General features: G+C 40.2%; 2 non-coding genes across 2 annotated transcripts; both read left to right on the top strand.

Moving 5' to 3' along the window:
• Window positions 1-35,105: 35,105 nt before the first annotated feature.
• trnam-cau (transfer RNA methionine (anticodon CAU)) lies at window positions 35,106-35,177 on the top strand. The gene has a single exon. It is a non-coding gene; the product is annotated as a tRNA-Met (tRNA).
• Window positions 35,178-37,179: 2,002 nt separating this feature from the next.
• Window positions 37,180-37,251, top strand: trnam-cau (transfer RNA methionine (anticodon CAU)). The gene has a single exon. It is a non-coding gene; the product is annotated as a tRNA-Met (tRNA).
• The last annotated feature ends 34,838 nt before the right edge of the window (window positions 37,252-72,089 follow it).

Raw genomic sequence — 72,089 nt, 5'->3', positions numbered from 1 at the left:
GGGCCAGCAACTCCATTTTCTTCCCCAGCGAAGGATAGAGAGCGGGGAAGGGACGGAGGGTGAGGAAGAACGAAAAATACATTTCAAAGGGCAGGAGGAGAATAAGAAGAGAGAGGAGTGAGAACCGCTTCTACAGCTTATCCAGATGTGTGGACTCACATTCTTAAAGGAAACACAAAAGGCATTCATTTTTGACTGCAGGCCTTGAGAAGTCAAGACCAGAGTAAAATTTTAACTGAAAAGATGGAATCAAAACATTCTTTAGGGACTACTTTTCCTGTGTCAGGTGAAGGCAGTGGGCGGTAGGACAAAGTGCAGTGGACGTGTACTTGGTCATAACTCCAAAATTAAATTTGGTTGTTATGTGCTAATATTACAGTGCTTTGGGGATGACATATTTTTGTAGGCCAATCCGGAAGTTAGCATCACCCCGGTTCCCTAGACAAAAAGGCACTGGGATTTTTCCAGATATAAATTTGCATTTTAGTGCTTTTGACTTATTCCAGGAAATAAGATCTATGACGGACAAAGGTTTATGGTACTTATAAGTTTTGTTCAGTATATTAACCTTCGCAAATGAACACCGCTTTTATGATTGTTTACCTCTTCTACAAAAGCATTTCCTCTTAGTTTGGAAAAGCGCGACTATAAACACAACAAGGCTGTAATCGTGGACTAATGAGTATCGGTTTTCCTGTTTGGCGTTAGCAACCGGCCTTTTTTCCAGACACATAAAAGCGTAAAAAATCACAACTGGGGAATTTACTGACGTAATTTATGTCCTAGAACATGAATATGTTTTGAGCTTGTATTAACCACAGACCTTATTTCAGTCTTCTAACCAGAAACCCATTTAAAACACCCAGAGACCTTGGGACGAGGGGGCCAGAATTGTTACATTTTCAACAGATTTCCAGGCTTGAGGACTCATTCCTGCAGCACTGTCCTACAATTACAACTTCTAATTGTTCTTTTTAATTTATTTTTCTTGGCACTCTGAATTAATTCTATTCACCTACTTATGTAACAGAATGGATGTGGAAAAACAATGACTTCTCAGAGATGATGGCGCTCATTGTGATGATTGTTGATGTAAAGAATGAAGATTTTTTTATTTTTTTTATTTCAGTATTGGCTTTTAGAAATTTTTTTTTTTTCCTGAGGAAAATATGTTGAAAATGTTACTAAATGCAAACACAAATAATAAGCTAAAACATAATAAGGAAAATAAGCACACACACACACACACACACCCCACATGCCTCTGTCACAGCCCCTTCTGTTTGTTCATAAGTCTTAGCATTATGTAGTGTCTTATTTATGTGATGCAGTGTGTTGCACAACAGATCTGTTGTGTCACTGTGTGTGTTACTAAAGTCATCAACCTCACCCTTTCAAAGAGGAAAGTAGATATTGTGTTTTTGTTTTGTCTTATTTTGTCTTTTTTTTAGCACTCAGGTTTATTTTTCACCTTCTGAACACACACACACACACACACACACAAACACACACACACACACACACACAGTAAAGCTCCAGAAAAAAAATGATAGTAAGTGAACCATATGTTTTAAATATAATAGAAACTAGTTCACACCGATTCAAGACCATTACTCATATACTGAGTTTTTCATCTGTTTTAAAATTATAGTTTTTCTTTTCTTTTTTTTTTTTGCACTGTACTGTGCTGCACTGTTTCCATGTCCTTCTTTTCCACTGCTTGGCTGAGTGTGAGTAATAAAAGACATTTATCAAGTGACTGACACCTACTTACACTGAAGTATAAAACTCAACTATAAGAACAACTCCCAAGCCCATCAGATATAAAGAACAACGCTGTATCTGCTGTATTCTACATTCTTTTAAAAGTTCTTCTTCATTGAGTGATAGTCTGTTGTTCTACAAGAATGAAATTTAATTGTCTTTTTCTATTTCAAAAAGTTCACATTAACAACAATTTGATACATGTATAATGAAATGGAAACATTTTGTTCAACCCTGTCCTAGAAATCACGTTTCTATACAACTAAACAACTAAACTGCAACAGCAAATATGTTTTTGTAGGAAACATCATCTCTGGATAATGTTTTTTTTTTTTTTTTAAAAGACAGAAATTTGTTATGGACTATTTTCATACATGGATTTGGTACTATGGCATCAGATCGATGTGTGGGATTAATTCAAAATAAACTGCAATGTGTGTGTATGTGTGTGTTCACATGTGTGTTTTTTTTCGTAAAAAAACACACATTCGTTAAAAAAAAAAAAGTAAAATATCATCTACCATATTCTGAAAAGAAGTGCTTAATAAATTTCATGGTAAACTGACAAAAACACTTGAATGTCTCCTGTGTTAATGCGGATGAACAAATCATTATGATCCTCTGCCGGTGATGAACATACTGAGCGTCTCCTGTCTGGTCTTTGTCAGATATCTTCCACTGAACAATGTGTTGAATGGACAGACTGAAGCCGTGCCTCTTGTGGCAGCATCGAGGAATCCAAACACTGTCTCTACAGGAGCGAGGAGAAACAGTTTCCATTATTTTTTCTAACACAGTGCAGCTACATTGAAGATATCTGAACCTGCATTTGAATATGTTCAATAGTGGCCTTGTGAGGATTTGGCTCACACACAAAAAAAAAAAAAAACAAAACAACTATTATGTTATGCGTTGCATTTGAAGCTCAGTTGAATAAGATATGAACGCCTCACAGGGAACTAAAGCAACTTATGTTAAATACACAGAGAAACGGACTGAAGTCAGTCTCGGCTTTAAGCTGAAAAACACTGGAGGTAATAAACGCAGCACAGGTGTCCCCGCTGAATGAAACAGAAGTGCTTTACATTATTTGTGATGTTTTTTGTTTTATTTTTTTCGCTGGCATATTCTGTGACTCACCCCCTCCCCTCTCTCTCACTCTCCACTATCTCGCTCTCTCTCCCTCTGCCAGTTCATTTTAATGTATTTCCTGTCTTTTTTTTCTCCCATAATTCCTCAATCAACAAAAAAAAAAAGAAAAAGCTGAATGGTGCGCCCACATGAATGCCTCTCTAGAGGATATTTCAGTGTCAGTCTCTCTTTTCATTCTGTCTTTTTTTTCCCCCTTTCCTCCCTTCTGTTTCACAAATATTGTAATGTCTTCTCTATATGAGGAGACGTGTGGGCGAGAGATATGAATTCACCAATACACACATCCAGGCTGCTGCATATAGTTAACACACCACACAGTACATACACACATATGCGCGCGCACAGAGGGTTTTTTATCAGCATTTCCAGAGACACAATAAAAACGAGATAAAAACAGTGATGGGTGGTAATGGAGCGAGAACCTGACACACACACACACACACACACACACACACACACACACACACACACACACACACACATACCCCACACATAGATAGAATGAGCGAGTCTCTAAAATGCTTTCAGAATAAAACAGCCTCAATAAATCACCATTAATCCAGTTTGTTTTCACGCAACAACTCCACTGTCACTTCATCTGGCAAAGGAATGCTTCCTCTTCCAGTTTAGTCCATTATTCATGTGTTTCACTGATCAGGAGCTCACAGGAAGGAAGAGGGAGAGAGAGGCAGAGCGAGAGAGAGAGGGAAAGACGACACAAATGGCAGGAGGATGAAGGGCAGGAGAGAGAGTAAGGCAGAAATATCTGACGGATGCTGCGGTCAGCATCGTAGTGCCCTAATTGGCGCCACATACTGCCAACAACAGACACAGCAGTCTGTTAAGAACTGACAATTAGAACATGAGAGAGATTTACGAGTCCCTCAAGACAACTGTGTATCATTTGACCAGAAGAGTCCAGTTTGAACCCTCAACTGGGATGGTGTTAACTGCAACTAAACCTTCATTTTGTCTCCAGTCTCTGTAATAGCAGTAGGGTGTAGGTGCTGCTAAAATGATACCCAGTCAGAAGAAAGAAGCTTCTTGTAACCACCTTCAGCAGAGTACTGTGACTTGCATTTACATAATTACTTAGCATTGTCAACGACAGTCATCAGGAAGACCAATCTTTAATCGGCTAAACCCCGGAGTGCAGTGGAGACCACTTAAACCCTGTTTGAGACGCAGCCGAGTGTGAGCAGTTTCTCCGTTGAGTCAAAACCAAATGAACGACCGAATTTTGAATCAAGTCTGAGTCACAAATCCTTCAGAGCAGGCACAAGACCAAGTCAACAACAAGACCAAAAAAAAAACCAAAAAAAACAGCGTAAATATGTTGCTTTATTTTCCAAAATCATGATTAGAGCTTTGAGAAAAACATATTAGAACAACACAGAGATGTTTTCTGATGTGATGCCACTATCAATCAACCACAACAACTGGTTTACACATCAAAATGACTTGGTTAGGTTTCAGGATAGATCATAGTTTGGGTTAAAATAAATTCTTTGTTGAGGCCAGGAAAACATCTTGGTTTGGGTCTAAATGAAAACTTTGTTAAGGTTACGACAGCTTTTTCATTATGTATACATGAACAAACATGACTATGGTCATGCTTTAAAAAGAAACAGCAATGTTGACTATTGGTGTGAAACTGATGTTCTGTTGACCCCACCTCCCACCCTGACCTCCTCCGAACACAGACTTTATTGCACTGTAATAACAGCACCCCTCATTATAATTACTATAGCTGCATCACAACGTTGTTACTTTAACAGAAACATAGTCGTTTTAGAGCTGAAACAAATGATTTTGACAGTGTCATAAACTTAAAATGTCAAAGTGGCATTAGATAGAAAAAATCTAGAGCTAGAGTGGTCTTTTTTTCTTTCTTTCTTTCTTTCTTTCTTTCTTTCTTTCTTTCTTTCTTTTATACACCGAGTACAACATGAAACAGGTAACAAACCTCTTCAGTTCAACAACAGTTAAGAGAAGCACATCGATTAGCAGATATTTTCATTGGAACACATACAGAATTCAGGATTCAGTATATGCTGAATATGTGGATAAAGCCCAGGTTATGGTTTTACAGAAAGCTAACATCATAGCTGGCTAGCAAGCTAACCAAATACCAAACAAACAAAATGTATAGATAAAAGAACACAGTCACACTTTCTAAGCTACACTGAGTCACTACTGAAGCATATAAACCATTATCAGATTTGTTTTCCATCTTTAGAAAATGTATAACAATCGAAGAAGCTAAAAGTATAGCTTTGGAGATTATAGACTCTGCAGTGTGAACAGAAGAATGTTGCTTTTAGTCACTGGTATAAGTTTACGTATTAAAATTTGAACTTCACGTCAAGGCACAGTATTTTCATGGTTCAAATGAACTGAACTGGGTACAAAACCTTAGCTGTCATAAATTCCGGTGTGATCACAACTCAAACTGTATCAGAACTGCAGTGTGCATAACTTCCTTGTTAAAAAGTTTTGTCAAGTTTTCCCCCAAGTTATATCTAGTTGTAACGCTGTCTTCTTCTGCCTCTCTGCAGTTACAATGGGAGTTCAGCTGTCCTCCCGCCATTCTTTTTTTTGTCTGCACTGTAGATGGTAGATATTGCCAGCGCAAAAGAATTGTTGCCCTCCCACCGGAGTCCATCCATCACAGCAAGCTGGCACTAAGCAGCTCCTTGTTTGACATTTACCTCCCCCCGACTTCTCATTTCTCTCTTCCGCTTGTTTGATCTTTTTTCCCTTTTTTAGATGAGTCATCCTTTGTATTTGTCATTTATTTGTGCCTCCTATTCTTTGTGTGATTTTATGCTTATGCATATCTATTAATATACAGTATATTCATACAGGTTTTATACACAGGATATTGAGTAATTACATTTGTTTTACAGTAGTTCTGAAATGGGAAATTGATGCATGCAAAGAGTAATATATCCATAGATTCCTGTGGCTTAACTGGCGGCGCATAGCTACATAAATTTATAGCCACATATGTCACTCTACAACATCCTCACTCCCTGTAGAAGATGCAAATCCCTCGACTGGCAAGACTTAACTTCACAAAGCATAAATCATAAATCAAAGCAAGTCAGATGTACATTGAGAACCAACTAGGACGAACACGACTTCTGAACTTTAAATCAGGCTGTCGGACCGATGTAAAGTCCTCATTACTGACAGAGTTTTTCCAGTCTCATCAGAGCAGCTGCCCAAACTCTCCGGGAAAAGAAATAAAAAAATAAAAACTCTGGTTAGATTTTGTAACAGGAAAGAAGCATATGAAATCACTCATTGTGCATGTTCTGCTTCGGAAGAGCTTTTCACACAGACCGTGTTCACCACACATTGTTCACTCTGTTTCTGAGTTGTTGTTTCTCTCTACTTAGTTTTGGTAGCAGACAATGCACTGATTTAAAATTGCACCCAGTAATTACATCTATATCTATATCGACTAATACGACCACATTTACTCCTGATACTAACATGTGATCTGTATCTGGATACATTATATGGATCATAATATCCCATCCACTTTTTGCAGGGGGCAATTTGTTAACAGTTGTTACATTGTTGCCAGGTAACTGTCACTCAAATCTGCTGAAAGCACACACACGGTCCTGGTGAAGCAGATCAGCTGAGATTTTGACAGTTGAGATTCATCTTTCTTGAAGAGAAGAATACCCCACACACTACTCTTGCTTAGCATCACAATTTATTGATCATCCTAACCTCCTCTAGACCTCCGAGGTCTGAATAGATTTTGGTGGTTAAAGGTCATAGGTCAACGTCACTGTGACCTCGCAAAACATGTTTTTGGCCTCTTGAATGTGTTAACTCAAGACCTCATGTTCTTGTGAATGCGATATATCAGGAACGATCAGAGGGAATTTGATTACACCTGGCATAAGCATTGACTTGGACTTAAGGACACACATTAAGACAAATGTCTAATAGAATCAAATGAAGTGATCACAATTTATATCCAAATGGTCAAACGTCAACTTCACTGTGACATCATAATGTTCTGCAGAAACACTTATGGTCATTATTCAACCCTATAACTCAGGAAGGAGAGATTGTGACCATTTTTCCTGCAACTTGGCTGTTCGGTGGAAACATACAACCACGAGGCCATCATTCTAGTCTAAATATAAAAGCATGCACAGTGTCAAGAATTCATTTCTGGACATATGCATGATATGTGACACATGTTCCTCATCTCCCTCTTGATTAGAACAGGATGCATGGACCCAGCTGGCCTGTGAGACGCAGGACAGGACGTTCTGTATGTGTGTGATGGATATAGCTGGCAGGATGGATAGATGAGTTCAGGCAAGATACAAAGACAGTAGATCACAGGCTAGATCATTTCGTGTTAGATGCAATGAGTAACACTGTCATGTTTGTCTATCAAGCATCTTTGCAACACAAAGATGGATAGATAGGAAGGAGGCATGCATTCATATTTAATGAGATAGTGTATCTCCTGAGTGTAGTGCTATGTTAAGGTGTTCTTCACTTCCTACTTCATGAATCTATATAAGTATTGCACCAACATGAACTTATGGGGCTTTTTGCCATATTTATGTTATATAGCATTCATTAGTCTATGTAGCGTGTAACACATGCTTGCTGTTGGGGTAATTCACATTTCACATAGGGTTTGGACTACATGCTGTATGTCAGCATCATTATGTGACAAGAAATTCCAGAAATCCCCTGTTGTTTAGATATTACAATACTAGTAAAACTATGCCAGTATTTAACAAACACAGTGCAAAACACAGTGCAAACTTACTATTCACGCACTCCAACCTTAAAGCCCCCGAAGACTTGATTTCAAAGAATCTTAATAAATTAATAAAGATATTCGCACATCCAAATGTCATACATGCAGTTGCGTTAGAAAGACTAAAATAAAAAAGGGTTTTGTAAGGTCACAGTGACTTTGACCTTTTACCACCAAAATCAAATTAGTTCAACATTGAGTCCAAGTGAATGTTTGTGACAAATGTGAAGTAATGCCCTCAAGGCGGTGATGAGATATCACATTCAAGAGGCCAAAATCATGTTTTGTGAGGTCACTGTGACCTTGACCACCAACCACCAAAATCTAATCAGTTCATCATTGAGTCCAGGTGAATGTTTGAGCCAAATTTGAAAAAAAATTCCCTCAAAGCTTTTCTGAGATATTGTGTTCACCAGAATGGGACAGACGTACAGCTGGACGGAGACGGAAAACATAAAAACAACTCAATAAGCGAACGACTCAGTAATGCCTCTGGCCGTGACCATCGCCAGCACAGAGGCAGAAAAGTCATGAACTAGTGAGACACTAGAAAAGCCTGGGCCCTATAGATTATGGAGTCAAGTCTACTGACAGAGAAGACAGGTCCTGAGGAAACACTCTGGACTGGTGCCACCCGGCAGACTTCTGTAATTAGGTCCTTCGGAGAAACTGGGTTACAGCGTCTTGATTAACTCTAATATTTTCCATTATTGGATTAATCTCTCTGACGTTCCACATCACACGTCTTCCTGTGGGTGTGCTCCAGTATTTCCTAAGCTTATGCCAAGTGTTGTAATGCTCTTTGCTGGGGTCATATGGAGTGTGCAACACAACAAGTCACATATGTTAATTACCTTTTAGCCTGAAATAAATAATTTCAAATAGCGCAAAACACAGTTTGTGTCTATACTGGCGGGTACTGTAAATGCACATGTATAATCCAGTGAGTAACAAGTATCCCCCTCCTAATTTTCAAAAGCACAGCTAATGTGATTACTGTGTTTGACTTGTGTGTTTCACATTGAGCACCTCTCTGTTGCCGTGCTGGAGTATTACAGTGCTCTCCCACGCTGGGCTCGGAGCCAGCTCCTTTACTGTTAAGCTCCAGGCGAGCAACATATAGGACAGATGGCACCGTATCTTCATTACCCTTCTTGGCGCATGGCCCTCATAGCAGCACAAGTGGGTAAGAGCAACCTGTATCATGCTGTGCCCCAGTAGCATGCCTCACAAATCAGCACATTCATTCAAAGTGGAATGACAAGTAGTCCTCCTTTTGGGCTGCAAGTCAAAGTTGAATTATTGATAAAAAAAAAATGTACAAAAATGGATCTTCATTAACATTTCTGCATGTCTTCATGTTGGTATGGGTCATGTATGAATCACTGAAACACGGTTTAAAACATATAAATCCTGGAAGGAATAATTGACCTTGATCTTATAATTGCCTCTAATTTAGTAGCAATAATGAAGTTTTAGTGTTCAATTAACCTAAAAGGTCATTTGAATCATTTACAATGCTACTAATAAAGCCTCCGTGCATTTAACCTGCAGTGATGTTTATGTGACAGATGGTTTCAGCCTGATAATTGTGACTAACCTCAGGCAGACCATTCTCTGAATATGACACAGGAAATTGTTTTCTCATATAACAAAGGTTGATACTTAAACTGTATACATACCCATGTGATAATTTCGGTGCCACCTTGGGTGTCAATATTTCCATAGTTACAGTCTTCCTTCATAATCCCCCATTACAAGTTTTTATTATAGTATTGAATGGCCTGGTCGATAACTTTGATTATGATCTGCTAGTTATCATGGAATTTATGATCTCTCATCTCACATCTCAGCCATTTCACGTGTCAGAATCATGAAACTCATCAACCAACAGCTGGATGTTTTCTCTAGCAGCTTTCTGACCGAGGGACAAGTTTTAGAGCTTTAAGACCTAAATAATTTATGGATGGATCAAGGTTTCACTCCCTGGCCTGGGACTGTTGAGCCCATTTACACTTGTCATTTCAAGTGTCTGGTATCTTGATAAATTCAAGATGAGATTTTTTACACTTTGTCACTCCACATATTGACAGTTGTATGCAAAGGTTTGGGGAAATTGTTAGTTGAGTTCTGAAGTGAAAAGAAGTAAATACAACTCATGCAGCAAAGTCTTTCTTCTGTGTTAATGCACTGTTACTTTTTATTTCATGAACTTAAAGAGAAACATTAAACATCAAAGCACAAAGCAAAGGCGTTGAGTTTTCTGTTATTGTGTGGGACATCTGAAAATCTACTCATCTTAGTTTGGCATGCTAACATGCTAAACTAAGAGCATGGTAACGTTATACCTGCTTAACATCAGTATGCTAGCATTCTCATTGTGAGCATGTAGCATGCTGACGATAGCCTTTAGCTCAAAGCACCACTGTGCCCAAGTACTGTGACTTTCTTACAGAGCCATTAGCATAGTTGTAGACAATTAGTCCTGTTGTATCCACGTTGCTAACTGGAGACTAGCACTCAGTCTTCATGTTTTTAAATGTATCTTAGATTTCATCTGTTACTAAATCCCCAAAAGGATCAAGATGGGACACACTCCAATGTAGACCTCCACGGGTCACTTGGTTTCTACAAAGTTGGATCTGATCCATGACCCAAGTCAGTTCAGTTAGGCAGGATCCTGTTGTATAGCTGTGTTTTTTTTTTTTTCACCTGCAGCTGCTCGCTAATTGATTGCACATCATGCTTGGGTTGACTGCATTTTTGATTGGGTCTAGTTATCCTCAGTTCTTTGTCAGATCGGGTTTCCTTTTTTAATTAATTTTTGCTCGTTGGGTTAATGGAGGTTTTTTCAGTGGTTTGGTCCACAGTTCTGGCCTGTAATGATTCTAACTTCCACCTGTGCCTGAATGATCCAGTCCCTAAAGCATGCATTGTTTTGACTGTTTTGGAGGTGGAGAGAGATAGACTTGAAATAATTCTATATCATTATGCACCTACAGCACCTGGTACTTAATTCAATGGCTTTAAAGACTGTTGTTAGCAGAGCGATTGTGTCTGTAGCATCGGTTGGATTTTGACAGGTTGACTTGAATGGTTACATTTGTTTAAAATTATACTTAAATAAAACATAGAAGAGACAATACAGCGGGCCTCATTCCCCACTTTTAAGTTGATTCTCGCATATCTGTTGTTAAATGTTTAAATGCCTTTTCCTCAATAGGCCATGCATAATTGACTGAGCCTTTTGCAGGCAGAATCCTGTTGTTTTATGCAGGTTGGTAATATAATGAATGTTTGAAATGTAGCTGAGCATTGTCATCTCATTAGGTCTCGCTGGAGCATTTTAAGGCAACAACATATAAAGGTGTGTGAGGGAAATTGTTTGTTTGGCTCCTGCATGTTACTGTGAACTGTGAAGAGCTGTAAGTAAACTCCAGCTGGAAGAATGGTTGACTTTTAAGCTGGACTGACAAGTCTGTGGATAACTGTGATTCTGTTATTTTGAAGAACAACAGTATTTATTTATATTTGACATACAGCTCTATGATCTGTAATTAAGTTCTTCTGCAATTTGCACGTCAGTTTGGTGGGTTTGATGTCTCTCACTGCTTTGTTTTGCTTAAAAAGGGCATCTTTTTGCATTGACTGTGGTATTGCTCTATGAAGTAGGCAGACACTCCTCCCACAGGTCATGACAGATTTGAAAACAAAGATGTGAAGTATTAGTCACAAGTGAAACACCTGCAGTAAAAATCATTAGTTTCATTGTTCATCAGATTATATCTTTGCATATAATGGAGTCAGTGTGAAGCCGTGTGGCCAGTTTATACAGTTGTGCGTCTTCTCTCTCCAAACTACAAGACTTCATCTTTGACTTTGATCATTTATACAGGGAGCAACATTACTGTCATGACATTACCTCATTTATTTGGGACTGATGAATTACATGGATATCTGAAAGACTTTCACAGCATAGCACATCCTTTTTTTCTTCTATTTACTGTTAAGGAGGCTTTTAAGCTATTTTGCACAAAACATTAATATATACATGCACATGGACTGGGGTGTCTCTACTAGCCACATTAGTCATTATTAGGTATTATGCTCTTTAAACTACAGTAAAATTACATTGTATAAGTTTTTATTAAATATAGCCTTTATTCTTTTTTAGGACTGATTAGGACTATGACACCTTTTAAGAATTACTCACATTTATCTTTACATGTTCTCCCTCAAGAGAAATGATGAGCTCTAATTTGACAATCTCCTGTTATTGGTAAATCTGCTGTTACAGAATTAAAATGAATCTAAAGTTAAAGCATCTGCATTGTTGAGTAATGGGCAGCTGTTACCTATTTTGCACATAAAGCTACACTGAATGAGCTGCAGTAGTAAAACGGAGTCATGAAAACCTGATTAGGTGCTGATGAGCACTGTAAAACCTTCAGCTGTGACCACGTCAATACCAACACTAGACCATATTTAGAGTATGTTAATAAAATCAGAACACTGATTTTGCATTTATACCATGTATTATTTGAAATAATACAAAGAATTTACCCTTTATGGTAACCCAAGTAAAAGTAATGTTTTAACTAAAGCCTTAATCAAACAGTTCTATATGTATATGCTGGAAAAGCACAATGGGTAAACATTAATATTAAAATGTTGGTATGTGTTGAATCACTATTATTATTGTTAGCAATATCATCTTGAATTGGCTTTAATAGGAAACTTGTAACAGATGTCAAAATTTCTTCTTGAAATAACAATAATTTATAATCAGGGAATCATTTCTTCCATGGCAATATTCAGTTCTTCTTGTACTTTTCTTCAATATCAGATTGAGACTAGTAAGAGCTTGTTCGAAGACCTACTAAATATAAAATTGTGTCGTCTGCATAAAAAAAGGATTTAGAATGTCTGACAGAGAAACAAATATTATTAATGTTTTTTTAAAGGACTATGTTGAATGCTCTATTCCGATGGCTTGTTATTTCTGAATAACAAACCATAACTGTTCCCCAGTTCAGAGGCCGTGTCCTTCAGAGCCTGCATTTGCAAACTGATTGTGTCACAGCAGCGTGACTTTCCTGTCCCTGCCAGCTCCTACTTCTTTTCCTGGGCCCAACCTATTCCATGACTCATTTTTGTCGCACTTTGCAACACGACAGTAAGGGCAAAGCTGGTGACGCAAAGTGGAAATACACTGTAGGCCAGACCATCTCATTCCCGTTCAGCCTTCGTGGTCTAAGATGGCTAGGGGGTGACACCGTTGTTGACCGCGTCTTCTGAAAGATACGGCCCCTGAATTAGGACACAGCTCATTACTATGAATAAAAGACTGTTGCTATGGACACTGTTCTTGTCAATCATATCGATCCGCAGAAATTCATCCTGTAAAATTAGCTCAAAAGCTAAAAAAAACCACATTACTTTTCCATTACTCAATTAGAAGATTTGATCTAATTGCCATAGAAAATATTTATAATATTAATTTTAATATTTTTGGAGAGCATGAAACTCGATTCATGGCTTATGCTTGAACTGTCGCCAGTGTTATTTCTATTGACGCCGTGGTTATAAACCGTTTCCCTAATAATAATTTATAGCAAGTGACGCCCAAATGAACTCGCAGATAAAAAAATCTTTCTGAAGTAAGTTCACAAGACTACACCAACATATGCTTGTTTGAATGTGCAGTGATGTGAATGTTTTATCCTATGAGGACCTTGTGGTGCACAAACCTCCTTTTTCCTAACTTGTTACATAAGTTGAAAAGATGTGTAACCTGTTATTCTTCTTTAACAAGGGTTTCTTTCAGTGCACCTAATCTGACTTTATAAGACCTCCTTTTCTCTTTGTCTTTCTGTCTCTTCCTTTTTCTCTCTCAGGGGGCTTGTAAAGCTTTGAGTCCAATTTCATACACTCTGTTTCCTCCGTTTTATTAGCCTTGCGCTCCCTCTTTTACTCCCCCTCCTACTCTCTCTCTCTCTCCCAGCACTCCCTCCTCCCCTTCATCACACAACTTGGTCTGGTGGTAATAACCCAGAATGTCGACAACAAAGGTTCACTGCATGATGCATGCTGACCTTACGCTGAGGAGCAAATAGTAGAAAATGAGAAACCTAGTGGCTGGAAATTGCTCTGTCTTGTCACCTAGGTAGCATGATGGTGCATCTGTGCGGTAACAGGACAAGTGTTGGAACTTCGAGTCTGCTCTCCAAAATAGAACACACAACATTTACAGTTGGTGTAGGTGTTTTTACCTGTTCTCAGGGTGAATGGTTTCGAATACATGTCACACAGGCCTAACATAAGCAGGTATATCACAAACATTCATGGTTATTACATTATTTTGGGACAGTTAAGTTGAAGGCTACAATTTAAAATGTAATCAAATGTTCCTTTACAAATGCCAGACTGTGTTCACTGTATTTCTGTGGAAAAGGTCACGGATGCAAAGTTAGTGTGACAAAGTCAGACTGACTTAAATACTGGAGTAGTGGAGATTAACAATTTAGTTCTCTAGTATATAACAATGTTTATTCACCCTTTCTGGTCTAACACAGTGGTTCTCAAAGTGGGGTCCAGGGACCCCTGGAGGTCTTTAAGGGGGTTCCTTCAGGGGAATCATTTATTTTCACGATAATTCCATACATAAGTAACACAATGACAGAATGTGTGACTATTTTGGTCATGAATTCAAACATTTCTGTAATAAAACTTCTAAAAGCAAACATGTGGGTCCGTGGTCTTATTTGTGTCAATTTAGGGGTCCTTGATGTGAAAAAAGTTTGAGAACCACTGGTGTAATAAACATTTAAAAAAATTAATATAAAAGCTGAATTTTTGGATAATTTGGAACCTGTAATGTTTAGATCCTCTCTGCATGTTACAGCCAATAACAATTTGAAGCCAAGGGATGTCATGTATCTCCACTTTCAGGACAGACATGGCCAATTCTTGACATAAATTTTAGCTTCATTAACCATCACGACTGACTTGATGTTTATGGCTAGTAAATGATGACACATTAACCCTCCTAATGTGGCAATATGTTCATAATGTATCTGCGAAATGACTGTTTCATTTTTTTTCCCCCAACATTGCCATCTACTGTCAGCAAGATGTTTAGCTAGATTTAGGCAACTCAAACTACCTCAGTAAGATTAGAGAAAGATCAAGTTCTTCAACAAAGTTGTGAACACAACATTGTCATATCATCCACCTTTAAAGTAGATCTAGTCAACTTGTTAGCAAATAGTTGCTTTATTTTATACCTCCAGCAGTTACAGAGCACAATGTCTTCACTATGAGATAAGTTAGTGTAAACCACAAGAGTAAAAGTACAGGCTGAACAGCCAAACAATGAGCTGAAACTCACTATAACGTCGAAGGCACAGCAGAGTCAGATGATAATTTGATGTAGTTTCATCACTATGAGCGACCTTTTTCACACTGTCATGCTGTACTGTCACATTGTCATTTGATGTATTATAAAAAAATATTATAAAATATAATATATATAAAAATACTGACAATAGCCACTTTAACCTAAACCACAACTGGTTGTGTATGGACTAAACATGGTAAGCAGAATGCTGAGTGCAGTCCTAACAGACGAACAGCCCAAACACCTACCCTATGTGTGGTACATGAACATAACAACTTTTGGAATGAAAAAAAAAGAAAAAAAAAAAGAAAAACTTTGCCAGTGAGTATAATCTATGCAGAAATGTAATTTCCTCTAAAAGCTAATGGGGAAAACAATTTAGTAGAATATAAACATATAATTCCTAGAACACAGGACTGAATTATTACATTGCATGTCCCCTATTGAGGCAGGAGATGCAGTCTCTAGAAGGGCTGGTCTCTACCTGATCTGGCAGGCGTGGGGGGTAACAGCTGCCGATCATAAGAGGCCACGTTTGAACTGTTGAACCGCGGACAGCTTAGTCCGTCTTAAAAAAGAAAGCTAGATGCAAGGATGTTTGGCAAGCTCTGGCTACATGAGATGTACGGTAAAGGGCTGGCTGGGGGAGTGCTGACCCAGGCTCAATTTTTAGATTGTGTCTTGAAGTATTTGCCAGCTAATTTGATGGTTCTTTTGGACTGTCACTGCGCTTTGATCTGTGCTTCGTTTCTTGGCTTGCTAATTAACTGGATGCTCTCAGGAACAGAGCAGAGGTGGAAGGAGATGACAACAGAAACTGGCTTATGGACCCTTGGACTTGCCAACTGCCCAAGGAACCCCCTGTCTTGCACATTTGTCCCCTGTGTGTCTCCAACACTTTTTTCTGGTGTACTAGACTGGCACTCAAATCTTTTGCCAATGTTTCTTGCACAATAACTCTGTGTTTTCAGAGCCAAGTGCCACTGTGCGCTTCCCTCTTACATTTTTTCTCAAATCCATGTATTTTTAATTGTTATTGAACAAAATCTTGTCATAAATATTTTTCATGTTAAACCTGTGTGTTGCCATTAAAACTGCATGTCTCCCTCCACTTCCACTATTGGGAAAAACAAAAACAGCCTTCATTGAAGGAGTGTACAGACTTAAGCAGTCTTGGTTTGTAGTCTTGGGTTTCCTCATCTTTATGTAAACACAATTGTATTTTTGTCTTCAAAGCCATCCCTATTTCCATGAAGGAAGATTTTTTTAACGTTATTTTTACTCAATTTCACATTCACTGTCCTGCTGCCGGCTATACAATTACTGAGGTTTTTTTTAAAACAGAAAGTATACGCTCACCGAGCACTTTATTATAGAACACCATTCTGAGCCTCCCTTCAGCCTCATATCATCATGTCATGGATTCCAGAAGATGTTGGAAACCTTCCTTTGAGAGTCTGCTCCATGTTGACATGACTGCTTCATATCATTTCTTCAGATTTGTCAGCTACACATTGATGCTGCCGATCTCCTGTTCTACTACATCACAAAGGTGTTCTACTGGAGTCAGACTGAAGTTCACTGAACTCACTGCCATGTTGGTGCATTATCCTGCTGGGAGATGATAAGATGGTAAATTGTGTGCATAAAGGGATGCACATGGTCAGCAACAATACTCAGACTGTGGCATTCAAACCGTGATTGATTGGTATTAATGTACTTCACGTTCCAAAGTGCGCAAAGAAAACATCCCCCACACCATTACACCACCACTGCCAGTCTGGACTGTTGACAAAAGGCAGGTTGGGACCATGGATTCATATGTTTTGAGCCTACCATCCACTGCCTCAGCAGAAATTCAGATCCATCGGAACAGGCTATGTTTCTCCTGTCTTCAACTGGCCAGTGTTGGTGAGTCTGTGTCCACTGCAGCCTCAGGCTTCGGTTCTTGGTGACAGGAGTGGAATCTGATGTGATCTTCTGCTGTTGTACTCCAGCCACCTTAAGGTTCAACGTGTTTTTCATTCTGATGTTTTTCTGTTCACCACAGTTATATAGAGTGGTTATCTGAGTTACTGTAGCCTTTCTGTCAGCTCCAACCAGTCTAGCCATTCTCCTCTGACCACTCTCATCAATGAAATGTTTCATCCTCAGAGCTGCTGCTCACTGGATGTTTTTCTTTTTTTTGGCTCCATTCTGAGTAAAGACTCTAAAGACTGTTGTGTGTGAAAATCCCAGGAGATCAGCAGTTTCAGAAACACTCAAACGAGTCTGTCTGACACTGACAATCAAAGTCACTGAGATCACATGTTTTCCTCATTCTGCTGTTTGATGTATACAACTGAAGCTCCTGACATGTATCTGCATGATTATATGCATTGCTCTGATGATTGGATAACTGCACCAATACGCAGGTGTGCAGGTCTTCAGGTCTTCAGTAGGAAGGAATGATCTTGGGGCTGAGAGCTACACACAAGGTGAGGAAGTTGGAAATGATTGAAAAAAAGGTCTTTTCATGGGACCTGTTGAAAATAGGAAAAAATATAGAACCAACCTCATCCTTTAACAGAGGTTCTATATTACAGCTCTTAAAGGTCTATTCAGGCCTCAACAAAATAAAAGCTCTAGAAACATATTGATCCAAATTGATACCTATCTGACTCCTATTCTCTAATAACTACTGATTAGTTGAGAATCATTCTATGTCTACAAATTGTTCTTATATTTGTACAGCTCTAAAGGAGAGCACAATGAAGCTGTCCGTGGTGCTGAAAGTGCAATGAGTGCTGCTGATGGAGCTGAGTGCAAGGCTTTTGAATGCCATCACTCAAAAGTCTAACAAACTCAGACATACACACATGCACACACTGCAACAAACCATTGAATTTCCTAGACAGTGTGTTGGAATTAAATGGAAATATTTCATTACAAAAAATAGCTACAACAAAACAACTCATATAGCGGAGGAGGAAACTAGAAAATTGTTTTATGTCTCCATTGTTTGTTCCACACTTCCACTTTTATTTGTGTTTAATTGGTAATTGGTTTATGATTACTTGATAAAGCACTAGAGTATTGGTGTGACTACAAAACAAACTTCAGTAATAATGGCCTTAATACAGAGACCTCAAATTACTAACACAAGGTTTCAAATTTGTTTTTTGAATTAATCTATTTTGTATTTTAGAGTAACCATAAAATATTCTAGCAAAGGTGCAAAACTGGAGCATCAAACCTAGCATTTAAGCATATAATCAACATAGACTGAGTTGCACATCACCGTACAACTTGTCAACCTCACCGACTGCACAATGACATCAGCATGTCTCTTTCCAAATTAAAAAAAAGAAAGACCTGTGGAGGTGGGCGGGAGAGCTCAAGAGTCCTGGAGAATAGATTCAATTTTTGGGGGGGATTTGAAGAAGTTGCTACCTGTCAGAAGAAAGTAGAAAGTCGTGTGTTGTCCAAGAAAAAAAATAGGCATTACAGAGAGGAGAGGATAAAGGAGCTGCTCAGGACTGAGGTTTATATAGCTGAAATATTTGCACTAAAGAAATACAACTGCCCAATAAAAGTGAGAGCATACATTGGCCCTCTCAACAAGATATGGCCTCAAGATGAGTTAATATGCAGGTGTCACCCTGAGGCCCTTCACTTCACCTCAGTTTATATTATGCTTTATGAATATTGTGTTTTTAAAGAAACATTGTAATTAATCAAAGAGCTTCAGTTTCACTAGCTCCATCACAGTGAACTCTGAAGCCTTTGGGCCCCCTAAAGGTCTGGGGGGCCTGGGGCTGTTGGTAATCCAGCCTCGTTGTTGGTCCTCTTGGCATAAATTGAGGCTACTCCTTTGTCAAATCAAGTTATAGGCAGGTGCAAGCTTTGGAACCACAGCACACACAATTGTCTTATATGTCTACAGTAATGCTGCTATTTTCCACAGAGGTTTTTCCCAAAACATTATCAAAAACACAGTCGGCAGGGACACAGCACAGGAATTTGCTGCAGGCACAGGTTGGCACTGTGACCAATCAGAAACCACAAGTCTCCTTGGGGAAAAAAAAGCTCCAGTTCACCTTCCAACAACCCATCACTTATATGGACACCACATTTCTCTAAACTCTCATCCACTCAGCTTGGCACAGTGCGAAAATACTAAACAGTATCATTTATCTCTACACCCCGAACTCTGTTCCTCTTAATAGCTGGAATGGTCAGTCCATTTAGTCTCTCCTGTGCCGTGCTGCTGCATGGCGAGATTTTGATTAGTTTTGATTTGGAAAAGGTTCACCCTGCTGTTGGAAGTGGATGACAGATGTTTATTTTCCTGGACTGATTTCCCTGGGTAAATTTTTCTGCAGTGAATTTCCAGATTCAGAGTCTGTTTGCTAAGCTAACATCACTCAAATTGCTTTAGTTGAACATTACCCAACTCCATTGCTAATTCCTCAAGTGTGACCCAATTCCATAATACAGTGGTTTCCATCCTTTTCCAATTCATGGCTCACTTAAAAATTTCAAAAATGTAGGGGCCCATATCTGACTCCATAATGATACTGAGGCCAAATAACACATTCACAGAGCACTTTTTTTATTGTATTCAGGATTGAACCAAAAAAAGGTGTGGCTCAATTTCTCCTTTTTTTTGACGGGTTTCAATTGTTGATTCATCATCTGTCTCTTGACTCTCTTTCCTTTTAATTCTTTCTTTTGCTAACCAGCTATCTAGTTTGATGCTCCAGTTGTTGCCATTGATGTAATCTTTTAGTTCCCAATCGACTGAGATAGCAACAAGTATGTGATGTGGTCAACATTTTTCAGACTTGTACATATTTTTAAAATATTATTCTGTTTTAAAACAAAATGATTTTCTCTTTTTACAATTACATCTTTAAGCAAAATTGTACCTCAGTAGTAATTGTGTTTCAGTAAATGAAACCCACAGGTTGGGAGCCACTGCCATGATACAAAAAGACTGTATATACTAAATATACTAGGCTTAACTATACACTGTTTTTTTGTAGTTAGTATTAAAGAAATCAACACACTTTTACTATTTCATACCATCAGGAAATAATACAGTATGTGTATCATTGGATATCAATAAAACTGCAACTTTGGAATTCTACTGCCAATAAAAACTTCAGAAAAAGAAACAAAGAGTGAATCTGTTCAAATATTGATCCATTTATTGACATGGTTTTGAGCCACACTAGCAACACGTCTCTTTGGACTGCATCAGTCAGTTCATGTCCACCCCTTAGTCCAGACTGAAATATCACTGATAACTCTAGTGACCCCCCTCCTCTCTGACTTTTCCTTTCAGCCCCATCATGAGGTTGACATTTGTGGCTCTGAGGGAAATGTCTCAACAACTATCAGATGAATAGCCATGAAAAATGTGAACAGATATTTATGGTCCCCGTTGGATAATTTGGAACTACTTTCCCTGACTCTTCAGCAAATGCCACCAGTAGGTCAAAGTTTTCATTTGTCCAGTACTTTTTTGTTAATGACCAAATATCTGCAAAACTAATGATAGTCCTTTCATCTGGAGCTGTATTTTGTGTTTAGTGCTACAGAGCAAAATTAGCATTCTACAGCACTGAACTACAGTGTCATTCTTGTTTTCTAAAGTCTTTCTTGCACCGTCCACTTCACTTTTTTGGGCATACTATCAATTTTCTTCGAGTGTGAATGAACTACATACTCAAAACCTGCTACAAATGTGTGCGTCATGTGGGACTCAAATGTTACCTCACTGTCATCAAATGTGAATGGCACTGTGGATCATCCAGGCATGAGATGACTGTTTAGTGTTTCCAGCTTTTTAACATGTCCTCAGTCTGACGCAGGACACACATTTTGCAACTGGAAAATTTGCTCTCTCAAACCAAGGACCCTAATGCCAGCTGCAATGGTTACACAACCAACATGCAGTATTCACCACTGTGGAAAAGGAGGATGACATTTTTTTATAGCCTTGAACTGTCATGTTATATAATAAAAACATAAAGTACTGGTATATTTGAATAGGACAACAAACATTTAGTTTGCTCAGAATCATTTTGACAAGTGCATTATGAAAATACTGTCAGAGCAAACACAAAATGTTGCTTGATTTAAAACGAGAAAGTAAAGTGTGATTTGAAAGATGAGAGTTTTAAATCTGTCAATGACACTTGTAATATGTGTTTTCACATACTGTAACAACACTTTTATACAAGGCTTCACCTGAGAAAGGTTGATGGTGGCAGACTGTCCAATAAGCAACTGCCAGATTCAGGGCGTGTTAATAAATTATTGAGCTCTTCCACCAAAAGAAAAGAAAAAAAGTTGATTTTTTTTAATCATTAACGACTCAGGTCGCTCTGACCTGCTAACAGAGATGAAAAAAAAGGTGACACAAAAGAGAGAGAAGCTGAGACAGAGACAAAGAGGTTGCAGGTGCAGGCCAGAGACAGAGAGGAGAGACGAAATTAACACAAATCAATTCTGGAGATTATCGATTTGGTTGAATAAGAAATTCTTTTACAGCAGAATTAGGGAAATGGAGGATGACAAGCAAGGAGAGAAATCATACCACCTCCTCTCTCTATTGAATAAAATATCAAGATAATAAAATTATGATATGTACAAAATAATCAGGAAATGGATGTAAGTTTAGAATATTGCCACCAGAAGGATATCTGCCAGAACTTATGTCAGAAGTGATGCTTCTCTGCTCTGAAAAGGTTTTTGAACAGTTCATCTGCACTGTAGTTTATGACACCTGAGTAGCTGGCTCACAGAATAGTTTGGTGAATCGTGCAGTGGTATCAAATGAGTCTGGATGGTGCTGATTTAAGTGCTGAACAAGTCCCATTTGTCTCCCAGTGATTGGTGGATCTCCATCTGTTCAAATGGACACCATTTTCTTCTGATCCATTCATCTCTCACCCATCAGCTGCTCTAAAGCTTCACACATTCTCTCTCTTTGTGTGGTGAGGGAAGTTTGTAAGACCTTCCATGTTTTTGTGGAAAAGAGAAAAAAAAAATTTTTGCCTAGCTATGTCATTGGACAGACAAGGACTTTTCCATGAAATAAAAAATGTATCTGACTAATTTTTCAGCCAATTCAGTCAAATTTAAATAGGAGTCCATCACACTGAGATGTTTAAAATACTCATTTTTTCCCATAGGCAAATGTGATATATGTACATACATTGAATTTCCATATATGAAATATACTGTATGTACATATAAAATTAAAACATTTATGTAAAAAAATATAATTGAAACCAATTACAAATTGGAACAATTTCATACATTGACATAGACGTGTTGCCCATACAAATATGTATATATCCTTACATTGTAGACATATGTTACATAACTATATAATCATCCAACCCCAGAATGTGAAGATAGATACTTGAATAAATGGCCTAAATTTAAAAAATATGGTTAACATAGATAGATAGATAGATAGATAGATAGATAGATAGATAGATAGATAGATAGATAGATTAGATAGATAGATAGATAGATAGATAGACAAATAGATAGATAGATAGATAGATAGATAGATACTTTATTTATCCTCGGACTCTGAATGCATAGACATTTGAAATAAACTTTTACGATACATTTCTTAAACGTTGCTTTATTTTAAAGTGTTGTAATCCTTTTTTTCTCACTAGTTTTTGTCTACCTAATGAACATTCATGGATCCCCATCGTTTGTCTGGGGAGCTCCTTCTCCTTTGTCAAGTTCATTCTAAATGATTTAAAGTGACTATTTCGGTTTTATTATTTTCTCAATATACACAGAGTTTACAAGATTGAGATTGTTCCAGTGTCTGAATCCTTGGTATTCAGGACAGTTCAGTCCAGTCAACAGCCTTCATAAAAAGGTTTTTGAAATTAGTGGTTGATTTAGATGAATACTGATGAGGTGGAACAATTAATAATAGCTAATGATAATTTTATGATCCCACACCTAGAATTAACTGGACTCATTAACAACAATCTGAGCATGCTGTAACTTTTGCTCTACTTATAGGAGGACTATTTTTTTTCCCCACCACTTTAAAGTAGCTATTCATGAATGAGGATAAGACAAAACCATTAAACTTATGTAAATTTTTATGTAACATTTCCATAAAGTATGTGGAGTCTACCTTGTCTTATGAGTGCAATACCTTTCCTTATTAATTCTGTGGTTTTATTCACAATAGATATGGTCAATCAAAGTATAATTGGCTCAAAATGACCTAGATAAAACCAACTTTTTCATGAAAAGTTTTAATCTCACTAAAAGCAATTCTTTCCAGTATTGGAAGTACAGCCTGAAATGTAACAGCTAATTGCAGTGTATTAGTTGTGACCTTTATGGATGCACTAACAAGGTGGCCAGGCTGCAATGACTTGTCAGCAATGCAGTGCTAAAGCCTAATCTTTCAAAGTAACCTTAGTATAAGAGAAAAACAGAAAATCTGCAAAAAAAAATAATGAATCTCCCTGATCACACTGGGACTGCTGTGGTTTGGAGAGGCTCTTCAAATGGATGAGTGGGGTTCAAACCTCTGTGTCAGCAAGCACCTGCCCTGCTGAAGTGTCCTTGAGCAAGATATGGAGTCAAAATGTGCTCCAATGGGCCTTTTCTGGCCTCTGATGTCCCTGTGGTGGAAAGCAGGGGAAAAGAGATATTATAAACGGAAATCTCTCCTTACACACACATACCATTGTGTGTGAGTGTAAATTAACTTTGGAACTGGGAACTTCTCATGCAGAAGGAGAAAAAGAGCAAGTGAAACAGAGACAGAGTGAGGCATATGAACTAACCAGCCAGCATTACCAATGACCTTTCCCAGTGGCCAGGCAGAGCAAGCCGGGGCTAACACAGGGACTGGTGGAGCTCTGCTAAATGCTAGCATGTCACAGCCTATCTCATCAAACCCTTAATTCAACCTTTCCTTTGCCCCAATGGACTATGGATGTAATAAGCAATATCTTTATAGTGCAAAAAGGCCAACATACCAACAAGCTTGTGTGTGAGAATGTGAGAGGACGTGGTGTGTATGTGTGTTTGTGTGTGTGTTTGTGTGTCTGTTTCACTGCTTGAATTATAATACAAGGAATGGAAAGGATATGAAAGGAGTCGAAGGAGTGTGGCATTTGGATAAATAAGCACCTTGCTTGTCTGCAATTTACCTATAAGGCTGTTTTATTTCAGGCCAAAGAATATAACCTTAAAGTGTAAAAAACACCCTCAAGCTGATTTCATATGAGGCAAAAGAACACACTGCCAGCTTTAGCTTATCAGCCTTCACACTAAACTCTTCTGGAACAGCAGGGACAGAAAAGAAAAAAGGATTAGCCTTTTGCTCTTGTATGTTATCCACTGTGCATTGGTCCAATCTGTATTTGTGAGCATGACATTTTTTTTCCTGAACTGTTAAAAAAAAAGCACATAGGTTCCAGTAAGTCACTGTTCAACGCTAATCCATATACTTGAGACAACAGACTAGCTTTCGAAAGTAAAGCTTGCTCATAGAGCTTTTTCAGACCCGGCACTGATTTATTATGGCAGGAAAGGTACAAGTGTAAGCAGTATTAATTAATATTTTTTTAGCCAAAAGGACAGAGGAATGGCCTGTAAACAAAACAGTGATATATCATTGTATTCATTTGACAATCATGTTAGCTAATGACACACCTAGCAGAAATGAAGCTACATCATTTATTTAGAGTCATGTTTGTGTCCACCTGGAAAATCTAAGTCCAATAATCTCTCTCTTGTTTTAGTTCAGTTTTCGATTCTCAACTTTCATTAGGAGAAATATCCGGCACTCAGAGGGGCTACTTTTAAGTTTCTCTGCTGCAGAACATGGTTCCATGCTGAGAGTAGGTGGGGTAATTGTCGCTTGACATGAGCTTTGGCCATTGTTGTGTTTACAAGACAAGAGGTTATAATACACCCTCTGAGCAGTGCTACATCTTCAGGGCAGACTGGAGGCTACAGTGAGTTGGTATCAGAAAGTAATGAGACGGGCTGTGGCTAGCTGATTAGCAACTAACCACTAACTTAAATGAAATTTGGATGAGAAAAGTAGGCAACGGGCCAAAGAGCAGGTGATTCATTTGGGATAATAGTGCCAATGTGACCATTTCAGCTGCTGCTTTATCAAGAAATGAAGGTCAAAGTTGATGTGAGTTTGTGTGTCACAAATGCACATTTAATAGTGATTTATGTGCATACAACACATACCAGCATTTATATCATCAATACGCATTATTCTGCCAGGTGGGACTCTTCACAGAATTCATTCTTTTCCTGCAATTGCTTTTATAATTGCATGAGTGCACACACAATAGGCAAATGTGTGGCCACTTTGTTGTAGAGTGATGAGCAGAGGGCAGTTAATGGCTATTAGAAATCATAGGCAATGAGGACCTTTTCAGCAAGTTATTGTATGTTTCAAAACACGTGTAAATTGACAAGAGATGAAATGAAGGGTAAAAAGAAAAGAGAAAGAAGATGCCAATGAAGACAATTACAAGAATAGAAAATACAGCAGCTATTTATTCTCAATCTGTTTCAATTTGACATTCAAATGGCAGCAAATTACATCTATTCCCCACACAAAGTGAATGAGTTTTTCCAGGCTTCAAGCGTCAATCACAGCTTGGGGCACTGACATTCTGCACTGAACCCTAATGAAATTCTTTGAGGATTAGCAGCACTTTGACTCACCATGACACAAACCACCTGTTAAATGGAGGGGGAGGTAAGGGATAGGTTAGGCCATTCAAGGAAATGGAATATCACCATTTTGCAAAGTAATTTAAAAAAGAAAATTCACAGCTCAACTAAGCTTTCTAAAATGTGAAGATTTAAATCTAAAAGGCACATGAATAACTACATAAGTGTTTGATTAATTCATAGCCACTCTTATAATTCGACTGTTAAATTATGGTATAGCACACACCATTAGGGCTGCACAGAAACTGTCTGGAGCATGAAGTCTTCATGATATGAGGAACTTCACTTTCATTTTCTCAATAGGGAGCTCTGTCTGATTGGATGAGCGACATAAATCTGGAGATTAGCTCCTTTAGCTTGTACTTGTACTGCACAAGTGGTAGAGGAACCAATTCACATGATGAATTGTCTTTAAAAGAGTCAGTAATCAGGTACAGATAGCTGCTAGTAGGAAACAGTTTTGAGAGAAATAACAGTGAAATAAAAAGGTAAAGTTGTAGCCTGTAAAACCAAAACAAGGAGCTGAAGGGCAAAATGATGTTCCATGGACCTGATACTGTACATTTGGCACTCTTAATGACCCACATAAAATTACACAATAGTGATCTAACCCATTATTAATACAATGCAATATTAATTTCTGAGCACTTTAAGGACTTATCATCTACTGACTGAATATCTAAAATTCCTTGACAACTGGGCAAACTCTGTCATGTTTCGGGACTAGAAAGCTCAGGACAGCAACTACCATACATGGGCCATGCATTAAGATTATTTTCTCAAAAATAGTCATTCAAATCCAGCCAACAATTGCATATTTACAATACCCTTAACATAAAAATAAAAAAATTATAGACTTACAATCCTGGGCTTCTTCAGGCCCTGGTATGTTGGGGCCCTGGAATGTCCCTGAATTAGTGCTACTGTTCCCCTGCACAACAACACAGATCATTTTCATTTTCATAGTAGTTATGAAGAATGCATTTAAATATTCTAATAAACTGCTAAAAGTTAAGCATATAAATGCAACCAACATAGGACAAAACCCTGGGGCACACCTCAACTTAAGGACACATGTGGTCACACAGTCAAAAAGGGCATAGCATAACAACTCCATAACAACTCCTCATTAAGCTTCAAAGTCCCTGTTATGGTAACTCTCTTGAAGGGACTGGTTTTCTCTCTGGAGGTCATCATTTCCTTCATCCGGGCCTTGATTTGCTGGCTGAAAGACTCTATCTCTTGCGTTGTTGCACTGTAATTGCATTCGAATACTTTGAGTTTTTGGAGAATATTTTTGACTTCCTGCTCCTATTTCTGGGAAGCCTCCTCATCTTTTTTTGTCAAGGCCACTTGCTAATCACAATTTTTTGTCGATCTCTTCAAAGCCTCATGGTTTTTTTTCTTCACAGACTTATATTCTTATTTCACTACATTGTATTTATGTTAAGATTCTTTGAATTTAAGATAAACACAAAGCTTGTGCTACAGAAAATGGACCCAGTGAATAGCTCCCTAAGCTTAACATGTCCTATGATAACTATTAATTTAGCTGTACAGACTAATGAGCTTCCACCCCTGCTCTCGCTGACCCTTGGGGTATTTTTCTTAAATAAAACGTAGCTTGTGTTGGCTGTGACAAAGATGCTAGGCCTCGCCACTGCTACCATGGATTGCTAGCCCATGGCAGCACCCTTGGGGTCTTTGCCTCCTGTCAGCTGTCTATCCAGGCTGTCACATGGTCTTTCCCTTGTTGTCAGCTGCCCTATTCACAGCAGTCACTAGCTAGGCTAGCTTTGAATTTAAGATAAACACAAAGCTTGTGCTACAGAAAATGGACCCAGTGAATAGCTCCCTAAGCTTAACATGTCCTATGATAACTATTAATTTAGCTGTACAGACTAATGAGCAGTGATAACTAACATGTCTTTGGGGTCATCAGGTGGGAACCTCCTTTCACCAGTGTTTCGTCTAGTTGGTCCCACAACACCTCCAGGAGGCTAGACAGTGATCACTGGCGTCCCAGAGTCACTCCCCTAATGCCAGCCATCACTGCTCCTCACACCACCATTTTCTTTATCTTGCCTATGCTACCACAAACAACACCATCATCAACTCTGACAAAACACACTAGCAGATTCAGCAAACAAACTCCCCTGCACAGTTGGAGAAAGTGGCGGCCATTTTGAAGGAGGCAGAGTCAAGGAGAGAAGCCTTTTTGAGCTAAACTCTCCCCCGCCGGATTAGGCTGTACTCTTGCCCCCCCCACCCCCCCACTCTCCAAGACAATGAGGGATGTAGAGTCAGGGAGAGGGGCCTTTTTAGGCTGGCTCTCCCCCGCCGGATTAGGCTGTGCTCTACACCCCTCACACTCTAACACCACACCATGCAACTCACCTAAAACAAACAAACTCACCTAAACAGCCAAAGACACACTACAAACCAATTCGATACAAGCAAACAATACAGGCCACCTCACCTGGACTAACCGCATGGTCTCAAAGAGGCTCACACAGGCCACACCCCCACTTAAAAACACTTCCTCTTCCTGGATTTCTTCCTTGCTTCTCCTAAGAGTCTATCTATCCTAAGTGCTCCCCCTGCTGGGCCCCCAGCTACCATTACTCCTTCTCATCCAAATCCACTGACTGGATCTTGCTGCCTCATCTGACATGTCCTTTACAATTTTCCTCACACTCTGTCCACTTGCTCCTAACTCCCTCACCAAAGAGACAACAGACCTTGCTACAAATCCTCTACATCCTACTTCCACTGGACAAATCCTAACTTTCCATCCTCGCTGCTCTGCTTCTGCCCCTAACTCTGCGTACCTGAGCTTTTTCCTTTCATATGCTTCCTCAACTAAGGCCTCCCACGGAACAGTCAGCTCTATGAAATATACTTTCATTCTACTCCTAGACCACAAGACTATATCAGGCCTTAGCTTTGTAATGGCTATTTCCTGGGGAACAAGAAGCTTTCCTCCTAAATCTACCTGCATTTCCCAATCACAAACACCTTCTAAGCTGCCTTGCCTTCTTGTTGTCTTACCAACTTTCTCTCCCTCTTGAACGAACTTGATTGCACCTTTCTTTGTTTTAGGTCCTCCTAAATTTGCCTGCCTCCGTAATTCTTCAATTCCTGCAGCTAGGCTTTTTAGAACCTGGTTATGTCGCCACGTATACCTGCCTTGCGACAGACTAACCTTACACCCTGACAGAATGTGCTTTAAAGTTGCCGTACCTGAACACAATGAACATAGTGGGTCTCCATTTACCCAGAGTTTTAGGTTCTGGGGAGTTGGCAGTACATCATAAGTTGCCCCTATCAAGAATCTAATACTACTTTCCTCCATGCTCCAGAGTTCTTTCCAGCTAAGCTTTTTCTTATCTACACCTTCCCAATTCACCCACTGTCCCTGCTTAGCCTGAGCCACTGCCTTAGCACCCCTTAATAATTCCTCCTGTCTACGAACCTGCTCCACAACTAGCTTTCTCTTCTCCTTGGGACCTGCTCTACTCCACACCGGTTTGCCTGGGCCAAGCCCCAAGCCTCCCCGGCCTATTTGGACATTACCCACAATCTCTGTATGCCTAAGCGTTGCTTCTGCCTCCTGCACTGCGATTCTTGGATTCCACTTTCTCCCCTTGATTGGGTTTGGAACCACCTCACCTCTAGTTGAAGACTCATTTATTTCTTCTAATCCATCACACAACTTTTTGTTTGTTGTCTCACAGAGGTGTTTTCTTGGCTCATTAAATTATGGGTGCTTTTAAAGCCTTTGAGTTCTTCCATAATATTTTTGAGCTCCTCTGTTTGTTCTTGAAAGGCCTCTACTTTTTGTCCAATGGCTTTTTCTCCATCCTACAACCTTTTCTTTATATCCTGAATTTCCCTGTTATGGCGTCATAAAAATGTGTTTTCTTGGCCCTTTACAGCATAGTGGTTTTTATCTGAACCTTTTTAATCTTCTGAGTTCTTGTTCTTATTCTTGAAAACATTCATCCTTTTGTCTGACGGCTTCTTCCCATTACACAATGCTCTGACATTTTGAAGCTCTTGTTCCATTTCTTCTTCTTCCTCTCCATTTCCAAGGCCTTTAACATAAGTTGCATCTTTTCGTCTCCTCAATGTCTTTACAATGTCGGATGAAAATGTTGATTACTGTATCTTTGAACATTATTGAGGTAAGTCAGTGTTGGACTGCCTGAAGCAGAACAGATAGCAGTAGTAAATGTGGCATACATATTATTTTACATATGTTCATATCTACAGCATTTGGTGAGGTGGGCCTGTTTAGAAAATGTACTTTCTCTCACTCACACTCTCTCAACACCCCCACCCTATCACATGCCCTCCCGACATGTCTACCCATCTCCCTCGTTCTCTCTGTGGGCCCATTAAAATTAGCATAGTGCTTTTCTGAAGTATGATTAGTAGGACCCCATAGACCATCAATAAACAGCCTATCAACACAGACCGATGAATGTTACATGAATGATGTCGCTAAAGCATGTAAATGAAGGTCTCCGATTCTCTCACCTTCTTTCTGTCTCTCTCTGTTTGCTCTGTGTATTAATGGGAGTTTGTCACTGCAAAAACCCCAATTACTCCTGTCAGCCTGCGTCCATCGTCCTCCACAGATAACTATTCACCTCCTCATCCGGTGGCTGCATTTTTGTAGATTAGACTTCTTCTGTCTCTCTTTCCCTTTCTCTCTTCTCTATCTTTTATCTGTCTGTATCAGTGCATATACCTGTCTTATATTCTCTCTGTTGGTCTGTAACTATCTTCTTTTTACTCCCTGGGTTTCGTTAGACATTTTCACATCCCTCTCTCTCTGTAATGACTTGCTGATGGTTCTTATCAGCAGTTCAATGGGGCAAAGAAACGCATACGACTACCATCATTACATTTAAATACGGAAGGAAGACTGTGGGAGGGGGTGGGGTGGGGTCGGAAGACAGTTAAATAGATGAGAAAATGACTACAGAGAGGGAAATGAAAGGAGAAAGGGAGAAAAAGACAGCAGAGAATCCTCATATTATAATATATTGAAGAACCAAGTAAAGTGTAGTTGAGATAGACCAAAAAGAATATGAAGAAAATTTTTTCCATTGTCTTTTTAAAAGAAAACTTAAATTTTAATTTGGTTAAAGGATTACACTTGAATCCATGTCCACTGTCTATTCTCATTTGTATTTAAGCTTTGGCTTCTGCTATGTGAGATAGAATTTGTAATAATACCATTACAAAGCTCAGAGTCATAGAAAGTGGTTGAAACTTCTACGTACTAGTGGAGGTGACTGCAGTAGAGCAGCTGAAGCATGCTGGGACCATAACCCAGAGGTTGATAGATCGAAAACATGCTTTGCTAGTTGTGTATGTTGTAGTTAATTGAGTGTCTGCCCTACGAATCCAGCATATGATGATATAAGTTCCATAACAGCCTTTGACTACAACTTTGGTTTCAAGGGAACTTCTTCTGCAGTATTCCCTGAAGGTTAACCTGCAAATATTATTTTCCAACTTGGTCTTAACTTTAGCAAGTTCACTGGATTTAGCATATAGTCCAATGGTGCTTACAGAAAAGACATTAATTTGAAGAGAAAGTTGGTCCAATCTCCAAAGATCAATGGCTAAGAGCAGAAAAGTGCTGGGACCATAACCCAGAGGTCGATGGGTTCTCTGCTATTAGGCAACCATTGAATCTCCACCCTATGAATCCAGATCCTGATGATATAGGTGCTGTACCAAACTGTGGCTCCAGGTGAGCTCCTTAATTTATTCTGCCTATGTCATTTCATTACATACACTGCAGTGTCTCCCTGCAATTCATCTGCAGTACCTCCTGCAGATTAACATATAAAGATATTTTTCCAACCCGGTCTTAACTTCAGCATATCACTGGATTTAGCGTATAGTCCGATTGTGTTTACAGATAAGACATTACTTTGAAGTCAGAGAAAGCTCCTCCATCGAACAATCATTAGGAGCAGAGTTGCACAGCGGAATCATGCTTGGCCCATAACCCAGAGGTGGATGAATCAAAACCATCCTCTGCTATTTGACGTCCATGTAGTTTCCACCCTGTGAATCCAGCATCTAATGATATCGGTGCCATACTTGCCTCTGACTACAACTTTGGTCTTAGGTGAACTCCTTCTGCGGTGTTCCCTGCAGATTAAAATAACAAGATGTTTTTCGAATCTGGTCCAAACTTTTGCAAGGTCCCTTGATTCAGTGTATAATCCCATGGTGCTTACATGTAAGAAATTCATTTGAAGTCAGAGAAAGTTGCTTCAACCTCCAAAGAACACTAGCTAACAGCATAGTGGCGCAGCGGAAGCGTGCTGGGCACATAACCCAGAGGTCGATAGATCGAAACTATCCTCTGCTATTTGGTATCCATGGAGTCTCGAACCTATGAATCCAGCATCTAATGATATTCGTTCCATAACAGACTTTGACTACAACTTTGGTTTCAGGGGAACTCCTTCTGCAGTGTTCCCTGCAGATTAAGCTACAAAGATGATTTGCCAACCTGGTCCTAACTTCAGCACGTTCACTGGATTTAGCGTACAGCCAATGGTGCTTATGGACAAGACATTAATTTTAAGTCAGAGAAAGTTTCTTCAACCTCCATTAGTCAACGGTTAGCAGCAGAGTGGCGCAGCGGAAGCGTGCTGGGCCCATAACCCAGAGGTCGATGGATCGAAACCATCCTCTGCTATTTGGTATCCTTGGAGTCTCTGCCTTATAAATCCACAATCTAATGATATTCGTTCCATAACAGCCTTTGACTACAACTTTGGTTTCAGGGGAACTTCTTCTGCATTATTCCCTGAAGATTAACCTGCAAATGTACTTTTCCAACTTCGTCTTAACTTCAGCAAGTTCACTTGATTTAGCGTATAATTCAATGCTGCTTATGGACAAGACATTAATTTGAAGTCAGAGAAAGTTGGTTCAACCTCTATTAGTCAACAGTTAGCAGCAGAGTGGCGCAGCGGAAGCGTGCTGGGCCCATAACCCAGAGGTCGATGGATCGAAACCATCCTCTGCTATTTGGTATCCTTGGAGTCTCTGCCTTATCAATCCACTATCTAATGATATTCGTTCCATAACAGACTTTGACTACAACTTTGGTTTCAAGGGAACTTCTTCTCCAGTATTCCCTGAAGATTAACCTGCAAATATACTTTTCCGACTTGGTCCTAACTTTAGCAAGTTCACTTGATGTAGCATATAATCTTATGGACAAGACATTAATTTGAAGTCAGAGAAAGTTTCTTCAACCTCCGTTAGTCAATGATTAGCAGCAGAGTGGCGCAGCGGAAGCGTGCTGGGCCCATAACCCATAGATCGAAAACATCCTCTGCTATTTGGCATCCATGGAGTCTCGATCCTATGAATCCAACATCTAACGATTTTCGTTCCATAACAGACTTTGACTACAACTTTGGTTTCAGGGGAACTCCTTCTGCAGTGTTCCCTGCAGATTAAGCTACAAAGATGATTTGCCAACCTGGTCCTAACTTCAGCACATTCACTGGATTTAGCGTACAGCCAATGGTGCTTATGGACAAGACATTAATTTTAAGTCAGAGAAAGTTTGTTCAACCTCCATTAGTCAACGGTTAGCAGCAGAGTGGCGCAGCGGAAGCGTGCTGGGCCCATAACCCAGAGGTCGATGGATCGAAACCATCCTCTGCTATTTGGTATCCTGGTACAGCCAATTGTGCTTACAGATAAGATATCCTCTGCTATTTGGCATCCATGGAGTCTCGACCCTATGAATCCAGCATCTAATGATTTTTGTTCCATAACAGACTTTGACTACAACTTTGGTTTCAGGGGAACTCCTTCTGCAGTGTTCCCTGCAGATTAAGCTACAAAGATGATTTGCCAACCTGGTCCTAACTTCAGCACGTTCACTGGATTTAGCGTACAGCCAATGGTGCTTATGGACAAGACATTAATTTTAAGTCAGAGAAAGTTTCTTCAACCTCCATTAGTCAACGGTTAGCAGCAGAGTGGCACAGCGGAAGCGTGCTGGGCCCATAACCCAGAGGTCGATTGATCGAAACCATCCTCTGCTATTTGGTATCCTTGGAGTCTCTGCCTTATAAATCCACAATCTAATGATATTCGTTCCATAACAGCCTTTGACTACAACTTTGGTTTCAGGGGAACTTCTTCTGCATTATTCCCTGAAGATTAACCTGCAAATGTACTTTTCAACTTCGTCTTAACTTCAGCAAGTTCACTTGATTTAGCGTATAATTCAATGCTGCTTATGGACAAGACATTAATTTGAAGTCAGAGAAAGTTGGTTCAACCTCTATTAGTCAACAGTTAGCAGCAGAGTGGCGCAGCGGAAACGTGCTGGGCCCATAACCCAGAGGTCGATGGATCGAAACCATCCTCTGCTATTTGGTATCCTTGGAGTCTCTGCCTTATCAATCCACTATCTAATGATATAAGTTCCATAACAGACTTTGACTGCAACTTTGGTTTCAGGGGAACTGCTTCTGCAGTGTTCCCTGCAGATTAAGATACAAAGATGATTTGCCAAACCTAGTCCTAACTTCAGCACGTTCACTGGATTTAGCGTACAGCCAATTGTGCTTACAGATAAGATATCCTCTGCTATTTGTTATCCATGGAGTCTCGACCCTATGAATCCAGCATCTAATGATTTTTGTTCCATAACAGACTTTGACTACAACTTTGGTTTCAGGGGAACTCCTTCTGCAGTGTTCCCTGCATATTAAGCTACAAAGATGATTTGCCAACCTGGTCCTAACTTCAGCACGTTCACTGGATTTAGCGTACAGCCAATGGTGCTTATGGACAAGACATTAATTTTAAGTCAGAGAAAGTTTGTTCAACCTCCATTAGTCAACGGTTAGCAGCAGAGTGGCGCAGCGGAAGCGTGCTGGGCCCAGAGGTCGATGGATCGAAACCATCCTCTGCTATTTGTTATCCTTGGAGTCTCTGCCATATGAATCCACAATCTAATGATATAAGTTCCATAACAGCATTTGACTACAACTCTGGTTTCAGGGGAACTTCTTCTGCATTATTCCCTGAAGATTAACCTGCAAATGTACTTTTCCAACTTCGTCCTAACTTTAGCAAGTTCACTTGATTTAGCGTATAATCTTATGGACAAGACATTAATTTGAAGTCAGAGAAAGTTGGTTCAACCTCTATTAGTCAGCACTTAGCAGCAGAGTGGCGCAGCGGAAGCGTGCTGGGCCCATAACCCAGAGGTCGATGGATCGAACCCATCCTCTGCTATTTGGTATCCTTGGAGTCTCTGCCTTATCAATCCACTATCTAATGATATAAGTTCCATAACAGACTTTGACTGCAACTTTGGTTTCAGGGGAACTCCTTCTGCAGTGTTCCCTGCAGATTAAGATACAAAGATGATTTGCCAAACCTAGTCCTAACTTCAGCACGTTCACTGGATTTAGCGTACAGCCAATTGTGCTTACAGATAAGATATCCTCTGCTATTTGGCATCCATGGAGTCTCGACCCTATGAATCCAGCATCTAATGCTTTTTGTTCCATAACAGACTTTGACTACAATTTTGGTTTCAGGGGAACTACTTCTGCAGTGTTCCCTGCAGATTAAACTACACATATGATTTGCCAACCTGGTCCTAACTTCAGCACGTTCACTGGATTTAGCGTACAGCCAATGGTGCTTATGGACAAGACATTAATTTTAAGTCAGAGAAAGTTGATTCAACCTCCATTAGTCAACGGTTAACAGCAGAGTGGCGCAGCGGAAGCGTGCTGGGCCCATAACCCAGAGGTCGATAGATCGAAACTATCCTCTGCTATTTGGTATCCTTGGAGTCTCTGCCTTATAAATCCACAATCTAATGATATTCGTTCCATAACAGACTTTGACTACAACTTTGGTTTCAAGGGAACTTCTTCTCCAGTATTCCCTGAAGATTAACCTGCAAATATACTTTTCCGACTTGGTCCTAACTTTAGCAAGTTCACTTGATGTAGCATATAATCTTATGGACAAGACATTAATTTGAAGTCAGAGAAAGTTTCTTCAACCTCCGTTAGTCAATGATTAGCAGCAGAGTGGCGCAGCGGAAGCGTGCTGGGCCCATAACCCATAGATCGAAAACATCCTCTGCTATTTGGCATCCATGGAGTCTCGATCCTATGAATCCAACATCTAACGATTTTCGTTCCATAACAGACTTTGACTACAACTTTGGTTTCAGGGGAACTCCTTCTGCAGTGTTCCCTGCAGATTAAGCTACAAAGATGATTTGCCAACCTGGTCCTAACTTCAGCACGTTCACTGGATTTAGCGTACAGCCAATGGTGCTTATGGACAAGACATTAATTTTAAGTCAGAGAAAGTTTCTTCAACCTCCATTAGTCAACGGTTAGCAGCAGAGTGGCACAGCGGAAGCGTGCTGGGCCCATAACCCAGAGGTCGATGGATCGAAACCATCCTCTGCTATTTGGTATCCTTGGAGTCTCTGCCTTATCAATCCACTATCTAATGATATAAGTTCCATAACAGACTTTGACTGCAACTTTGGTTTCAGGGGAACTGCTTCTGCAGTGTTCCCTGCAGATTAAGATACAAAGATGATTTGCCAAACCTAGTCCTAACTTCAGCACGTTCACTGGATTTAGCGTACAGCCAATTGTGCTTACAGATAAGATATCCTCTGCTATTTGTTATCCATGGAGTCTCGACCCTATGAATCCAGCATCTAATGATTTTTGTTCCATAACAGACTTTGACTACAACTTTGGTTTCAGGGGAACTCCTTCTGCAGTGTTCCCTGCATATTAAGCTACAAAGATGATTTGCCAACCTGGTCCTAACTTCAGCACGTTCACTGGATTTAGCGTACAGCCAATGGTGCTTATGGACAAGACATTAATTTTAAGTCAGAGAAAGTTTGTTCAACCTCCATTAGTCAACGGTTAGCAGCAGAGTGGCGCAGCGGAAGCGTGCTGGGCCCAGAGGTCGATGGATCGAAACCATCCTCTGCTATTTGTTATCCTTGGAGTCTCTGCCATATGAATCCACAATCTAATGATATAAGTTCCATAACAGCATTTGACTACAACTCTGGTTTCAGGGGAACTTCTTCTGCATTATTCCCTGAAGATTAACCTGCAAATGTACTTTTCCAACTTCGTCCTAACTTTAGCAAGTTCACTTGATTTAGCGTATAATCTTATGGACAAGACATTAATTTGAAGTCAGAGAAAGTTGGTTCAACCTCTATTAGTCAGCACTTAGCAGCAGAGTGGCGCAGCGGAAGCGTGCTGGGCCCATAACCCAGAGGTCGATGGATCGAACCCATCCTCTGCTATTTGGTATCCTTGGAGTCTCTGCCTTATCAATCCACTATCTAATGATATAAGTTCCATAACAGACTTTGACTGCAACTTTGGTTTCAGGGGAACTCCTTCTGCAGTGTTCCCTGCAGATTAAGATACAAAGATGATTTGCCAAACCTAGTCCTAACTTCAGCACGTTCACTGGATTTAGCGTACAGCCAATTGTGCTTACAGATAAGATATCCTCTGCTATTTGGCATCCATGGAGTCTCGACCCTATGAATCCAGCATCTAATGCTTTTTGTTCCATAACAGACTTTGACTACAATTTTGGTTTCAGGGGAACTACTTCTGCAGTGTTCCCTGCAGATTAAACTACACATATGATTTGCCAACCTGGTCCTAACTTCAGCACGTTCACTGGATTTAGCGTACAGCCAATGGTGCTTATGGACAAGACATTAATTTTAAGTCAGAGAAAGTTTATTCAACCTCCATTAGTCAACGGTTAGCAGCAGAGTGGCGCAGCGGAAGCGTGCTGGGCCCATAACCCAGAGGTCGATGGATCGAAACCATCCTCTGCTATTTGGTATCCTGGTACAGCCAATTGTGCTTACAGATAAGATATCCTCTGCTATTTGGCATCCATGGAGTCTCGATCCTATGAATCCAGCATCTAATGATTTTTGTTCCATAACAGACTTTGACTACAACTTTGGTTTCAGGGGAACTCCTTCTGCAGTGTTCCCTGCAGATTAAGATACAAAGATGATTTGCCAAACCTAGTCCTAACTTCAGCACGTTCACTGGATTTAGCGTACAGCCAATTGTGCTTACAGATAAGATATCCTCTGCTATTTGGCATCCATGGAGTCTCGACCCTATGAATCCAGCATCTAATGCTTTTTGTTCCATAACAGACTTTGACTACAATTTTGGTTTCAGGGGAACTACTTCTGCAGTGTTCCCTGCAGATTAAACTACACATATGATTTGCCAACCTGGTCCTAACTTCAGCACGTTCACTGGATTTAGCGTACAGCCAATGGTGCTTATGGACAAGACATTAATTTTAAGTCAGAGAAAGTTTATTCAACCTCCATAAGTCAACAGTTAGCAGCAGAGTGGCGCAGCGGAAGCATGCTGGGCCCAGAGGTCGATGGATCGAAACCATCCTCTGCTATTTGTTATCCTTGGAGTCTCTGCCATATGAATCCACAATCTAATGATATAAGTTCCATAACAGCCTTTGATTACAACTTTGGTTTCAGGGGAACTTCTTCTGCAGTATTCCCTGAAGATTAACCTGCAAATATACTTTTCCGACTTGGTCCTAACTTTAGCAAGTTCACTTGATGTAGCATATAATCTTATGGACAAGACATTAATTTGAAGTCAGAGAAAGTTTGTTCAACCTCCATTAGTCAACGGTTAGCAGCAGAGTGGCGCAGCGGAAGCGTGCCTGGCCCATAACCCAGAGGTCGATGGATCGAAACCATCCTCTGCTATTTGGTATCCTGGTACAGCCAATTGTGCTTACAGATAAGATATCCTCTGCTATTTGGCATCCATGGAGTCTCGACCCTATGAATCCAGCATCTAATGATTTTTGTTCCATAACAGACTTTGACTACAACTTTGGTTTCAGGGGAACTCCTTCTGCAGTGTTCCCTGCAGATTAAGCTACAAAGATGATTTGCCAACCTGGTCCTAACTTCAGCACGTTCACTGGATTTAGCGTACAGCCAATGGTGCTTATGGACAAGACATTAATTTTAAGTCAGAGAAAGTTTGTTCAACCTCCATTAGTCAACAGTTAGCAGCAGAGTGGCGCAGCGGAAGCGTGCTGGGCCCATAACCCAGAGGTCGATGGATCGAAACCATCCTCTGCTATTTGGTATCCTTGGAGTCTCTGCCTTATAAATCCACAATCTAATGATATTCGTTCCATAACAGACTTTGACTACAACTTTGGTTTCAGGGGAACTTCTTCTGCATTATTCCCTGAAGATTAACCTGCAAATGTACTTTTCCAACTTCGTCCTAACTTCAGCAAGTTCACTTGATTTAGCGTATAATTCAATGCTGCTTATGGACAAGACATTAATTTGAAGTCAGAGAAAGTTGGTTCAACCTCTATTAGTCAACAGTTAGCAGCAGAGTGGCGCAGCGGAAGCGTGCTGGGCCCATAACCCAGAGGTCGATGGATCGAAACCATCCTCTGCTATTTGGTATCCTTGGAGTCTCTGCCTTATCAATCCACTATCTAATGATATAAGTTCCATAACAGACTTTGACTGCAACTTTGGTTTCAGGGGAACTGCTTCTGCAGTGTTCCCTGCAGATTAAGATACAAAGATGATTTGCCAAACCTAGTCCTAACTTCAGCACGTTCACTGGATTTAGCGTACAGCCAATTGTGCTTACAGATAAGATATCCTCTGCTATTTGTTATCCATGGAGTCTCGACCCTATGAATCCAGCATCTAATGATTTTTGTTCCATAACAGACTTTGACTACAACTTTGGTTTCAGGGGAACTCCTTCTGCAGTGTTCCCTGCATATTAACCTACAAAGATGATTTGCCAACCTGGTCCTAACTTCAGCACGTTCACTGGATTTAGCGTACAGCCAATGGTGCTTATGGACAAGACATCAATTTTAAGTCAGAGAAAGTTTGTTCAACCTCCATAAGTCAACAGTTAGCAGCAGAGTGGCGCAGCGGAAGCATGCTGGGCCCAGAGGTCGATGGATCGAAACCATCCTCTGCTATTTGTTATCCTTGGAGTCTCTGCCATATGAATCCACAATCTAATGATATAAGTTCCATAACAGCCTTTGACTACAACTTTGGTTTCAGGGGAACTTCTTCTGCATTATTCCCTGAAGATTAACCTGCAAATGTACTTTTCCAACTTCGTCCTAACTTTAGCAAGTTCACTTGATTTAGCGTATAATCTTATGGACAAGACATTAATTTGAAGTCAGAGAAAGTTTGTTCAACCTCCATTAGTCAATAATTAGCAGCAGACTTTGACTACAACTTTGGTTTCAGGGGAACTCATTCTGCAGTGTTCCCTGCAGATTAAACTACACATATGATTTGCCAACCTGGTCGTGACTTCAGCAAATTCACTGGATTAAGCATATAGACCAATTGTGCTAACAGATAAGGCATTACTTTGAAGACAGAGAAACTTGCTTCAACCCCCATCTGTCATGTTTAGCAGCAGAGTGGCGCAGCGGAAGCGTGCTGGGCCCATAACCCAGAGGTCGATGGATCGAAACCGTCCTCTGCTATTTGGCATCCTTGGAGTCTCTGCCTTATCAATCCACTATCTAATGATATAAGTTCCATAACAGCCTTTGACTACAACTTTGGTTTCAGGGGAACTCCTTCTGCATTATTCCCTGAAGATTAACCTGCAAATGTACTTTTCCAACTTCGTCCTAACTTCAGCAAGTTCACTTGATTTAGCGTATAATTCAATGCTGCTTATGGACAAGACATTAATTTGAAGTCAGAGAAAGTTGGTTCAACCTCCGTTAGTCAATGGTTAGCATCAGAGTGGCGCAGCGGAAGCGTGCTGGGCCCATAACCCAGAAGTCGATGGATCGAAACCATCCTCTGCTAATAAACATCCGTTGAATCTCCACCCAATGAACCTGGTATCTGATGATATATGTATCATACTAGACCTTTGGCTCCAGGTGAGGTCCTTGATTTGTTTTGCTTATGTCACCTCATTACATACACTGCAGTGTCTCCCTGCCGTCCTTATTAACCTGCAAATATACTTTTTCAACTTGGTCCTAACTTCAGCAAGTTCACTGGATTTAGCGTATCGTCCAATGGTGCTTACAGAAAAGACATTAATTTGAAGTCAGAGAAAGTTGATTTAAACCCGATCATTCAATTCTTTGCAGCAGAGTGGCGCAGCGGAAGCGTGCTGGGCCCATAACCCAGAGGTCGATGGATCGAAACCATCCTCTGCTATCTGGCATACTTGGAGTCTTTGCCTTATGAATCCAGCATCTGATGATATAGGTATCATACTAGACCTTTGGCTCCAAGTGAGGTCCTTGATTTGTTCTTCATGTGTCACCTCATTACATACAGTGCATTGTCTCCCTGCAATACTTTTAAAGTATTCCCTGAAGATTAACCTGCAAATATACTTTTCCAACTTGGTCCTAACTTTAGCAAGTTTACTGGATTTAGTGGATAGTCCAATGGTGCTTACAAATAAGACATTACTTTGAAGTCAGAGAACATTTGTTCAATCAATCCTTAGCAGCAGAGTGGTGCAGTGGAAGAGTGCTAGGCCCGTAACCCAGAGAAAGATGGATCGAAATCATCCTCTGCTAGTAGACGTCCATTGAATCTCCAGCATCTGATGATATAGGTATCATACCAGCCTTTGGCTCCAGGTGAGGTCCTTGATTTGTTCTGCCTATGTCACATCATTAGATACACTGCAGATTGATCTACAAAGTTATATTTCCAACCTTCTCCTAACTTTCGTTCCAGGAGGGCTCCTTGATTTGTTCTACCTTTGTCACTTCATTACACTCAATGCAGTGTCTTCCCACAATCCTTCTGTAGATTAACATACAAAGATAAGTTGAGTCAGAAATGTCAGTATGTTGCTGTTGTTGTTGTTTGTGCCAAACAGATAAGATACTATTCCAGCCTTTGAATACAGTTCAGTTGTTCTACCTATGTCAGAAGAATGCCAGTTGTAGCTTTAAAATACAGAATTTAACTGGTAATTTGTTGCTGAATGTTGTATTGACCACTGGTTTCCGTGATAAAATTACATACTCATTCAGATTACAGTACAATAACCTGGAGCTGTTTAAATAAAATAGGGCAAGCAGGCTTTCAATTATTCATTTATTCATTTTTTTGCATAGTGATACTTAGGGGTTGTACCCTCTTTCTGCAACTTCAAACAAATATTATTTGTAACCACCATTAGATAATATGCAAAATCAGATGTACTTGTAAAATGGAGAACCAGTTTGGAAAACTGTCATCTCCAGGAAAACACTGCATTAATATGCAAACATGGAAATGTTTGAAATTGCTTAAGATATTATCATTAGGAAAAACACAATCTGAAAATTCCAAGTGAGAAGCACTTAGGTGGGCCACACAGGAAGTCAGGAATTTATCACATTCCAGCTCAAAGAATACACAGTCAAGACATTACATTTGATACTTTTTTAAGTCTTGAATTATGTTTGTTTAGGTGAGTTTTCCTGAAGGATTTGAGCAGCATAAAGCCACAGGCGGACTCACAGCAACATAAGCACCTAGAAGAAGATGGTTTCAATCCATCAACCTGCGGGTTATGGGCCCAGCACTCTTCCTCTGCAACACTCCGCTTTTACATATTGTCCTGTGGGGGTTGCACCAACTTTCTCTGACTTCAAATTACTTTTTATCTGAAGCACCTTTGGGTTACAGCTAAATCAAGTGTACTTGCAAAAATGAGGAGCAGGTTGGAAAAACTCTTTGTAGGTTTAATTGCAGAAGGAGTTCACCTGAAACCAAAGGTGTAGTCAAAGGCTGGTATGGAATCTATATTATCAGTTGCTGGATTCATACGGCAGAGACCCCAAGTACTCCGTCATATGCAAATAGCAGCTTGGATGGTTTGGATCCATTGACCCTTGAGTTATGGCCCCAACACACTTCACTCTGCTCTTAATGATTGATTGATGGAGATTGCACCAACATTTTAAATTGAATTGCTATACCCATATACTTTGGGGTAAATGCTAATAAGTGTACTTTCAGAAGGACTAGGCTGGAAAACTGTATTTGTAGGTGAATCTGCAGGGAGCACTGCAGAAGGAGTTCAACTGAAACCAAAGAATTAGTCAAAAGCTTCCATGGCACCTATATCATCAGGTCCTGGATTCATAGGATGGGGACTATATGGATGCCAACTTATGTAACTAGCAGAGGATGGTTTCGATCCAACCACGTCTGGGTTATGGGCCCAGCACACTGGTCAGTGGTCAGAAACAGGTAGGAGAAAACAGGCAAAACCAGGCAGGAGCTAGGAAATAGGAAACAGGTGAGATGGGTGGGGTAGAGTCATGTGGCTGAAAGGTTGGAAAGCTGAGGTTTCTGCAGGACAGGAGGGCGTGGCAGGTTCTGAAATGACAGGAACATTAGTAATATGGCAAATGCAGACAGAGAAGGAATGAATGCATGAATCAACTGTGACACAGAGTGAGTTTGCTCAGTTGTCATGGAGCTCAGTGGCTATTCTTATTACTATTGTTGTCAGTTGTTATAACCTCTATAGCTTCAGTGAAATGACAATCGTGTCTGTCAATATTCATTGTTCTCTCCTCACTGTCAGTCACTTCGGATGAAAGCAGTGAGTCATTGAGTAAAAGTTTTTATGTCTGCTTTTTTAAAAGGTGGTGATGGGAATTCACTGCGTTTTATTACTGTCTAATTTCTATCGGTAATTACTACCATTCTGAGTGAATGCTCAAATGAACAAATGCAAGCATACAGTGAAATGATAAAGCTGGAGCTCACCTCCAACTTCATTTTATAATGGCCTTGGTTCAATTTGAGCGGTCACACATCTGTGAGGAATGCTGACTACTGCTGAAAGTCTGAAGCACAAAGACATGGAGGGAGAAAGTGTTAAATGCATCTCTATATCATTAAGGCCATAAATGACACAGCTGCCACATGGTTCACTACAGAGAGGAGGGGAGAGAGTGGAACGTGGGAGGGTGAAGGGTAGTTGAGGAGATGACGGTGGGGGTGGAGAGGAGAGGAGAGGATAGGGGAGATAACAAGAGGAAGTGTTTACAGACATTTTTTTTATTTTCCCATCATCCTTGGCGGTGGAAACGAGAACATCCACCATCAAGACACCGTCAACAAAAGCGACAAAAAACATGTAATCACAGACTGTCAGGAGCATAATAAAGTCAAATATATGAATATCTATACATGCACACAACTAACAATAACCACACACACACACACACAGGTACACACAAACCCACACAGGGATATCTTACATTGCAGAACACCTTATTTCAAAATGACCCTCATTAATTTATTCATCTGAAAAATGTGTTGAATCAAGACACGCACAATCTCTAAAAGCATGTAGGCACGAAAAACAACACAATACAAACACACACACACGATTTATTTGAATTCTATCTCAAACACAGTGAAAACGGCAGAGATGATGAAACGTTCCCAGTCAGTCTCCATATCACTAATGAGTTTTCTCTGTGATCATTAGAGGCGGAGAGTGGCGTGTTACAATAGCTTTCCAACTCACAGGAACCTGTTGACGTATGGATTTCAATTAAGTGCAGTGATAAGGGGTGATAATATGTACTGTATGTGCGAGCACACGTGTGAGTGCGATCACAATTAGAGTTTGTGAGAATAATGATACAGGAAGTAAAGGTCAATTTCCTCCGAATAGAGAGAAAGACAGCGGGGGGAGGGGGGGATCAGTGAGATGAAAGTGTAATGATTCCTGGGGGGGGGTCACCGCAGCATCAGAAATACTGGACCCAAGTATGATTAATACAAACAGCAGGCAGTTAAGATAATTCAAACAATTATATCAAAATCACATTTTAACAACAATAACTAAAATTAATGTCTTCAGTCTCCTGGATATATCCATCCTTTGGTTTGATTCATTATTGAGAACATCCTCATGTGCAGCTTATTTGACTTTATTAGGGAAAGAACAATGACAGTCTGGGCCTGTTTCCTTCATTGTCCCTGGTGTTTTCACAGTTCAGCAACCATCAAGAAGGAACCAGGTTGACGTCTGACCGTGGAAATGAATTATATGAACGATAGAGAAAGGTTTTTTCAGTAAGCAGACAAGGTGCAGAGTAGAGGACATGAAAGTAGCAGAGGATGGTTTCGATCCATCGACCTCTGGGTTATGGGCCCAGCACGCTTCCGCTGCGCCACTCTGCTCTCATCTAATATGAAGTCTGGTTTGCCTCCACTAACTTCAAATATATTTCCTTACTGTAAACATCATTGGGTTATACGCACATAAAGACTGAGGAGCAACTATGTTGAAGATTTAGGTATAACATAGGGGTCTTTGGGTCTTCCTCTAGAATTCATAAGGAAGGGAATGGATTTGCAACATGAAGGTTTTGACATTGAATCTAAAAGTGTAAAACTATAAATAATTCACTTAAAAAGTGCTCTGGTTATGCTGGTTCATATCCATTGTTTGTGTTTTGCAAAACATAGAGGCTGACTGGTCATTTATTAAGTCCATGAATTCCCCACAGGATACCAGTCCCATGTGAACAGGGCTTAGGACAGCTCTGAATTTGGACTCACCTTCTCCTTCACTCTCTGCCTGCTGGGAATCGAGCCTCAGCCCCATGACGGAACAAGTCCTTTTTACCACTTTCCTGAGCCTGCAGGCACCTCCGCTCATGCTGCTGCCTTCCCACCATGAAACAGCAAACACACTGCACTGGTAACTAATGCCTCGGAGATGCGGAGCAGTCTGAAGAGCAGCCGGCTCCGCCGCTCGTTGAGTTTTGAGTTTTAGAAGTGCTGTGCAACTGATGATTATGTCTGGTTATAAAATGAATACTCTGATGCTAAATTATTACTCATCCCAGTAGATTTTTAATGCACGACCTCTTAGCTGTGATTGATTGCAATCATGGCTCTGATAGATAGCAATAGTGGCAACGCTGAACAGAAAGAGCCCCAGAATTAGATGCAATTTGCATAATTTTGCCTGAAATATGTTTTGAACACTCAGAAATCATAAGTAATTATATTTGCAGAAGACATAAATAATGTAGCAATACAATTTAAAATGTCATTGCTTAATATTTCAGTACAGCTAATGCTGTCTAGACAGGACTTTAGTCACATATATAGAATTTTTGGGGCTGCCGGCCTTTTCTGAGCAGGTGAATTCAACAGGCAACTGCATTGATTTCAACACTGCAAGCATGAAAAGAAGGTTTGAAATCAGGGAGGAGAAAACGGTAAAAAGAGACAGTGTAAAAAAAAAAAGGTTTACACTAAATGTCAGAAAGCATTTCCTCATGTTTTCAACAGTGAATATTTAAATGTAGCCATGACAGGGGTAACATTTTTACACCTCAAATCTTTCTCTAAAATGTTATAGTGACGGCACAGGATACTGCAAACAGTATGAAACTGTTATTTAACACTGACTTTCCTGTGTGGGTTTGACAGAAAATGTGTCTGTATTTACAGCAAAAACCCAGAGGACCAAATTAATTTTCTCTAGTTAATTTTGGCATGTTGTGCCAGTATGTGCCAGTGATGGTAAATCCACTGTGAACCGTGGTGTCCCTCAGATATTTGGCTCCAAGCTAATTTACATAAATTTACATGTTAAATAAGTCGCCTCAAATAACAGCAACATTATGCAAATTCTAGAAAAACTAATTATTATAGCTATTCATTTTTCTTTTGGTTTAAGTCCAGCCAAGCCTTAGTTTGCTGAGTTACTGCCATTTATTGTAGGTCACTGGAGGAAACGAGCGGCCGGTGACTGTACACTGTCATTTGTTTAACGTGATTGAACACACCTTGTGAATAACAGATGGAGATGTGGAATGTAAGTATTGGAGAGGAGAGAAACAGCAAAAGCGGTATCAGTGAGTTTCCTGTTGATTTAAAGCTGCAGTATTTTATTTTTATTTTATGTTTTGTTTGTTTGTTTGTTTTGCCACACGGGGGCAGCAGAACAAGTAAAGCATGCTTTACAAAGTTCCAGCTAATACATAGCAACCTTAGCATTTGGAGTCAAGTTTCTGGCCACCTGACAAACCTTTTTCACAGCTAAATGCTAGCTAGTTGTACAGTGCAATGAGTGACCCAGTTTACATTACACATTAGCCATTTCCTGCACTGTAATTGTATAAATATTAATTAGTGCAACTTTAAAGGAAAGGTTGCACCCCGTAAACATGTAAAACAGCTTGTGGCTCCTTTGCATTCTGGCTTATTGAGGCAAATGTTTAAGAGGAATTAGTCACCAAAGTAAAAATGATTTGTGGAACACAGCTGGGTTGGTGGACTTGTTGGTAATGTAGCTCTGACAGAAATAAAGACTAACAGACCTGGCCACACCGTATTTCACGTTAATCTCTCAGCGCCTTCCCGTTCTGCTGTTTCTTGTGGGAAACTCCTGTAATCCCACACAATCCACAAACATACTGTACATACAATTTCTTCCCATCTGTTACCACAACCTGGCAACCTGGCAACTCACAACCCAATTCAAGTGGTTTGCGCAGCTGCTCTCAACGCAGACAGGCAGGACATTTGACTGCGGAGTAAGTTAACTTAACAAGTTCAACAAAACCTGTTGATTTTATCTAATGATAAATGTATGAAAATGATACAAATATACATGCAATCAGCTGCTGTATGTACTATAGAACAAGAAGGATATCATAATGATAGCCACATCTTCACAGTTCACCTGAGATATTTGTCAATCAAATATGATGAAAAGTACTTTAAGCTCTTATTCTCCCATGCTCTAGTTTTTGTTATGCCCTCTGTGGTACACATGAAGCTGGTGGCAGTCTGCCCCATTCCCTGTGTTTTTTTAACCTTATGTGTACCCCACTCCAGATAAAAGCTTTAGCGACAGCAACACATGTGTTTGTAACCGTTTCCTGAAAGCTGTGTTACACATGAGGGTGTTTGTCAGGGTGAACTTAGCTGTTGAGGACGAACAACAGACACATAGAGAGATAAATAAATCTCCCCCATGCACACAAATCCCTGCAGGCAGGCAGGCAGGCAGGCAGGCAGACGCTGCACGTGTGGGTGTGTGTGTGTGTGTGTGTGTGTGTGTGTGTGTGTGTGTGTGCGTGACAGCATGCTGTGCGTCATGCCGCTGTTGGGCTATTCCCGGGGAGAACTGCAGCAAACACACGCAGTAGGCTTGGAGGGTGGGTCACTGAAATCTCCAGCAGGGATTTGGCCTGCCGTTCTGCTGAAGTTACCATCTAGTACCTCCCATCAGTTAACATTTTTCAACCAAAAACACACTGATAAGGGTCACATAATACTGGAGAAACAATTATGACTTTCACTATCAACCTGGGTAATAAATAAAGTGGCTGCAGCAACAAATACCGATAAAATAACAACGTAAATTGACTGTAAACAGGTACGCTGCTGGTTAAGGTTATATAAAGATATACCACTAATAATTTCTACTTGGTGTATGAATGAAAGGAATAAGGGAAACTATGTCTTACAGCAGCCATGGAACTATTTCTCTGAAGGGGCTGTGGAGAACAAACAACAACAACAACAACAACGGAAATTGGCAGAAGATTTATTAAGGTCAGGCGAAGCAAAATGGAACCCAGCATTTCTTAAAGTGCATAATGAAGGTGCCATTTACAGCCACAGCCTATTAAGTCGAAGATAAAACACTTGTGGAAAGTGTTCAATATGAAAAATAACATCTGTATGTAAAAATGTCAATTTCCATGCTGCGTAAAATAGATGAAAGCGTTACAAAAATAACAGCGAGCCATATGCAGCCGCAGCAGCAGCAGCAGCAAGGAGACACACAAGATGTTCAAATATGTATCACATTCACATGTCCACAGAAGGCATTACATGAACGGCAAAAGCTCTGGTGTCATTAAAGCTTATCAGTGTACACAGCACCTGTAAATGTGTAAATGAGCATTGATGTTTTATGTCATTTCAAATTGTTCATTTCTTAAAATGCGACTGTCTGCTTTAAGCACTGCTCTGTAGATGTGGCTCACTGATCTATGATCTAAAAACCTAGTCTGAAATCCAGGAAATAAGTGTGATGCCCACCACTGAGTGTCTGCCTTCTCTGTCTGGCATTGTTCCTCAAGGGGTTGCAGATGTGACGTAAATGTAAAACCACTTCTTATCTGGTTACATCTCATGGGAAATTACGATGTTTCAGACAAGGAGGCTTATTATAAAAATCATTATAAACGTAGACATATGTTGCAGCAGGATATATTTGGGGACATTGTATTTTGATTGGTCAGTGTCCTTTTTTTGCTTCTTGAGGACATAAAGAATTGTCTAAAATATGTGGTGGGTTGCTCAGTTTATGCCTTTATTTTGATAGTAGAGACAGACAGGAACTGCAGGGAGAGGGTAGGGGAATGACTGTGGTAAATGGTCCGGCCTGTTGTGGTACACGCCCTAAACCATTCAGCCGTCAGGTTGTGCTATGATCTGGATTCCTAACTGACCTCCTTACAGTTCTCAACATAGCTGAAAAGCTTGTACTTTTACAGATAACGACCCTGCAAAGACACCTGACCAACCAGTAAGACGACACAATCCCTCAACTGCTTCCCATCTACACACAGCTAATATATTATACCAACAAAGTCACATGTGACCTGATAAAGGAGTCTGGCACCCAGCATTCAACTTCCTTTTCATGCTTTGGTCAAACTGTACAGGTTGTGCACATTGTTAGCCTCAGCTAGCGTTAGAGTTTTACTGCCTATGCCAGTAGACTCATAACTGATGGTCTGGAGGTATTTGTCGTCCTCCAGAGGCTGTGTAGCCAGTGTTCATCTCTGTACTCCTGCCAAGACTATGCTAAGACATGGACTTTTTGGGGTCCTTTTATTTCCCCAGTGGAGAAAAGATAGAAACCAACAATAAATGGCTGTTGACAGACTGTCAGGGTTGAGGGATTTGTTGAAAAATGTGTTGCCATGGAAGCCCGGTCAGCACACAGCAACCTCGCTAAGAGGCTTACCAGCGAGTGACTGGTAACTGGATCTACTGTATATCTACGGTGCTGACTTATGCTCACCCCAAAGAGGAAAGATGGAGCCACCGCTGTGTGGGCCCACCATCCAGTCAGGCAGCAGAGGAGGCCTTACTGTGCTGAACTATGGCAACTAGTACATGGAACATCACCACCCTGGAGGGGAAACAAGCTGGTCCAGGAAGAGAAATGGTACTGACTATATATAGTTAGGCTCACCTCACCCTAACATAAATCATCTCTGAAATTCAAACCCCTGAATGGGGGCAGGACTCTAGTTATGCCAGGTAATAGGCACTAAGCAGGTGTGAGGATACTCATGAGACCCCAACTGAACACTGCTTTATTGGAGTTTTACCTGGTGAATGAGGGGGGTTGCCTTTATACAAGCACCTCACACCAGAGCCTTCTTGACCTTCCAGGAAAGGGTATAGTACCATGGGGACTCCAGGGGGACTTCACTACTCAAATGGGCTATGATGGTCATACCTATAGGCAGGGACTGGGTGGGACAGTCTGTATCATGTGAACCTGAGAGGGATTTTGTTAAAGGATTTGGGGCTTAACATGCTTGAATATCAGGTTATTTGTAACTGTACTTGGTATCAGGCCATTAATTACCAGCTGGTGGGGAGATGGACGACCATCAGAGAGGTCAAATTATATAAAACAACCAAACATAATTAAGACCAAAAAAAATTAAATACCCTGCCTTAAGGTATGATTATATATTTCTTATCCACTGTATCGTCATGTAACCTGGACCATGATGTCCAACATCTAAGAAACATTCAAAATACCGAAACATTAAATTATAAACTGAAAGCTCCAAAAATCACTGACTTTTTGTTGCTTCCGTGTTGTAATACATAATCTGAACAGTCATGCAACAAAAAGCCGGCGAGTGACACTTCCAACTTTCACTACTGTCCTTTCATGCACATTAGGAATCCGGTTAAGTACAAAGTTGGCCAAGAAATCAGGTTTTCATAAGCAGAAGCTGAGCTGTGCAAATTCCTTCACCCTAATTAAAGAAACCCATGTTTGTCCTTGACATGACATTTAGGGAGACCAGGTTACTGTAGAAAGGCGACATTACCCAGGTTACTTGGTGCACCTAATTACAGAAGGACAGACACGTTGAACCGTGTAGAGAGGAAAAGCACACAAAGTGAAATACATGTATTATCAGTGTACGCACTGAAATTGTGGATCTTACTGTTGTTATTCAGCAGGGTCAGCAATTGGAAGGATGAAATCTTCCTTCAGATTTTGGTGTATCTGGGGGACCGAGTGAGAGAGAGTATGCGTGAATGTGTGTGTGTGTGTGTGTGTGTGTGTGTGTGCGTTGTTTGAGTATTACAATGTATTGGTGCTCACCTCGAACCTGCATCTTGTCAGTCTGCTTGTCGGCCTCCGTTATGTCTTTTTACAGGAAGGTGTACACTCACACATGTGCACACACAAAGTATCTTGATGTGTTTCTTTAGTGGTGAATGAATGCTGCCTCCACCTGACCAAGTGTACTAATGTACTAATTAAACAGAGAAACATGAGCTTCAACATGACACAATGGACGGCAATTTTTGGTGGAGTCCTTCTCTCTTTGGTATATTGGAGATGACATGGCCCAAATTTCAAATATTAATCATTTTGCAACAATGCTTTGGTAGGACTTGTTAGTGTGTTGTCCGTTATTTTGTGCAGTTCTGTTTTTTAACCTATAACTGCTGTGTGTGTGTTGCAGTGTGCGGAGCACGTGATGGAGGCTGAGGAGAGAGGGAGCAACAAGTTACTTCTTTGAAGTAGGGTGAGTTTGAGTGTTGCAATTGTTGCTAGGCTACTGAAAAATGTAACTGATACCACATTGTGACCAGTGTGGAAGTGCTGCTCACATTAACTACAGTTGAATTTCTTGTGCGTTCCACCTTCAAAGCTCAGACCACAGGTGCAGACATATCAGATGCTGTGCTTATGCTGAGTGTGTTAAGTTTGAGTCAATGAGATAACTGTTTTTGCTAATTAGTAAATAAATTGCTGATGTGAAAGCTTGCGTAGGCAGAAATCTAAGAAAGAAAAAAAACAAAAACAAGGCAAAACACCAGCTCCATACACACAAGCAACACAGCCACAACTGTGAGCCTGCTTTCATAGTAAGTCTACTGACACAACCAGCCACTACAACCGCCTGTTACCGTCTTGGCATTCTAACATGTGCTAATTAGCACAATGCACAAAGTAAAGCTGAGTCTGGACGAAGTTTCATTAGTTTTGCAGGTATTTGGTTATAAACCAAATTGATATTATGATCTGATGGCAGAAAATGAAAAGTCAGCGGCTCATCCAAGTGATTTTAATTCATCCTGGGTGGGGCATCAGTGTCTGTACCAAAATCCTATTGCAATCCATCTCAAAATTTGTTCAGTTTCAAATGTCAAATTTCAAACTTCATCAAAATCTGTATAGGCTTCATACTCTGGGCTTCATGGTTATCTTCATAAAACTTCATGGCTGTTGAGATATTTCAGTCTGGACCAAAGTGGGCAGACTGTTTGTATGACTAAGAACCCCAGTTGATAACCTGCAAAATCAGCTATGAAAGAAGTGTATGAAACAACAGAGAGGAGCTGTAAATCTGAATAGAACAGAAATTGAGTTAGATACATTGATAGAAACACACACCAAGGAATGGATAAGAGAGATGTAAAATTAAAGTTAAAGGGAGCCATAGACAGACAAACGAGGAGAGAGGTGTACTGCAGACTCAGTATGCTCCCACACATCATCACCCGCTTCCATCGGACCACCCATTAGCAGTGACCCAACCATCAAAAGGAAACAATTGCCTGAAAAGCTGATCCAAGAAAAGAGCAGACAGAAGAGGTGGAGGGAGAAAGGTGCATATAGCGGAACGAGCTATTAAGCTGACTGACCTTGTTTATGGGAAAAAAAAGGCAATGATTTCCACTAATAATGATGGTTATTGTCTCCCACAGACAGAAAATGTTTCCTTACCCTGGGACCAAATGAATTAATTTTTAATACAGGATGAAATGTCAAACTGCCCAGAGATCAGACAGATTGTTCTTTTTTTGTGAGGAGACAAGTCGGAAAATAAACAACACTTTTTCTTTGATGTTGTTGATGAAAAAGAAATAAGGTTATTTCTGTTCTTTGTACGCTCAATTATTTAGAGGCAAACAACTCCAAATATGTTTGTGAGTGTGTTCATACGACGTCTAATGTCAAGTCCTATCAGTCTAATAATTTGGTCTTTGTTCGTTCCTTTAATAAAGTGGAACGTAAATTTGTAGTGGGAAAAAAAATGGGTGTGAATGAGAGAGCTACCTTTTATAATTAGAACAAAAAGAAATCCTTTAAGTGTCAATTTCAAGTTGTTTGTTTCAGAGAAATTGTTTATTATTGGACAATCAAATACAAATTAAGTTTCAAGTTGGTAGGTTTTGTAGAAAGTCAGTTTGAACTCAGTGTTATAGTTTTTCAGACCACAGAATAAATTTTTCTTTTCGGTTGCATCTTTAAGTTAAAGGTTTTTACACTTACGTCAGAAGAGGAATGGTACGCGGTCTGATATGAATAAAAACCATTGGAATCTTCTGAACCAGAAAGCAAAACTCTCGATTTGTTTCCAACCCTCACCTGTGGTCGTGAGCTTTGGGTAGTGACCGAAACAGATACAAGCAGCTGAAATCAGTTTCCTCCACAGGGAGGCTGGACTCAGCCTTAGAGATAGGTTGAGGAGCTCTGACATCCAGGGAGAGCTTGAAGTAGAGCTGCTGCTCCATCATCTCAAAAGGAGCCAGTTGACGTGGTTTGGGCATCTGGTCAGGATGCCTCGTGGGCACCTAGCACTGGAGGTCTTCCAGGCAAATCCAACTGGCAAGAGGCCTGCAGGTAGACCCAGACATGCTGGAGAGATTATATATATCACCTGGCCTGTGAACACCTCAGGATCATCCAAGAAGAGCTGGAGGGAGAGGGATGTGTGGTCTACCTTGCTTGACCTGCAGAAAATGAATGGATGGATGGATTATTTGAGTGTAATAGCACAAAAATGTCTGTTCAATTTAAATCTACTGATATCAGGAGCAGCCCACCTGATGTCATTATTTATCTAACTGTGAATCTCAAACTGGATTTAAAGTCAACTCATCTGACCTGTGTCCCCCTCCCTCCTTCTCTTGTCTTCCTTCTCTTATGGTATAATTTGATGGATGTGCTGAAATGAAACCATTGCCATGGATCACTAGACAAAAGCATCCTCTGACTCTGTTCTCTCCTCTACCTTTTCATCTCTCCATCGCTCACTCTCTCGCTGCTTTCTTTTCCAGCAGAGTGCCACTTTCTTACAGTATCCATAGCAACTTGCACTGATGTCCCCTTTTACTGGAAATTTAACTGATGAAATCAATTGCAGGAGTAAGCTTTCACAATAGCAATAGCAACGTTGTCGTCATCCTCAACAATGCATGCTCTGTACAAGTCGCTTGTCTTTTAACTATCATCAATGGTTTCACTGCTTTTGATTTGAAATTTGGCCTCTGAACATGTCCTAGTTTAACTTTTGAGAAATACAGCATTTACAAATGAATTTAATAGCAGGAATAAAATAATACAATAGAATCCAAACCTCAGTCAAAGGGCATATTACATTTAGTAATTTAAATATAGTTAACTCTATTTCTGTGAATATTATTTCTCCAAAGCCTCATCATAAGACACAGAATCAGTGTCTCCAGCCAGTACTGTGGTGTTGTAGTAGAAGGTCAGCTGTACAGCTACAGTACTAATAATCCAGAGGGTTTTCACCACAGATGTATAAAGAGAGCTGGATACAGTGTTCAAATACAGTTAACTATTCATTATACCTTCATATGCTAGAAAAAAATTCTGTCTTTCTGCAACCAAAATGTGATGTCCATAAATGCCAAATGTGAATGGCTCAAAAGTTGTAGCCACCAGTCTTAATGAATGTGTGTGACGCTGAGTTTTTATCATCTTGTTCTCTGGTTGTGCGTCCGTCCATCCCATTCTCGCGAACGCGATATCTCAGTTATGGCTTAAGGGAACTTCAAATTTGGCACAAATGCCCATAAAGACTCATGAATTAACTGAGTCGATTTTGGTCGTCAAAGGTCAAAGGTCACTGTTACCTCACAATACAGGGTTTTGGCCTCTTCAATGTGATATCTCAAGACCACCTCTACGGAATTTTTATATACTTGGCAGAAACATTCACTTGGACTCAAGGACGAACTGATTAGAATTCGGTGGTCAAAGGTCAAAGTTGAAAGTCACCTCAAAAAACACATTTTGGCCATACGTAAGTCCTGAATTCATGCACTATTAAAGACACAGTTTAACACAAATGTCTATAAGGATGAGGTGATGACATTTTATATCCAAATGGTCAATGGTCAACTTCACTGTGACAGCACAATGTTGTGGCTATTATTCAACGCTGTAACTCAGTAAGGGGAGATTGTGACTACATTTCCTGCAACTTGGCTGGTCGATGGAGGCAAACAACTTCAAGGTAATAATTCTAGTTTTCGTCATTATTTTAAAGCTGTAGCACATCACAAATTTGTCTACCAGTCCATAGCTTGATCACAGTGAAACAGTTGTAGTTTGTCAGCTCTGCTCAACCGGCATTAGCTTGTTGCTAGCTCTTCTCGCTCAGCAGGTATCACTCCCAGTAATAGCCAGTATTTCATTTAATTTGTATTCCTGTGGTAATTAGTCAAACCTGATCTTAACTAACTATTTTGGCCACTTTGGAGCTGTGAGACAAACTCTAAGCAGAACACTAACATTGTATCACCCAAGTTTCTGGGACAAACGTGTTAGTTGCCTATTTACACATGCAACAGACACAGAGCAACACTAGCATTCATTTTAAGTCGTGTATGTGGTGACCTGATAGATTTAAAGTCCAATATTCACTCTGCTTTTAGCTGTGTTCTGGCTTCAACCAACTTCTGAGAAAAAATGACAGTTTCATTAGTTGCTAAATGCTCCACTATATGTTCACCAGCTACTCTCTCCACTACTGTGTCTGTCTGCTGTTTGGTGCTGGGCAGGTAGTGCACAGTGGGTTTATCACTGACAACAGCTGCCTGGAAACAAGACTGATGAGCACAGCGAGACCTGTGAAATGTGAGCCTTGCTCCATTTTATTTATTTTATACCCAACACTTTCTGCTCAATCTCCACTCCCTATTTTTACAGGCTTCTGGCCCAGGTAGGCATCTGATATACTGCTGAGTATAATGTATAATGGCTGAGTGTGGTGACTGCTTTGTTGACTGCTTTGTTGTGACATCACAAAGTTACAGAAGTCCTGATGGCTGGTTTTAAGGCTCAGTTCCTGAACACAGGCTGTGTGCATTTCTCTGTGGACTGAGCGCTTTGATACTTTCACAGTATTAATATAGAACCTAGACCTGCTTTATAATCAAAAAAGACATGGAAATCTACCTTTATACAATATGGGAGCTTTCATAGATCACTAAGCGTTAAGTTTTGAAGAAGGAATGGTTCATAAAGTCTAAATTTAGTGTGCAAAAACCCTTGTAGAGTTTAGTTTCCTGCATTAAATTTGGACAAACAAGAGGGGGAAAGGAGACAGTGGTATGCATCTATTTAATTTTAAATGTGACGGCAAAGGGCACTCATTATACTGTACATAACCTATGAATGCACATTCACACTCCAACCATACAGAACGAATGAGCTTTGACCCGTGACAGAACAAGTCGACATCACGGGTCAGCGGAGAGGTTGCATTTCAGCAATCGCTGTCTGGGTGTTGACTCCAGGTGCTCCTGGCTTCCTGAGTGTGTGAGCAGCTTGACAGTAGCTGTGTCACATGATGCTCTGTCTGCATGTGTGTGGGTGGAGTATATCAGCTTGTGTTCACCTTTGTTTTTTTTTTTCAATGCCACACTACAGTCTGCATGTGTGTGTTTGTGTGTGCTGCAGGGTTGTTATCCCTCCCTGGAAGACCTGTGTCTTGAAAATAGACACAGGTCCCCCCCCCCCGCTCACAAGTTGAAATAGCTCTGTCTCTCTACCTTATATCGCCTGGTAGTCTGTGGCGTGTTTGGGTACGTGTGTGTGATACTGCTTGGGCCCAAGCTATGAAAATAGCTTTACTTAATCCCTAAGGTTTCAGTAGCTGTCGCCATACCTTATATCACCAGCGCCAGGCAGGGGGGAAAAGAAGCAGGAAAGAAAATAGAAGAGAGGTGCAGGGGAGGCGTAGTAAAAAGGGAAAAAGACAAAAGTAGACAGGGCAGGAGATGACAGGCGAGGTGAAGGTATTAGCAAAAATAAAGCAAAAGAAAACATCAAATACAAATGAAAAAAGTTAGAAAAGACAAAAGGCAAGGTAGTCAAAACCCTTTATCCAACCCATTTTCTACCCAGACCTCTCTTTTTCTTTTTTTCTGGAGGACAACAGTCAGTCAGTCAGTTAGTCAGTCACTCAATCCTTCAAACAGTGAGTCTTCATCAATTATTCACCCTCAGCCCTTGTACTTTCCACTACAGATTGCAGGCTTATTGCGGAGCCCTGTAATCACATCTCCCCTGAGCCGGCTGGGGCTGAAATAGTAATGGAGGATACGTAACATCCAAAGCCACGGCATGTTGGGATGTCATCCGCGTTGCCGAGCCATCAACACCCACAGGGTCACACATCACATCATGACTCACTCGCATTGGCCTTAGCTTTAAAATAACTTCTAATGGCCTGCAGAAAAAAAGGCTGCTTAACAATGTTACACACAAACAAGCACGCTCAGGTTACCTACCAAACGTAAACGGAGGATCGAGATCTGTCCGTTACGTTTTCCCACACTGACCAGGCTATTAAAGAAAGACAGGCCTACAGTTAGTCAGTCTATTGTTTTAATCAGTGAGGATAAGTTTGAGCATGAAGTTGAAAGAAACCTATGCTTCATTGCTCTTTTGAAAAATGAAATTGAAGGCTAGATAAAGCTGATAAGTTATGAAACAATGGTATTTTTTCTTTATTTTCTGTGATAATTGTGTTGATTCCACTTGTGGATGATGTTTTCCTAGAGATGGCCATGAAGAGTCGGCGTGTCATTTGGTAGGTCCAACACTTTGGTCCAGACTGAAATCTCATCATCTATAAAGAAGGATTGTCTGTTGACTTTTCCCTATAGCTCTGCCTGTTGGTGAAAACTTTCAATTATCTCAGCATTTCCACATCCACCTGTTCCATTGGCACCAAATCTTTTTCCAAACATTTCTGGCTCCCAGACGACGTATCCTGGCTGCCCTCTGACCTTTTTTCTATCTCCTCATGAGGTTTGCATTTGTTGTTTTTATGTAATTTCTCAACAACTATTGGATGGATTGCCATGAAATTTGGTATAAACATCATCAGATCACAGTTGTTCTTTTTACTACTTTGAATACCTGAGAAACTAATGACATCCAATGAACCTCATCTGTACTTTTTCTTTAGTGCTAATTAAAAAAGTCTTAGCATGCTAACAGACTAAACTTAGACAGTGAGCATAAACATTATACCTGCTTAAAAATCAAGATTTTAGCATATTCACTGTAAACATAATAAGTATAATAAACTTATTTGTAAAGCACCTTTCATCCAAGAAATACAACACAAAGTTACAGCAAAGAAATGACATTGACCAAGTGCTTCACATGAAAAGACATAAAATGAACATATAAAAAATAACAGAAATAATAAAAAATGAAATAAATAATAATTTTTAAGTTAAAAATGTATTATATAGAATGCATAAAATCAAGTATGACATGTTTTCTTTAAATGAAAAACTTTTCTTTGTACTCTGGCTCTGAGGCAAACAGCACTACAGAACCTCTTTTCCCCATGGACGCAACCATGATAGCATCCTGAACTTGCCTGAGAATCAACACATTTGTATGTTTTCTTCAGTCTCAAATTAATCCAGTGATATTTGTGATATTTGTCCGTACATCCATGCATGCATTACAAACATGAACTGCTAATAGCTAATTCAGCAAATGATTAATGGTCCCAGTTTGCCAAAATATAAGCTGCTGCCTGCTTTTCAAACAAATCTTTAAACCTTGAAACACACAATGAAAACAGTCACAACATATTTTAATGTTGGGCTCACACAGACCTGCGGCTGTTTCATGCTAATTATAACAGTCCAGGCACAATTGTGCACACCCACACATACACTCACAGCTTGTGTTTCAAGAAGTGGTGACATGAATCAACTATCAACGAACTAATCAGCAAGCAGGTTTGTGTGTGTGTGTGTGTGTGTGTGTGTGTGTGTTGTGTGTGTGTGTGTGCATGTGCATGTGAAGAGTGATCAGCTGATGGGGACAGTGCAGTGTTACAAAGTGATGATAGACTGTCAGGACTGTGTTCAGGAATGAGTGTGTGTGTGCGTGTGCATGTGCATGTCTTTGCTCTACCGTCCTCTTATCATTTCGTTAGATATATAGGTCCAGCAGCTGTAGAACAAATTACAATTTTAAGCTATTAAATACTCAACAGATTTGTCATAAAAAATAGAGGCTCTATCTCCACTGTGTACTTGTGCTGCTTTTAAAGGAGGGGCAAAGCAGTTTCCTTTGAAACTCAGATTACTTTGGCGAACCTGAACTGCGATGGTGAAGCGCTCAAAAAGAATTTAGAAAAGCTAAGTGAAGGAAAAATGTCAGATTTAGAGAAAAACTTCAGCGGTTTAAAGCTGAAAGTAAACAGGCAAGTTCAGAGATAATTCAGTTGCAGCACTGGAAAGAAAGAACTCCGTCCTCTGAGCAGGAATAAACTAAGATTTATCGTGGGCATGCCAACAATTTCCAACTCTTTTATCGCAAGTTGTGAACCTATTTAGAATGACACAACAAATAACACAACAAACCTAAAAGACTTCCTGTATATTATCAACAGAAACAGCACAACAACTTACCTTCTACACAAAGCTACAACACTGCGGGTCACATTTATTTCCATAAATGTGTTTAATTATGAGCGCTCTTAATGGTAGGAGCAGGAAAAAACATGATGCTCCTCAACAAATGCAAAACCGATTTAGATTCTAATGTACTTGTCAACAGCGGTTGATAAATTACCATACTGTACATTGAGACCTTTACAGTTTCCAGTTATTGTAGACCTTTTATAATGAAATGTTCACATGCTGAAATTAATCATTGATTTCTTGTTTCCAAATGTCCTTACATATAAAATTGCAAATAAAACATCAATGATGTCATGAACATGCTACACATAAAGTATAAGTACAATGTTCATCACGTAGTTCAGTCAATACATTTTTGGGTGATTTACTTGATATTAGATGATGAAAATAATTCAGTATTTTTATAAACTGTGATGTTTTCCAGTGCAGATACAATTGATCTGCTAAACACTTGACTCCAGTGTCAAGTGCTGTCATGTATCTGTTCAGTCACACTTCAGAGCACACGTCTCAATGACTTAATGTACATTAGTAAAACTGTGGTTTGTTTTAAAATAAGGACTATATTAAAGGAGCTATTTATAAGTTTTCTCTGCCACCAAATATGGTTTCCTGCCAGGAGCAGGTGGTGCTGATTGTCGCTTCACAAAGGCTTCAGCCATCTTTATAATAGTAATAGTTTATAATAATAATATAATAGCACTACGTCTTCAGAGCAGATTGGAGGCTACAGTGAGCTGCGGCCGGGGCTAGCTGGTTAGCATGCTAATTTCAGAAGAAAAGACGTGATAGAAACAATAATTAACGATGGTGTTGGTTTCCACCGCTGCAGACAGCTCTTGGCGAGTAAACGAATGAAGTTTGATGTTGCAGTCGCAAAGTTTACAGAAGTAAACAGCTGTTAATGATAACGTTGTAACATATAGCTAGGTAGCAATAGCAAAACTTACAAATAGCTCCTTCGTCGTCATGGTTACGATAATAAAAACAGTTGAGACTATGCAACGGATAAGAGAAATAACACTGACTGTTTCACACAGCTCTCTTTGTCGCATCCATCCACCCCAACGCCCTGCTCACACAGATTTAGTCGCTCCACATACTCTGTCACCTTCCACATGTACATACAGAACATATTCACCAATTCCTCCTTTGATCCCGTCATAAACAATAAAAACCAAACTATGAGTCATAATAAGCTGCTTGCACAGACGACCTGTGGGTTCATTTTTTTTTAACGAGGACTCTGTCTTTCATGCTCATAGTGAACGTCACGAATATATTATTATTAACATTATTTAGTCTCATTCAACCAAACCAGCACACAATCAACAAGGGTAAAAACCTAGCATACTGTATGTTGTGGGTGTTTTTTTTTTTTTAATTTATGTATGTTGTGTTTTTAGGTTCAGAAAATAAAATTAGGACGAGTAATGACTGAGGTATAAGCATCTGGTGGAACTGAGGTTCACTGGAGGAGGGGCAGATTTAATTCAGAGTGAAAAAACCGGTGTAAAAAAAAATTCTCCGTATTGCAGTTTGAAGGTCAAAATGTTTTAAGAAAATACATCTTTAGCATTCTGGACTGGTCGCCCTTCAAAGTATCCATCCCCAAAATACTAATGAGGCTGAAAAAATGTCCACTGAAGCAATTTAAGATAAATAAATAAAGCCAACGAGGTGGAAATATATAAATATGACTTGTCCAGATGTGAAACATGTTCCTAACTGAAATTAATTGCCAGGCAGCTGCAGAAAGTCGAGCAAAGCTTCGGAGTGTGTGTCCGCGGTGGCTTCAGGTAACAGGGCTGTGACATTCTAGAAAGTTCAGAGGCGTCTTAATGAGATTGAGGTCTGTGCACCGGGCCAGCAGGAGAGGGGAGGGAGCACACACACACAGACACACACACACACAGACACATACACATACACACATACAGTGGGGAGAGGTGTGGCTACAAAGGCACAAGATAAGAAAAGAAATGAATTACCCTTCGTATTGTTCGATGTGATTCAACACCTCACACGTACACAAGCACACACACATACACACCAACTTACACACACACATACACACACACACACACACACACACACACACACACACACACACACAACCCATCCCAACAGCATCACACGATACTGCAGGAAGCACAGGTGATCCGTCCAGTTCCTTTTTAGATCTACTTCCACTGTAAAGAATAACTATCAATTAAACAGCAGCAAAACAGATCAAGTGTTGTTTATGTGTGTGTGTGTGTGTGTGTGTGTGTGTGTGTGTGTGTGTGTCTGTGTGTGCGTGCATGTGTGCGGGAGCCACTTCTGTGAACAAGCACGTGTGTCGCTGTTTGTGTCTGCATCTGTGTGTGTGTGTGTGTGTGTGTGTAGTCATGCGAGCGTGCGGTGTGGGTGTGAACATACGGAAACAATGCTGCCCGGTTGTGGTTTTGCAAAACAACCTTATGACAATTTAATGAATTAATCAAAGCTTATGGGTTTCTTGTTGTTGGATCGTGTTCAGCTTGTAGCAGGTGATGCAGGGCCAAGAAACGCTGACCTAAAAATAACAAAAGGACCTGATCCACTGGCACCGGGCACGAGCTATCATGTTAAATGGCTATGGATTAAATGATAAAGGTGGCAGGTGAGACTGTGTGGAAATGCTGTCACATTAAAGGAGAATACAGTAACTGGAAGCTAACTGGAAACTTCTACCTTTCAATCTGATGAGTCATTTCAATTACTGGGGCAGCTGTTTTTAGCAGCATGGCCAAAGAAAAGTAATATCAGTCTGACCTTTCATCCATCCAAAAGCTTTGTTCCACAGCAGGATATCTCAACTACTTCTGGTGAGATTGACGTAGAACTGGCTGCGAGCACTCTCCATGTGTTATTTGATTTTTATGTGCAGCTGGAATCAAATACAGGTTGACTATTTGATTTTACCCTGTGGGTGAACCATGTCAAAATAAGAGTTTGTCATGTTTCACTGCCTTGATGGTATCTTGATAAATACAGCCTGTAAACATTTAAAATCATATTTAATAAGCAGCAGATAACAGGTAGTGGGGCAAGGGGGTCGATGATGTGCTGCCCTGGGGCCCTTGAGGCCAAACAGTGGCCCACCAACAGCAGAGAACCAGAGTTTCTCTCTTCTCTATGGTGGCCCTGAGAGCGCAACGCATTGCAACTTAAGAAAACACATGCCAATACAAAAACGCGCCGCAAATTCAAACATCTCCATCAATTTGACGACACGTGCTGCAAATACTCACAACACAAAGGGAGTGTTCCCTGCAAACACAAGCTACAAGAGTCACAATTTGGTTCCATTGTGTTTTGTGTATTCACAGCATATGTGTTGTGAAATTGATGAAGTTGTTTTCTGAATTTCTTGTTTTGTCTGTTTGCATGAGACATGAGACATATTTTTACATTCAGTGTGACTTTCACCTCCTGCTGCTATCATTATGTCGGATGTGTTATCATTATGTCTAGGGCGTAACCAGTCTATAAGGATGTATTGATCGGATATACCAGCATGATTGAAATGAGGTCAGTTAGTTTCACAATGTCAGTTTTGACAACTTTTGCTCAGCCCTGTTTGCATCTACTGTCTTCTATGAAATCCCACACACACTGGTGAAAATGAGACACACGTCACTGTCCTGTTACTCAGCCTTGATGCACACTAGCTCTAGTTAGTCTATGAACGTGTAGCAGTCATGAACTCTGTACCCTTTGCTCTAATTAACAAAACTAACACAGTGTTGGAAAAAATAAAGAAAACTGTTCACTCTTTATAACTGTTTACTTGTCAAATAAAATATAAAATATCTCCACTATCAATCTCTTCCCCTGACTTTCCTCTGAGCCACGATTCAGAGTCTGACAAGGAAGTAATAATTAGAACCGCGTTTACCTACTTTTATCACAGCAGCTATCAAGTAATGGCACTCTGACACATTATCCACGTGGAGGTGGATTCCATACATATATTGCAATTATCTGAGGCTAAATTTGTTTTACTGTACTCCAAATGTCGGTCATCACATGTTCTTTTTCATCTACTATATTTTCCACTGCAGAAGTGTCTGTTAACTGATTAACTGTAAAGTTTCTCTTCTCAAAATGAAACTTGAATGAACCAGTTGGAGGTCCTACTTAAGGTTTGTCACGTTTTCCTCTCCATAGCATGGATGCGTGTGGTTGTGTGGTCTAATGTGATTGATAGTTACATCGATATTAAGAGGAAAATGTTACTATTGAGATCTTACTTCTTCATCAAAAGCACATTAAAAGACACAGAAACAATCATAATCTCGTAAATCGTAAATAATAGGCTGCCGAGCTATTAGCCTCATTTGCAGTGCTTGCATAGGTTAGCTTTGTAATGACCACACCGTAACAGCTTGGATTAGCAATACACCCCTACCGGACGCAAGGCCATGTGAACAGTGATGCATTCACTGACTTGCTGTACATACTGACGTACAGTGACTGTTTAGCTCCTCCATCGGCAGTTTCTACTTCAGCTTTCTCAAAGGTTACTTCCTGTGGCAGAGACTGTTTATGTGTAACAAGAGAAACCATAAACTGTGAACACACTGGACCCCCAGAAGCCTCACTACACCTTCGCCCCGAGCACATAACGCGTCAGCCTGTTCACATAAAGCTGAATCATAATTGTCCTCTATAAAACTGTTCATCTCAGAGAAGATTTCACTGGCAGGGTGTCAGCAACAGTCGGCCAACGCGTCACCTTATCAATAATAAATCTCAGGCATTTTCAAAGCATGGTATTATTAACAGAGGAATCATTTTATGACGTGTTCCAGTTCTTGCCAATAGAGGTTTTTGTGCCAGTAATCGCCTCCCAACCATGTTTGAAGTCTATTAACTGAGTGAGTACAAATGTATATTAAAACCGGGCTTGTCAAGGCGAGGTAGAGGGAGATAAAACACAGTTGTGAGTCCTGAAATAGCTCATTCAAATGTTGAAAATCGTCCTTTGCAAGACATTTGCTTTGTAAGACATTAACTTTTGGAAATAGCATTGCTTTTTTATCGTTGTATTATATATATTTATTTTGTGTGTGTGTGTCTGGAGTGAATTCTCGGCCACACAGCGGGAAACAGAGGCCTGTTCTGCCTCTCTCTCTCTACATCTGGTTCATAATTTATTAAGAACACATTGATATGCATGGCACCGCTCTGCTCCTGCTTCATTTATATTCACCACACTGGTACAGCAAGGAGAGAGAGAGAGAGAGAGAGAGAGAGAGAGAGGAGTGGAGGAAGAGAGAGGTATATGTATATATGTATGTATAGTGAGACCATCTGTGTGTGTGTGTGTGTGTGTATGTCAGGTACATGACAGATATACTGTACAGTAGATCAGATGCCTGAGCTTCTACCTGAGCTGAACTGCAGATCAGAGCGGATGGCCACCAGCGCTGTCTCTCTGTCTCTCTCCTGCTCCGTCTATCGCTGGTGAATTACGTCTGAATATAAAGTTAACTACCCCGCTTTCCAATTTGAGCCAATAGCAGTCTGTAAATGTACTTGTTTGAATTCATGTTTGCTTAAAATGTTCTGAAATGCTGCCTACCAATTGAATGTAGTTTGTCAAGTTATCATGACTCTACTTTTTTATTATCATTATTATTTGTATTATTATTACTTAGAACTTATTTATTTATTTACTTCATGTATATATCTGATTATGCCTATACTTGAGTAGACGTGTTGGGAATTATATGTCATGTATTGTGTTGTGCTGTATATGCAAACTTTGCAGACTTTGACGTGCTATGCAGAGATTTTCATATGCAGGTATGCACATGCATAAATGGGTTACTTCTGTTTTTTTTTTGTCACATACACTGTAAATACTTCGGTGCATGCACATTGCTTTGTATATTCATATGCTCTCACTGTGCTGTCAGTGTGCTCTGACACAGACACACAGAAAAAATAAATCAATAAATAAATAAAACAAAATGTAAAAAAAACAAACAAACAAACAATAAACATATAAACACATTCCCTGAATACCCATGTAATCCGACTTCTCTGAGTAACATGTGGCCTCATTTATGATTGTTGCATGCAGCAGAGTCAAGAAGCGATTTTGTGCACCTGTATGAAAACTCTGAGCCAGAGAACCTCTGGAGACCAGATTTTTAGTGGCACATTTAAAAAAACAATCATTTATTAGAAATTAGTGATACAGATGGTGAATTGGTTAATTGACTGGTTTCATACCAACCAGCCAACAAACGTGAAAACCAATAATGACAAATCCACAATGTGATAAAAAGCTAAGGCCAGCTGTATTGTGTTTGTGCTCGTAAACACAAATTATTCCGTAAGCACCGCTCTGTTTCAAAAGATAGAAGCCGACCCAGACCTTAACCGTCTCCATCTGTGATTCATTATTAAAGTATCATTAAACTATTGAGCGCCTGGCATTGGTTCATCACCACATTCCCAAACCCTCAGAGTGCAGAGGGGGGTGGGGTGGGTGGGGGTGTCCAGGGTCGGTGCCAAGGATGATACCAGAATGCATCAGGTCGCAGATTCTAGGAAGTGTGGCTAACCTTTCCCCTGATATTAACCCTCATTTATTCTGTTTTCATCTCAGCCACATTAACTGATGAAATAATCATCAAATTGCATCAAAGGTCTTTATTTGAATTTGAGAGCAGAGCACTGGTAGGTTTCTAACAAAGACCTTTAACACTGAATATTTCACCAACTACGCTTGCAGTTAGTTTTTCAGATAGGTTTTGAACAAAATCTCTTGGGTCAACACATGACTGTGCTGTCAGGGGCATGACGTCCACAGAGCTGGACTCATGCCTGTGCATTCTACAGCCATCTCACCTGTACTGTACCTGTCGCTACCTGTCCACCACCTGTGCTCATCGCCGACTGTCAAAGGAGAGAAACATGAAATACTTACGCTGCATTTTGAAATTAAATACTGTGTTTGTTGTTTTCTGGATACTGATAGTGTGAAGGTGTGTGTCAATATAAATACCAAGTGACCTAGTCCATACACACACTTCCACGTCTGACCACTTCACAGGTACAATGTGTGTATCAATATTCATGAGTGTTTTTCACTGATCATTTATGGATTCTTTCAGGCAGAATATGAGACCCACCAAAATCTTTCCCAAGTTGATCTTTTTTTGGTCTACACCTGTTCTGTCTTTTGTGTGCACATCAGCTTTTTATAGGGATCTTCTGCACCATTTCCTAAATGAGGCCCCTGGTTACTCAAGTACATGTAAGCCCATTGACCCATTGATTAATGATTACGCCACCTTTGTACACTACCTTCCCCTATAGTGTTTATTGGATGAAGTGTTTAGTGTTAGGTTATGTACATCAAATGAAGCCAGCACAGTAGTGTTTACATTGTGGGCCGAGCCCCCAAGTGGCCAAAAATCAATTGAGACAGCTTGATGTGATGAACATGACTTTGGCTTTTTTTAAAAAATAAAATTAGACAATGAAAAAAAATTTTTAGCTGTGCTCTTCACCCTCAGATGAGTTGATTTCTATTTGTTCTGTACATGTAATGAATTGTGTAATTCTGACTGAGTTCTTAAAGATGTTGAACAAACCAATCAACAGTAAACGCCCCCAAACATTCAAATCATTAAAGAGCTTTTAACAGTCAGTAACTACCAATAATCTCCACAAAGTAACACAGGCATTCATAATGACCAAATGACTATATAGAGGAGGGAGGATGAAATGAACAAATGTTCATGTAACCTGGGTCAAGGTTTTTGTTCTTCAAGAAGAATGGTGGGCACTTTTAAACGGGCTTTTTGTAGGTTTGCACTTAGAAACTGATCATTTTTGTTCTTTTGTGAGTTTGTACTCTCACGTAATGAAAGATACCTGTTGAAACCGTGACCACTCACCCTCTTTGTGAAACCCCAGAAAACACAGCAGGGCCACTGCAGGACACAGCAGAGTCAGGCTCCCTCTAGGGCAGAGTGAACTGCTGGTTCACTGAAGGGGGAAGAGGTTTGCCTCAGTGTCACAGGAGGGGCACTGCTCTACCACCCAGGGAGGGCCTGCAGCATTATGAGGACATGCAGTCCTACACAGTCCAGAAATGGATTTCCCTTTTTCAGTAGAGACCAAAGGCTGGATGACCCCCCCCATGGACTCCCAATGCCAGCACCAGCCAACAGCAGCAACTACCTAGCTGTGTTTTACTGTAAAACACCAGCATTTAAAAGCCTAGGTTGACTAAATTGAATAGCACAGCTACCTTACTTAGTCTGTCTGCCACTGAAGAGGGTGGCAGACAGGCTTGATTTCTATTCCACCTTTTCATATTTTCCTGTGCCCCTCCATCAGAGCATGCACAATACCAGGACCCTAAAACTGACGCAGCTAAATGGAATTCAGCCATCATTTATTTTATAATTTAAAGGTGTGCTTCTAATACTGTGACTTGTCAAAATGTCTTCAATAAAAACCCTTTGCACACACTGGACACATCATACCAACTGAAGAAGTAGTCGAGGTACGATGGCTGACACGAGCCAATCCGAAGAGAAAATGTGATAAAACTGATGCTTCTTTGACTGCTGACGTGCAACACAATGCCAGCATCTGTGATGCCTTGACGATCAGAAAATAAAAATGGGTGTCGTTCAGTACGGTTTTACCCTGAACAAACAAAACAGAAGCAAAGTTAGTTAAGTGTTTAGTGAAATTTAAACTTTGCTAAACAACTGAATTTCAAGGCAGCAACTTAAAACTACAGTAGTTTGCACTATTAGCCGACTATCCAGATGTGTAGTCAAGCTGCCACCTGTATCAAGTACAGATGTGTCTTTGATTTGAGCTCAACGGTGATGACCAAAGCTTTAAATGCAGTCCTTCTCCTGTCAAAATGAAGAACTTTGCCGCGTTCTGTGTCTCCAAATCTTTTCTTTAGATGAGCTGGAGGCTCTATTCTTTTTGTCTACATAGGTTTCAACTTCACTTTCAGTAGGCTCCTCCCTGTTGTCTTGCATATTCTCCTTAAAGGATAAATACTCTGAAGGTTATTAGCATCATTCAGGTTGATTAAGGGTGTTTCAGCATCCATTAATGTCTAATTGAAGAGTGAACATAAATCTGTCTCATGCTGTGATTCATGGACGTGTACAGAGTGATTTATGAAATTACATAGTGATTAAATATGCAAACTTCTGCACATCTTAGCCTTTTACTCTACAGAAAACATTACACATCTGGGTTCTGGACTTGTTATGTAAATCACACCCACAGAGTCACTAAGCATAGCAGGAACCTGGCAGAGATTCAGTCCACAGGGCTTTCCTGTCATGCCTCTGAATGGATGTCATAGGCTGGGAAAAGTTTATTTTGAGGAAGAATCTGAATTTTGACACCAAACCGTGGCAACGAAAAGCATCAACTGTCAATGAACGCCACCTCTTGGTCCCAACAATAGAGACAGAACACAGTCTGATTCACATCCAAGTGCCTACAACAATTTGAGACTGTCCTGTCAAAAACGAGCCCATCTGTCTGTGCAACAGGTTATTATGACCCATAGTTACGTTTTGTCAGTCGGCAACACCTAGTGGCTTTGGTGATCATGATATAGGGAAAAGTTTTCTGACGCAGTATAAGTGACAAAGACCACATTAGGAGGAGGTTGGGGTTGGTGGGTCAACAGAACACAGCAGAGTGGTGTTGGTTTCCCATGTGAAAGAAGCAGTTTATGTTGTTTCTATTATCTCAAATCAGAATCTTTTCCTAAACCTAACCAAGCCGTGACCATTATTATGGTAACCGAGGCGATGAAGGTAGGTACACAATTCTTGGCTGCCTGTGTAGGGGCACTATTTCAGGAGACACTGCTATGGGTCGTATCAGAGGATTGAAAAAAAAATGGTTGGAAGACGTGTTGTACAATCTATGTACAATTGAATTGATGGCAGAATTACATTTCTTTGGGTTTTTCAGTAAACTTCCTGTAGTTGGCCACATCGGAACAAGCTCGCACATCTTGTCTCCAGAACATCAGCCATTACTTTAATGGCCAGGTTTTTCAGTGAAGTTGAGGGTTGAACAGTTTCTTTGTCATTTTTGTATTGATTTCATGCATGAGTTATGAGTTCTATGATGTTAGAACACCCACCTTTCTTGGCGTTCACCCTGATCAGGTTTGCAGAGTGAGTATTTACCTCAGAGAGGATCTTGAATGGCAAAATACACAAATCTCAGCTGGCTATTTGATGTCACTGTTTGAAACAGCAGTTCATTCTATTCAAGACAGACTGTTTTGTCTCATTATTTATCCGTATATTAGTTTCCTTTGTCAGAGAGCCAACAAAAGCTGCTGTTGCTGGCTGTCAGTATAACCTAATCATTTAAGGAGTTACTTCTCAGTCTGCCAATATTTATTTGATATGGCACGTACAGTGCAGTCCAGAGGTGTTCATTGTATACCATATATTTCAATAGAAGTAAAAAGGTTGATGTTCCTTCACGCATTCATTCACTTACCTCCCGCACATGGAAGCGAACCAGCTACCTCATTTTGAAATCTGGTATCATGGGCGTCTCTTGAACTAACTCATGCCTTCCGTGTGCCGAGGTTTTATCCATTATCGTCGCCCATATTGTCCTCATTTTTTTTTTACTCCTAAAAAGGAGGCCCACGTTTACCTTTTGTATCATCTCAGCTGTTTCAAAGGGTAGATCACAGTAATTCACTTCACCTCTTTTGGCCTCTTCACACCATAGGGTGGACTGCATTTGCCACCAGGTTTGTGTGTTCAGGCATTCATTCAGTAGCTCAGTAGGTGGCAAGCTTATACTGTCTTCCATCTGCCATATTCAGTGACCGACCATGGATGTTTCAAACAAGGATGTGTTGATACAAGACTACTCCATCCTCAAACTCATGTACGGTCAGAGAGGTACACTTTGTACCATTTCAGCTCATCCATCAAGAATGAAAGAGTTAAGATTAGTATCCAGACTCCACATAGATCAGGTTTCTCTATAAGAAGTGTTTGCTCTGTCCAGGTGTAGCTTAGTATCACAAGAGAACCGGGGAATGTGGTAGACATTAGGCCATCCAGAGGATCTTGAGGAGGTCGACTCAGGAGAAGACTGTCTCTATCAAATGAGTTAAAGGGATGAAGGGTCATCTAGAGAGATGATCTTAATGGTACTTTTGTACTCGACATCTGGTATTGAGACTAAGTCGTTGAATTCCTGAACTCTGCATCCACACTGCCTGTTTATTTGCTGTGCGAGTTCCCTGACAGACTTTGGAAAGATTAGTCTCTGGGAATTGTTTTCTGCTGGAATAATCATCTAGGGGAGATGTTTTAAAACTGGATGATCTCAAGTGATATGAAATCATTAGCTGATGCTTAATAGCTAGCGAGAGGGGCACGATTTTAAAGTAATTGATGTATCACACAACCAGTCCAACAAGAGGACCAAACATCCTGATTAACTGTGGATAACGCTCTAAATAATGATGTTTTGGTAGCAGTTGAACATCAGGGAAGAATTCTAGGTACTTTTTTTCCATGCTCTGAAATTTCGCCCTCAAGATAGACAAATGACTCATCGGTGTGTGTCGGAGCAACCACAAGCTCCACAATGTTTTTCAAGTCCAACAATATTTTCCTTGCAATTTCCCCTTCAGGCACCAGATGCCCAATTATGAATGGGAGTGCAAGGCTTAGTTTTCATGGGCGTTCCCACCTATTGTTCAGGTGGAAGCCTTATGCAGAAGGCTTAGAAAACAACAACTTGTTATGATAAACTAGGTTTTATTGCATTTTGGTTCTTTTAATCACAGTGTCTTAACAACAGGCAAGATGAGCCTCAGGATAAACTGGCACACACACACACACACACACACACACACAGAGGAGAGAGTACAGAGGCCCAGAAGCAGAGGCAGAAGAAGATGAGATTTAGGAGGGGGTTGGTGGGGGGGGCAGAAAAGAGAGAGGAAGAAG

The sequence above is a fragment of the Seriola aureovittata genome, chromosome 8 (genome assembly GCF_021018895.1).
Source record: "Seriola aureovittata isolate HTS-2021-v1 ecotype China chromosome 8, ASM2101889v1, whole genome shotgun sequence".
Classification (NCBI taxonomy): Eukaryota; Metazoa; Chordata; class Actinopteri; order Carangiformes; family Carangidae; genus Seriola; species Seriola aureovittata.
The sequence above is the reverse complement of the archived record's forward strand: the minus strand, read 5'-3'. Positions and strand labels throughout refer to the sequence as shown.